Source organism: Primulina huaijiensis, chromosome 6 (assembly GCF_012295235.1).
Source record: "Primulina huaijiensis isolate GDHJ02 chromosome 6, ASM1229523v2, whole genome shotgun sequence".
NCBI lineage: Eukaryota > Viridiplantae > Streptophyta > Magnoliopsida > Lamiales > Gesneriaceae > Primulina > Primulina huaijiensis.
In genome coordinates, this window is record NC_133311.1 from 14702009 (window position 1) to 14768923 (window position 66915).

The following is a 66915-nucleotide window of genomic DNA, read 5'->3' on the forward strand; positions in this document are numbered from 1 at the left end:
AATCGGCGCCAATTGTTCCATCCTAAAATACATGTTAAATCAATTTAAATATATTATTTTATTATATTATATTATACATATAAATGATGAAATTGTTCGTGAGCACATGAGAAATCATGTCATCAAGGGAAACGGAAAGAGAGGGATTCGAATCCTCGTACTGGATCTTCTCTGTTTTCAAAGGCTGTTACCGTTAAGTCGGAGGCTGGGCTAGGGGACAAGTGACTCTAGAGTATTCTGACACTAGCGGTTAACGTTCCAAAAGAAATATTCTTATTATTGCTTCGACTCATATTCCGCAAAAAGTGGATCCCGCTCTTATTTTAATAAAAATATTTATACATTTTAATACTACTAAAATATTATATTTTTAAAAAACACAAGGTATACGCCAGAATAGCTCAAGACCGGTGCTGGCACGTTCTAAATAAATTTTTTAAAATTTAAGGCAAAAAAAAAATGTAAATAAATAAAAGTAAAAACTTGTGTGAGACGGTCTCACATGTTGTATTTTGTGATACATATATTTTATTTGGGTTATTCATGAAAAAAGTATTACTTTTAATGTTAAGAGTATTACTTTTTATTGTGAATATCAGTAGGGTTGACCCGTCTAACAAATAAAGATTCGTGAGACCGTCTTACTCATAAATAAAAGAAAAGCATTTAAAATTTAAGGCCAAAAAAAAAAATGTAAATAGATAAAAGAAAAGCGTCCGAGCATAATAGAACGAACGAGTTCAGCGAACCATACAACTATAAAAGCTTCCTCTGCCTCAGTAAATCTTACTAACGAAATCAAGATTTCATCAATGGCGAAAACCGCCACCGCCACCTTCATCGTCCTCCTCCTCACCGCCACCCACCTGTATCAGACATCCGCCGCTAGCCCAATAAAAACGGTGGTGATACTAATAATGGAGAACCGCTCATTCGACCACATGCTAGGATGGATGAAGAAGCTCAACCCTGAAATCAATGGCGTCGATGGCTCTGAATCCAATCCTCTCAACACAACTGATCCGAATTCAGCTAAGATTTTCTTTGGAAATCAATCCCATTTCGTCGACCCCGATCCGGGCCACTCATTTCAGGCCATTAGAGAGCAGATTTTTGGATCAGCTGACACTTCTGCTGACCGGCCCCCCATGAATGGGTTTGCTCAGCAAGCTTTATCCATGGATCCTAAGATGCCACAGAGTGTCATGAATGGATTTTTTCCTGAGAAGGTCTCTTTTCGTTACTTTTTTGTCAGTTGTTTGGTTCTACATTTGTCGTCTTTGATTGAAAATAAACTTGTCGGAGAACAGCTGGCTGGTTTTTGTATGAATTTTTTGATTTTTTTCTGTTGACTTTTTTGTTTTCTTATGTGGGCATTTTCGTTTGTTGGCAATAATTGATTTAAAGCTTCGAAGTTAGGCAAAAGTTGCAAGCTTTTTATGCTCTGCATTCGGCCATAATGTTGCTTTTTGCTATTTGTTTGCACTTTCTTTAAGATCAACGTAGAGGCAAGTTGTAATGTTGCTTTTTTTCCTTTTCTCTTCTGTATAAAAATATCTTTCACACTGAATATCTTATTGGAATGTATATGTTTGTGAGATTGATACAGGGTGGACGAGAATTAAATACACAACTTTTAAAAACATTAAATTTTAAATTTTTTATTGGAGCGAACCTGATGAGTGAAATTCTGCACTCAGGTTGCTGTGTACGAGTCGTTAGTATCCGAATTTGCAGTGGTGGATAGGTGGTTTGCCTCCGTACCAGCATCTACCCAGCCAAACCGTCTATACGTCCATTCGGGCACCTCCCATGGCGCCACGTCGAACGTGCCAGCACAGCTCGCAAAAGGCTTCCCGCAACGCACCATATTTGATGATCTTTATGATGCCGGGATATCATTTGGAATATACTTCCAAAACATTCCAGCCACACTCTTCTACAGAAACTTGAGAAAACTCAAATATCTTACGAAGTTTCATCCCTACGACTTGACGTTCAAGAATGATGCCAAAAACGGAAATTTACCGGGCTACGTCGTTGTCGAGCAACGATACACAGATTCAAAGATTGAGCCTGCTAACGATGATCATCCATCGCATGATGTGTATCAGGGGCAGATGTTTGTGAAGGAGGTGTATGAGACAATTAGGGGCAGTCCTCAGTGGAATGAAACTCTGTTTGTGATTACATATGATGAACATGGAGGTTTCTATGATCATGTACCGACGCCGAATCATGGGATTCCGAGCCCGGATGGGATTGTGGGGCCTGAGCCATTTTTCTTCAATTTTGACAGATTGGGAGTTCGAGTTCCTGCCATCCTTATTTCTCCTTGGATTGAAAAGGGCACTGGTGAGTTTAGTCTGTTTCTCGTTACTACTACTTTGAAGGTCATTCTTGATTTGAATAGAATTCTAGATTGTGATTTTTTTGTTCTGATCATGGAAAGTGATCCACTTCACCATCATCTCTCGCACCATAAACAAAAAGAACATAAGAAGAAGAGGTTAAAGAGCAAAATATCCTTCCATATTCTTGACATTACGTCAATCAGCGTTTGACAGAACAGTCTTCTATATATGGATGACGAAACTCATAACTGTGTGCGTATTGGTGTTTCTCTAGTTTCAAAAGTCTGTCTTACACTCAGATTATTGTGATAATGGTGCAGTTGTTCATGGTCCCAACGGCTCTCCTTACGCAACTTCGGAATACGAGCATTCTTCTATTCCGGCTACAGTCAGGAAGATATTTAACTTGTCGTCGCCTCCTCTAACGAATAGAGAAAAATGGGCCGGCACATTTGAAGGCATTCTCAACAAGCGCAGCACTCCAAGAACAGATTGCCCAGGTTGCTAAATGTTTAGATTCATTACAACCTTAAATTTCCGTAATTACGTTCTAAATTTTCTCGAAGTTACTGTTTTGATGCTCTTTGTTGGGTAGTGAAACTGCCCACTCCAGTTAAGATCAGGGAAGGAGAAGCAAATGAAGATGCCAAAATAAGTGAATTTCAGCAGGAACTGATACAACTTGCAGCTGTATTGAGAGGAGATAATATCCTGACGAGCAATCTTGGCATTTTTGGGAAAGAAATGACGGTTAGGGAAGCTAAAAAATACATGGAAGACTCCGTCCAAAGCTTCTTAGAAGCAGGATTTGCAGCTCTAAAGTTAGGGGTTGATGATGAACAAACTGTGAAAATGAGGCCCTCCCTTTCAACAAGACTGTCCAAGCCGTAAACTGATCTATTCTTGGATCAACACAAATGAATTCTATTCTTGTAATGTATGGAATGTAAACACAACATGTTACGCCCTGAGACCAGGTGGATCGACCTTCATCATTATTCTATAGTAACACAATCGTAAAACAAAAAACCTCGTAGAAATTAATTAACCAAAACCAATCAATTTCTTAAAAATAAATAATCGTCTTTACAATGCGTTCGAAAACAAACCAAATGTGGAAGAGTACATTGAAAGTAAAATAATGATGTTAGTAAAATATTCATTTATGTCGAATAAGTCTTGATCACCATCCCAACAATGCTCTTGCTCTAAATCTTCGGTTTGTTACTCGTTCTAATATGAGGTGAGAATGTAAAGGTTAGTATTTTGTGAAAATACTCAGTAAGTGGAGGTTAATCGAACACAAAATAACAAAATAAACATATACTCTTTGATAATATGCAAGACACGTAAACATAGAAAAAAGACAACCTGTCAAAAGTTCACCAAGTATGAGATCATAATAACATAATCTTTACCATATACTTTAGGTACCGTTTGGTTCACGTTATTATTTATCCATATTTTTATCCACATTTTTATCCAATCTAATACCATGTTTGATTCACATGTTATTTATCCATCTACCAATCTTTATTTTACATCAATCAAATCATCAATCATTTATCTCACATCAATCAAATTATTGAATTGAAATTACAATATTACCCTTAGTAAATAATATTATAAATATTTTATTAATATTTTCTAAAGGACAAAATGGTAATATCATATTATCTCAAATTTAATCAAATTAATCAATCAAATCAAACATTATATTAACTATCATTTTTATATATTTTATTAATAAAAAATAGTACTTATATCCATACTATTTGTCTCATACCATGAACCAAACGGTACCTAAGTATTAGCATTGAAATTATCTCATATTTCATGGTGTTATTGATCAATTTGCTATATGTAATTCTTCTAAGAAGTGAGATCATGTATCGGTTATTATTATCCCCCACATCAGAGCCATAAACTTAACATGATTTTGAAAATTTCCCTTTGCTATTTCAAATCAAATCATAATAGTTCTCTTGAATTTGTAACATGCTTGTGATGAACAATTATATGTAATAGCATTTCGAATGTTTCGAAAGTATAAATATCATAGCCAAATAAACGTTTTGAAATAAAAGTCGAATAGATCAAGCCATATCTTGAACGATCGAGTTAAACATACATATTGATTATAAAACATAAGTCCACTTACTAATTATTCTCCAAAAATGACGACGGAACAAGCTGCAATTTATTATAAAAAAATAAGTCATCTTAAAAAAGTGTTGGCGACTTATTGAATGGTTGGATCGAGTTTAAACTTGGATACTACGTTTAAAAATAGGTGAACAAACTTGGGAATGGTGAAGATCGGGTTCGGTATTCGTTTGTACCAGTGTATTGACAAGAAACAGTAGGTATGATATTATCGGCTAAAATCTGAGCAAATTTCTTTATACAAAATTGAACTATTGGATTTGGCTGAATTCGGGATATGATATTTTGAATATGAGATAGTATATTCCAAGTGGTGAAGACCGGATTTGGAGAGAACTTTGTCCCGAAAATTTCACTCGAAAAATGGACAAAACTTTGGCCTAAATTATGTTTGAATTTAGGGGATTGTTGCTCGAAAAAATGGGAGGAAGTTTGTGCATAATTTAATGTGTCTCCATTAAAAAATGAGACACATATATATAGGAGGGGTGGAGGAGCTAAATTAGGAAAATGGTGACAAGACTAGCATCAAGGCTTCAATTCCTCCATCATTCAGCTGCAATTGCTCCAATCTGATGCCATAGCTGCACGATTTTGGCTTGTCAAAGTTTGAAATCTGATGGCTAAATTGGGTCTTCACACAATGTTATTCAATGCAACACATCGAGTATTTTTCCTCCTATAATGTAGTCAAATGATAGTCTTGGATCATCAACATATGTATTAATTTCCATAAAAATGTGAGAGACCCACATGATCTAATTGTATTGGAATAGGAAGAGAAACACTTCCGGTAAACCATAGACTAATCTATATAAAACACGAACTTTAGAGATTGGAGAAGGTTATTGAATGCAAAAGATCTGGTATCTTGATATGTGAGTAAGTGAACATATTAGAAACATAACCACTAAATGATAAATTTATGTTAGAAAAATGCCCTGCTGCCATAAAATACCCTGGAACCTTCTTTTCTCTTGTTCTCAATCTCTATATTTTCATTATGATTCTGAACCGAATCGCCATGATCATCAGCTTCAGGCTTACTTAAGTCCATTGGAAGCTTCATTTTTGCCAGAGACTCAGTAAATTGCTGCATGCTCCTCATGTACATATCAACTATCTGTTGCTGCATGGCAGACTCCTCAGCCTTAAACTTAATATTGCTCACTATTTTTGCTGCATGTTTGTTCCTTTCTTTGTTGCTTTCCTCGTCTTTACTGGAAAAGTTAAGCTCGTTTCCCAATTGGGAATCGTCATTCTTCTTCGAAATAGAAGTTTCTGCTATGATTGATCCATTATCATCCAACGAAGTCGAATAATCACTGAACACGTGACTTCTTTTCTCCAATGTATCAGCAAGATTTCGATCTTCACTTATGCTTGTCATGGTTGAACTGTGAAGACCTGAGTTTTGGATACTTCCATCGGGCGATGTCGAGGATGAATGATAACCCTCAGACGAGTTACCAGCCATTTCATAGTCGTCGATAGGCACATCTGGCCCAGCCCCGAGGTAAAGGAACAAGCCATCGGCCTTCTCCGACCATGGTCTCAAAAGGGTTCCGTTTTTAGCCAAATCAAAATACTCCGAAACCATCTGCTGATTTTCGTTAACTACATTCATGTCAGGAAATTCTATCCCGGAGTACTCTTCCGAAGTTTTTTGATCCACTAAAAGTTCAGAAGTTGTAGAAGAATCAGCAACTGAATCAACGAAAGGAACTGACATTGTATTCAGGGGAGTATTTGCAGTCAAGGAAAGCGATAATTTGATTGTTCCGGCGGGGGAATGAAACAGATCAGTTGAAGAAAGGTCGAAATCCTGAGTCACTTTTCCTTTACCCTTAACGGAAGAAATTGGGACGAGAGCAAATCCAAGAAGCTGATCATCCAAAAAATTCTTGGCTCTACTAAGCATCCATATCTCGCATTTGAGCACAGCATCCATTTGATTGATTTTCATGATCAAATCCTCATTGAATTCCGGGTTCTTGCCGCCTCCGTCGATGATCCTGGTAGATAGAACATCATCAGGATTGTATGTGAGGGATAATTTTGCATAAACATCTTGGTTGTCGTATATGCATATGTTGTGAATGTTTCTTGCATGATGAACATGGATTTCAAGAATCCCGGAAAAGGATGGTTCCGATTCTTGGTCGGATATCAAGTTGTAGGTGAATCGAGTTGTCTCCATATCCATTTGATGCAGATCCTATGAATTTCGAGATATGATTAGGTGATGATTTTTGTCAAGAAACAGAGTTGATACAAGAAAACAAAATGACATATCAAAGATCAGTTGAGACAGGCGGCTTTTCTTGACTTCAAATCCTTCCGGGCATCAATATTTTAAGAAAAAAACTATCAAGAAAATCGAAACACCAAGCAATATAATGCAAAATGGCTTAGCAGTTTCTTTATTATACTCACTCACACTTCGCAAATTTTATTCATATATAATATAATATATATTCGCCATAAATTTATGTCGTGATTAAAAAAAAAAGTTTTAAACGATCATTAATTCCACGTGTGTGGCACGAATTCAACTTCCCCCCATTACTCACTCGATATTTACTCAAACTACTTACATTTTCCAGATAACATTTTAGGAGTAGGTGAGAAAGAAAGGAAAATCAGGAACATGGTGTTGTCATGGTGTTTTGTTTGGTATAGATGGCGGTTTTGCTTTGCTTGAAAATGCAGCTTGTTCCACTTTCTTTTTGTTGAAAACTTGTACCACTGAAGACAATGGAGGTCCCCCCCATCACCATTATTCCTCTAATCCATGCTCCACGGGAATTCAAAGGCCCATGATCTTTGTCCCCACTACCTCTAGGCAGCATGCCAAATGTGTATTTCTTAATGGCAAAGACAATTATGGTTCGGACAAAACGAGCCATGGATCGAAAAATCTACTTAGAAATATGAAGTGTCCCAAGTAATATATAATAATTCTCTTATCTGTTGATTAAACAAAATTCACCGGCCAAAAATACAATCTTAACCAAACAATACATCCACGTGATTGTCAAAAAAGAATCCAAAATATTCAAACATGTATTTAATTTACATTAATTGGGTGTTCTAAGTTTTCAGATAGTTTACCAGCTATAAACCATAAAATATCATGCCAAGGTCATGCGTCTTCTTGGCACAAGATGTGTCCCCCGGCATTCCTTCTAAAAGAATCTCAATGTGCTATCTCATGTGGACAGGGGTCCCAATTAGGATGAGTCAGTGGGTCAACCCGACCCTAACACGAAAATCCAAAACTATGAACCCGAATAATTCAACCCACTTGACCAACCCGATATAATTTTTTTTAAAATTTTTTTTTTTAATTTTTTAGATATATGATTTTTTATTATTTAATAATATTATTTTATTTAACAAAATAATTAAATAAAAATTCAAAATACATGGTCAATATTTTAATTTAAATACATAATAATAAAAATAGCCTAAATATATGATAATTATGTTTCATGGATTTAGATATCTAAATTTATGAGTAAAAGTTCTAAACTATTAATCTGTCCATAAAAAAATAATTTTTTTTATAAATTCAAATAATTCACAAAATATGTTAGGATTAAACGCTTACTATTAAACCAAAAGCTATAACTGTTAACAAGGTGTAATTTTACTTTTTTATACTTATGACAACTATGAGTGCAAATTCTTGAGTGCTAATAGGTCGGGCTGTTAGGTCCATGGGTACGGGGAGGTATGTCTCTATCTTCTGGTGCTGTCTCATATCCCTAATATATCAGTCTTACCATTGTCTTACCGCCGACCCTGTCCGCAGCAGATACATTATTACTCATTAAGATCTGATATCACTCTTTTACAACACACCTAGTCAACTAGATCAAGCATTACAACGTCAGCAGTTTGACACACAAGAACTTCTCAGGAGGGATCCTATCTCAGTACTACTGTCACTCATGTATGTTTAAACCAATATTCCCCCCAAGAAGTATAGAAATATACTTCTTGAGATACTTGAACCCATGACATCGCTCTGATACCAAATGTTAGGATCAATTGCTTACCACTAGGCCAAAAGCTATAGCTGTTAACTTTATTTTCTTATACTTGTAGCAGGGCAGAGTGCACCTACTTGGATGCTAATGGGCTGAGTTGTTAGGCCCATGAGTTCGGCAAGATGCGTGTCTAACTCCTGGTGCTGTATTATTTCCCGAACTTTTTAACGAACAGTGACATAACATCATTGCTTAATTGTTCGACTGACTTTTCATTCGAAACTGATGGTTTCAGTTTCACCGCTGTTAAAGCTTTAGTCAGCTGAACGGTAGGTTGATCATCTTCCCTTATTTGCAATTGAAATTCATAGGCTTTCAAGTCTACAAATAAGTCATGTATCTCCATTTTTTTCAAGTATTTTGATTCATCGCATAGCTATGGTCTTGACATCTCATTCTTTCGGTAGTCCTCTCATTACCTTGGAAATTACTTCACGATTGTTGTACACTTTTGCAAGTTAGCTCAGTTCTATTATGATTCCACTTACTCTTTCATCAAAGTCAGACATAGATTCACCAGTCTTCATTTTCATGTTGTCAAATTTCTGTATGGCCACAGATAGCTTATTTTCTTTGGTCTGTTCATTTCTTTCACACAGCTGGAATCAACTTTTCCCAAATTTCTTTGGCAATTTTGCACATTTTGATCTTGCTGAATGTGTTTTTGTTGAGAGTTTTGTATATAATGTCTTTGGACACATTGTCAATATTTGCTTTCTTCTTATCATCATTTGTCCATTCACATTTTAGTTTTTCTAGCATTTGAGGAGCACCTTCAGTGATGGTTACAACAATGTTTGCCTTAATTATCCTCATTGGTCCATCTGTGATGATGAACCACATATCATCGTCTTGAGCAGCTAAGTGAGCTTGCATTTCGATCTTCCAATCATCAAAGTTTTCTTTGGAGAACATTGGAATCTTACTGAATGATGCCATCAGGAATGTTCTGTTCAGAGACAAGAATGATCTGCTCTGATACCACTCGTCAGGATCGAGATAAGAAATTTAGAGGGGGGTGAATAAATTTTCTTTGCGTAGTTTTGATTGTCTTAACAATGCATAAACATGAATGTTTATGGATGTTCGGAGACTGCAATACTCCTACGTCACCCTTTCTTCTTACCTTTCTTCTTCAAGGAAGGTTTGTACTAAAAGAATTTGGTAATTACAAGTGATTTGAAATTATCCACTTCAGTTAAGTCTTAACACTGCCTAACTGAAACTTTTAATGAAATTGAAAACTTAGAGCAGTAGAGTTCTTTGTTCACAGTTTATGTGAACTAAACGGAAGAATTTTGTGCACCAATATGATCCTTGATATGATCAGATAAATGAATCAGTGTGTGCTTCTCCTTTAAACTGACTTGTAATATTTTTCCTAAGATTTAGGTTTGTTTACTGTACAAGATCATTTTTTGGCTGGTTCAACTGATATATATAGTCTCAATCTTCAATGGTAACTTGTACAAAAAATATTTGTTCATAACTGCAAATGTACTTGTTTTCGATTCATCGTCTTTTTTTGTATCAGTTGACTTCTGACAGAGAGTGTCACTCTGATCCTTAACACTGATCGGTATAAACAAAAAGTTGTATAACCTTAGGTTTTGATCCTTAATCACTTGTCGATAATGTCCTTGTAACGATCTTTGTTTAAAGAGATGGCATGTCAGTTTGAATTAAATCAGAAGTCCCTAATAAGTTTGGTAGGCTGTTTTATATATATATCGAATCATCTTCTTTGCAATGCGATAAAAATCGTCTAAAACGCTTGTTATTTTACGCTTGTGTAATTATTAAATTATTAAACAATGACAGTGACAGTACACTTCGATCTCGGACACGAGATAAGGGCCATACATTGATTAAATAAAATATTTTTTGAATAAGATAAGAAATCAATATGTTATAAAGGCCTAAATGCATTTGTTTGACCATTATTTGCTAGAAATGAAAGACAAATACTTTTATTGCTTCGGATATACTCACTTGGCATTATGATAAAAAAAAAAAAAAAAAAACTTATGCGAACTTTCATTTACAATATTAAGAAAATACAACAAAAAATTATCATAATAAAAATTTGTACCTCTTACTAATTACATAATTTTGAAATCAGATAAAAATGTCTGCAAACATTGATTACAACTAAAATACACATGCTCCATTTTTCCCGTGATATGAGATGGTAACTAATAAATTGAAAGATAAAGAAAATATAACTATTTTATAGCTTCAATTATTATAAAATTTGAGTAAAAAACATGATGAAACAAGGATATCGAATCACATCGTTCACACCAAATGGTCTCTAATAGTATTTCATAATCTCGAAATACACTAAATTAATTGCAATATCTTGAAAGAAATAGCATATATAATGAAATTAGCATAGTCTAGTGTTGTACATTATATGTGATGGAAACCAATCATATTCAATTTGCACTTTACACATGTAACACACTAACAAAGATCATGTGTCAATATATAATAAATTATAAAATTTAATTACTTGATTGTATATCATGTTGTGCCCTATTTAAATTGATTCAGTATAAAACATATGTTAAAATTAAAGTTCTAAGGAAATCATCATGGTCAGCCCACCATTTTGACGGGTTGAAAAATTGCAACTCAATCCACCTATATTTTATATGGTAAGGCGGGATGATCCGACATATTTAACCCATCTTGACATCTCTACTTTAAAGTTCCGTATTATTGTTATTTTGCTTTAAGAAAAAAAAAACACAATCAAGAACGAAACATCAAGTAAGATCTGTTCACTGGTTCTCCACAAAAAAAATTGAGGCAAAATTCTCTTTTTATTAAATAAAAAATTGGAATTTTGAATTCTACTGTGCTTCTAGTTTTGATATTGGAATTTGGACATTGAAGTTGAAAAGGTAAGCATTGGGTGACATGCTTCTAGTTTTGTGTTATTTTCGGTTAGGAAAAAGGGTAACTTTAGTCTTTTATATATTGTTTCTTACTGATTTTGATTTTCTATATCATCAAATTTCAGTCTTAGTCTTGTATTTTTCTTTCTTTTTTTTTTTGACAATTTTAGTTATTTTTCATCAAGAATAATGACGTAAGGACATTACACAAATCAACGTCATGCAAGCACCACATCTGTGTTATATAAAAAAAGGACTAACTTGAAGGAAAAAATCAAAGATATGTGACTAAAATTAACATTTGAAAATATAGAAGACAGCACAATAAAACAAACATATATAATCAGAATTGCAAATTTTCAATTCTTTTATTTCTTGCTTGGGCCAGAGTGGGTTGAGCACAATTCTAAATGAATTTTATTCTTTTGTCAATTCACGCATTAAAAAATATTTATGGATATCAAGAAGAGCTCCATCTAGCCCCTCAAGTTGCGTCCCCAAGTCTCCCCATCTTCGGTTAAGAATACGAAGCAAAACAATCACTTGCAATAAATCCATCGTCAATACAATTGCCAAATGTAGTTAAGAATTCGATGTATGTGTGTTAAAACTCTTAGTTTTGATGGTAACAAACAACAATTCATTGTATTAGTACAAGTTGCTTTTCTCGTGTATTACAGATACTCGAGTACTGCTCCACTTAAGATTTAAAATATGCATGATCAACCGGTCTCAAAACTAATCCACCTACATAGAGATCTTCTGAGAAATCTGACCGATCGAAAGCATTTAAAACAATGTACAAGTTCAAACCATTGATTCGTCAGATTTGAGGTTTCCCACGATTTAAAACAGTGTACAAGTAAATAAAGATCCTACCAACTCTCGATTACATAAATTTTACAGTGGTAACAGTTTTTTGATAAAGTATAGACTTAAAGCCGCAAAAGCAGAAATATATTAATGAGCATTAAATGATAGTTGCAACGACTGAAGATGACCTATGCGTATTTTTAGGAAACAGTACAAGTTATCATAGAACGGGTAATACAAAATGTATTATAAATAGAGGATGTCAAGTAGAGTTGGAGTGACTGAAAATTCACAAGAACGCACATTCAAGCTTGCATTCATTGAAATGATTTCTGAGCACTCATCACTTCGGTATTCATTACTGCTCAAACAATATCCTCGCATCAAAGAATATTTATCAGGTCATCAAGTTCTGTCAAAACTGCTCGGCCATTTCTATCTAAAATGTTTGAAGATTTTTTGGCAGTTTGAATATGATGATTCACCTCTTTACTTCATTTGCATTATATTGGTTGTTAGACTGTGTGTCTCAATCGTTTCAGTTAACTAGGAGTTTCAAGTTAGGTAGTGGCAAGTTCTAAGATTGAATTGGGTTATTACAAAGAGTTGTAAAACCAAAGTATTCTTGTGAATCCTTCCAAGGGAAAAAAGAGGTAACATAGGAGTTATTAATCTTCGAACATCTATAAAATTCTTGTTTGATTTCCTTTAATGCAATAAATTATCTTGTTTATTTGCTATATTTGAGTATATGATATTTATAAGAATCATCAGACCATTTTTTCGAACTATTTGTGGTTCGATCATTTATTAAGAGTTGAAAAAATCAGGTCTTGTATAGCTACTCTTATCAAGACCGGTCGCATTATTTGGAAGTTTTTTTGAGAAAATTTTAAAGTGTTTATCATTCTCTTCTAATCACATCTCCGATCCTAACAAGTGTATCATTGCGGGTTTTTCTCGATCTATAACATAAATATACTCAAATGATATCTTTCAACAAGATTCAAATGTTTTGTAAAGAAAATTATGCTGATTGAAAAATTCAAATGCAATCACTTTTATCTGCACAGGACGATGACATGTGATATGTCATCACTGATGGTAATATAAAAATCCTAAAGGAAAACAATCTCGTTGCTGTTTCTGAGGGTGCTCCACATATGGCGGAAAAGCACCAGTCCGAGTGGACCATTGAAGATAAGAAAAAGATCAATCTTGATAACGTGGAAAAAGATTTGGGGATAAGAAGAAGGTCAATATTAAAACTTGTTCTAAACAACTAAAGAGATTTGGGGGAAACCGACACAACTCCGTGAGGACAATGACTAGAATAAAGAGAACATGCTGATTGTGGCTTTCTAGAAGTTCGATAGTGGCAAGATAAAGCCTGGAGAAACTCTCAATGAGTTTGACGAACAATTTAACAGTATCATTATTTAACTTGCATATTTGGGTAAGGAATATTCCGACCTTGAAATTGCCTTGAAGGTAATGTGAGCTCTGCCCAAAGAGTGGGACGTAAAGATGGTTTCCATGAGAGAATCCAAAGATCTAAGCATATTGGAGTTGCATGACTTGTTACCAACCTCAAATCCCATGAGTTCGAGCTTGGGATTCGGATTGAAGAGATTCATCCACATCCCAACCGACGAAAGCTCTGGCTACGACCGTTTCTTCTCATCCAGTCGAAGAGACTTTAAGCAAGAAGTATGTCGAGCGATTGAGCAATGAGGCCACGTCTCTGTTCGTCAAAAAGTTTGGTAAATGTATTCGATATAATCAATCCAAATTTACTAAACTCTTTATAAAAAGACCTGACAGAGGATGATCAAGCTTGTTTTAACTGTGAAAAGAAATGCCACTTTATTGCAGACTATAACATGACCAAAAAGATGAGAAGAAACCGTTCTAAGGAGACGGTCGAAGGATGAGAAAAGATCTTTCAAGAAGAAAACATATCAGAAGGTACTTGTTACAGAGGAGAACAAGATCAAGTGGGCAGACTAGTGTGAGTCTTCTGGATCAAAAATCAGCTCAAGTGAAAGCGATGAAGAATTGGTCCAGTGCCTGATGGTAGATTCAAAACCACAAGAAGATGATGACCAGGTATTTGATTTTGGATATAGTGAATTTACACAAGAAGACTTTATCACTTCACTTCATGATATGGATAAAGAGTAAAAGCATAAAAGTAAGCTTAAAATATAAGTCGAGTGAATTTAGCTGCTTGTAGTGAAAAGAACTCGATGGTCTCAAGGTGAAACTAAGTCCGTTGTGCACTGAAAATAATATGATGTGGCGACTGTTCCAACTACTTTGAACGAAAATCAAAAGTTGCTAAAAATAATCAACACTTGAAACCAATATTCATTTTCAATAAGTAAGATGCTTGAAAAGAAAAATCAAGCTGGTGATAGAACCGGCCTATGCTTTGGCAATGATGATTGCACCCATACTGAAACAAGTACTCAATTGTATATAGACAAAGGCAAGTCTAATATGAAACTTTTTCCGGTCTAGTAGTATGTATGAGCATGATAAGCGTGAAATACAAGCCGACCAGAAAGCACTTTATGAGAATAAGGTTAAGCATAGAGGACTGAGATATATTGAACATCGTGACTCTAGTATGGAAGACATGGCTAAGGACAAGATCGAATGAAACTGGACACGGTAACCGCTCGAGTTCCAACTGATCTTGGAAGAAATCGTTTCAATCTAGACAAAGTGTTCAAAAATGGAAACCAAGATAGTACTTTAATCGCAGGACAATTAAAAGAAGTACAAACTGAATAGCAAGGATAAACTTAAAAAACATCTGATTAAATCTAGAACATTGCACAGTACACACAAAACTTTACTTGACCGCTTGAATTTCTAGACACACTCAATGGCAGACTCATAAGGGTAATTCAAGCATGGGTCCTGAAGGGATTAATCTGATCTAGAACAAACTAAATGTAGGTACCAAAAATATTGTGTTGTTGACAGGTACATAAGACATAAAGGTTGAAAGTCAAACTAATACTTTGACAGGTACATGACTGAAAACAAAAAGTTAATGTCAGAAGTGATTGAATGCAAAGGATTAGGAATCACATTTGGTGATAACTCAAAAGGTATAACCGTGGGTAAGGGTAAGATTATCTATGGTAAAGTCACTGTTAAAGATATCTTGTTAGTTGAAAATTTGTGATATAACTTGATTAGCATTAGTCACTTATGTGATATTGATTATTCGGTTGAATTTCATCAGCACACTTGCACTGTGAATTTTAGCAATAGTGATATCATGTTAACGGACTAAGAGAATAAAATACCTATAGAATAAGTTGTGGCACAAGAGGCATAATCATCTAAATTTTAAATTCTTTGTCAATCTGAGTAAACAAGAGTTGATGACCGGTTTGTCCAAAAATGTTTTTATTAAAAAAATATAAGATTTGAACTGAATTCTAATTGGACAAGCAAGTGAGATCTACTTTTAAAAGTAAAAGGTATAAATCCTCCACCAAGTGCATGGATTTACTGCATATAGACCTATTTGGCCCTATAATCTTCCTATGTCCAAAGTTCAAACCGCTTTAAATTTGATCAAAGTTTTAAAAGGACTGCAAAATGAAAAATCTACCATGATAGATAGGATAAGGAGTGACATGAATACCAAGTTTACAAACAAAAACCTTGGATCTTATCTATCATGGAATCAAACATGAGTTCTCAACTGCCCGGGCTCCTAAATAAAATGGCGTTGCTGAAAGAAGTAACATGAACTTAAAAGAAGCGGCTAAAACAACGATTGATGATTCAAATGTTTCTCAAAGACTTTGGGCAGAAGAAGTCAATACAACTTGTTGCACTCAAAACAAATATATGATTAACAAAAGATATAGAAAAACTCCTTATGAGATCTGGAATGACATGAAACTAGATATTTCTGATTTCAAAATATTTGGATGCAAATGTTTCATTTACAACAATGGCAAAACCCTTTATCTGCCTTCGATGCTAAAGATGATGAAAAAATATTTATTGGTTATTTATTAGTCAATAGATCTTACAGAGTCTTCAACACAAAGTCTCGACCATTGAAGAAACCGTTCATGTTATCCTAGATAAATTTTCTGTTTGTGCAGCTCAAGAACATGTGAATGTAAATAACCAAAGTCAAAGATTGGATAATAGAAATCTTATATATGAAAGTGACAATGAGATTGAGCTCATGATGAGACACAACGAAGAGACTCCTAAAACCGGTCTAGTAATCACAGAAAACAATCCTACCGGACCAGATCAAGATCTTGTAAAACCGATCGTTGAGAATAATTTAGGAAAATGAGAAAATGAGGTTATCATTAAAGAATAAGATCTACCTAAAAAAAAACTACATTCTCTTGGACCAAACTACCGATGGAGTAGAAGTCATCCTCCCTATTGGTCATTGGTGTCTATTCTTCTCTTCTTAGAACTATGAAACAAATGATAGACGAGTTTTTTCATGCAGCTTTTATCTTTTAGCTTGAGCCAAACAAGATTGATTAAGCATTAATTTTTAAATTAGATAAAGCTTTGGCTTCTAGTCCCTCGACCAAACAGACAAAATGTTATTGGGACTTCATGGGTGTTCAGAAACAAACTGGATGAGAATGAAACGGATGGAAAAAACATGTGATACCTCTTGTCCCACATGGTAAAAATTAAAGATTTAAAAATAGTTTATAATGAGCTTACAATGGACTTCTATAGCAACTTGGGTTAATCATTTTCGTAAAGCGAGGACGAATACGAAGTAGTTGCTATAGGAGCTCATTGTGCAATCACTCAGGGGCGGGTCTGGACTCGAGGCATGACAGAATAGTATCAGGGCCGGTCGCTGGCAAGGAACACCGGGGAATAAGTGCTATGCGGGGCAAACTGCTACGTGTATGAGAGACACCTCTTGAACTTGTGGGGCAAAGTGCTACATGACAGGAGCCACCTCTTGAACCTGTAGGAGCCACTTCTAGATTCTCGGTGCTGGTGGATCCAGGGGTCAGGTCGTGACGAGGACGTTGCGTTCTGAAGGAGAGATGATTGTGATACCTCTTGTCCCACATGGTAAAAATTAAAGATTTAAAATGAGTTTATAATGAGATTACAATGGACTTCTATAGCAACTTGGGTTAATCATATTCGTAAAGTGAGGACGAATACGAAGTAGTTTCTATAGGGGCCCATTGTGCAGTCACGCAGGCGCTGGTCTGGGCTCGGGGCGTGATATAATAAATCCCGTATTGTATCCCAATGATATAGACAAAAAGAAAATATTGACTTTGATGAGTTATTCCCACCGGTTGCATGACTTGAGGCAATCTGAATCTTCCTCGCATATGCTGCTTTTAAGGAATTCAAAGTCAATATTTTCTTTTTGTCTATATCACGAGTTATTCCCACCGGTTGCATGACTTGAGGCAATCTGAATCTTCCTTGCATATGCTGCTTTTAAGGAATTCAAAGTCTATTAAATGGATGTTAAGTCATCATTCCTAAGTGGACTTCTCCAAGAATAGTTTATGTTGAACAACTTCTAGGTTTTATCAATCTTTTTTGTCCTAATTATGTTTTCAAATTAGATAAAGCTTTATATGGACTAAATTAGGCACCTAGAGCTTGATATGATGATCTCTTTAAATTTTTAATGGATCACGATTTTGTGATAGAAATGGTCGATAGGACCTTGTTCAAATTTACTATGGAAAATCGTATTTCGCTAGTCCAAATTTATATTGATGATATTCTATTTGGTTCTACTAACCCCAAACTATGCGAGAAGTTCTTTAAGCTTAAGAAATTCTCTAAGCTTATGCAGTAAAAATTTGAATGAGCATGATGGGCAATCTTATATTTTTCCTTGGATTGTAAGTCAAACGACATGAATTTTTTTTTTGTTAATCAATTCAAATATACCAAAGATCTCATCAAGAATTTTGGAATGAACAACTACTCTGTTGCACCAACCCCATGAGTACATCAAGCAAGTTAAGATGAAGATAAATATGGAATTTTCTTCGAGGTAGCAATGTATCGCGGTCTCATAGGATCAATGTTATGTCTATTCACTATTCGACATGCTATTATGTTTGCAGTTTGTCTTTGTGCTAGATTCCAAGCTGCTCCCAAGAAATCTCATTACCCTGCTTCTAAGCGTATTCTTAAAGGCACTATCAATATGGGTCTTTGGTATCCCAAATATTCAATTTTTAACCTTATTGGATATTCTGATGTAGGTTATGCATGTTGCAATATTGACATGAAAAGAACAAGTGGATCATATCAATTTTTTGGAGATAGAATGATCTTTTGGTTCAGCAAGAAGGCATTCATAGCCATTTCAACCCTGAAGCATAATATCTCGCATCTATAAGTTGTTGCGCACAAATTCTATGGATGCAACAACTCAGAGACTATCACTGCAAGAAAGCTGTTTTTCACGGCGTGGTATTAACGACCTAAATTAAAAGCACGCCGTTCATATTATCAACGGCGTGCTTATGTTAATATTATAAACTTGAAAAAAAATAAATTTTTGCAGAAAGGTATTAATGATGTACAATAAAAACACGTTGTTAATATTATTATTAACAGCATGCATATTTACGTATGCAGGGAATACTTAATTCAAACGGTGACGTGCAACATTAGACAAGCTGCGAATAGTTTCATTTTATACCTATAGCGTGTTGAACGCTGCGAATGAGTACTAGAAAATACATGCACAATTTTATTTTTATGCTAGATTCACAGATATTTAACTTGGGCAAACTAAAAGAACCATGCAAAATCCTCTTTTTCTCTGATACGCACCCAAACCTTCATCTCCGATTTCTCTCACGGCACTTCAAGTGTGGCATGATTGCAGATCTACTGTGAATCCACGATGAAAAATTGGGAGTGGCGCTTAGCGTACGAAGAAGAAATCGTTAAATGGTGTTGTCGGTAAGAAATTTGTTAGCCGGGTCCGTTCTCACTATTTAACCGTATTCAGTAAGCAATTTGCCTCATCTCTACCTCCTCTATCATTATTCCCTCTGTAATTCTCTGCTTATTCCCTTTTTTTGTTTTCCACATTTCCCAATCTCCTTTCGTTTATGGGAGTTTGGACTCACTCGAAGAGTTAGATTTTATGATATAATTGAAGGTCGTGTTAAAGCCCTTGTGTCGGGACATTCTGATTAGTGCACTTATATGAATATTGTTCTGCAATTCTTGAAGATAATGTGATAAGTTTGTTCATCATTAATTTGGGTGTTTCTCGAATCATTTTCGAGTATCTGCATTTGCTTTGTGAATGTTAATGGTTGCTCAGTTTAGCTTTTATCATCAGAGCTTGATATGAATCTGTTTACAAGATTTTGTTTTGTTGTACAGATCGAATAGGAAAGGTTTCAAGATTTCCTTAGTATGCAAGAGATTTTGTTATCACAAGCTGTGAGTAGACACACTAAATCCGATTAAAGATTCTAATTAGAATTATAGGTTTTAGAGAAAGATCAGTTCCACTAGTGAGCTTCTGAAATTTGTCGGTCAGATTGTAAATTGCAAACAAACGAAGCTTCTGAAATTTCATAAACTCTACATTTATTGACTCAACAAGCTTAAAATGGTGATGCACGAAAGCTTAGTTCATAGCTAACTCATGGTTGAAGGAAATCTATTTTTAAGGCAAAATAGAAAAATTTGTTATGAGCCTGCAAAGAAAAGGGTTGCTGACCATTTTGCCTGAGTGGTTCAATCTTCTATTGTATAGCAATACTTGAATCCCTTTTTGTAAGCTCTTTTTTGTTGACATTCGATACAATGATCAATCATCTAACATTGCCTTGTTGTATGATATGATGATCTTGAACATTTGACAAATTAATTTTCAGGTAATTTAGCCGATTGTTCTCCAAGAAATAGTTGTCAGAAGTTCACCACTATTTCGCCATTTTTTCCCCATATTCCCTTCTTCCATTTTCATTTGGATATTTCATTTGGAGGCTACCAAGCTTGACGTTGCTCCCCTAGCTAACGATATTTAAATACGATTAATATTTTCTAAAATATTTACGAACATCAACAAAGACTTTTTCGTTGCAGATACAATTTCTTTAGCCTCTACTGAACAATGTTATCCCCCTTGCACTATCTTCTTTTGTTTTATTTTGACTTTCAAATTATAACTTTCATTAATTTTCTGTTTGCATTCAAACTCTGTAAAGAATGGTGAAGTCATATGTCTGTACGCTATGGTTTTGGTGATTTACGAAATGGTTAAGGAATGGATGTATCTGCTTTCAAGGCTTGTACCCGAGTATGAAGAAGGGGTACTAAAATTTATTGCACAAGCTAGGAACTATGCAAAAACATGTGAAGTAATCGTATCTCCTTACAAGCATTGTAAAAATAGGGAGTACATGAAATTTGACCAACTGTACGACCACTTAATCATTAAGAAGTTGGATCCTTCTTACATTATTTGGGTCTTCCATGGTGAAAGTTATAACTCACAATCTCAAGGTGAAGGTAGTTCAGGAGGAATTCAGAAAGAAGATGAAAGTAGATAGGCATATCACTTATATAAGAATGTCTTTGTGTCGCAAGAAGAGGTTGAACACAATATTTCTGAAGCAAAAGATTATGAGTTTGTTGATTTATTAGAAGATGTAGAAGCTCCTCTCTTCCCTGGTTGTACAATTTACACAAAGTTATCAACATTCGTCACATTATATAATTACAAGTCCACTAATGGTCACACTGACCATAGTTTCAGTGAGCTCCTTAAGATCTTAGTTGGCATTCATCCAGAAAAAAATACACTTTCAGAAACTGTTTACTCGATGAGAAAGTTGTTGACATGTCCTGACATGAGATTAACATTACTGAGAAAGAAATGTATGCAAGGAATGAGTTTGATGGAATTCATGTGACTGAGACATGCCTGAAATTTTCAGCTGTAGATTTTATGGTTATTTATTTTGATTGATATATGTACATAACTCTTTATTTACTGTTGCAATAGATTTGTCTACTTGTTTATTTTCAGCAATATATGATATATATTACATGTTTGATCAAGTCATTACATTGCATTGAAAATATAAGCAAAATGGGCAAAAGACGTAGCAAAACATATGGAGATGAAATTCAGGTGATATTATATTTTATTTTAAATCTTTGTTTTTTTAATAAAGTACACTTCTATATTTCAATATCTCTTTTTGTTATTTTACCGTAAATATAGCTAGTAGGTTATCAAGAATGAACTCTAACAATTCAACTAATTCATTACAAGATTTGCATGATAAATAACCAATTGATAACAACAAAACTTGTAAGAAAAAAAGACGGGGTGCATCAAAGTTGAAAATAATTAGTGGCCAAGACAAGCGCAAGGAAGTGGAGCGTAATGAGTTAGGACAGCCGATCGGAGATAATTTAGTGAAGTACGCTTCTTTTCTAGGTTGTATGATAAAAGAATTTGTGCCATATACATTGCATGGATGGAATGACATAGAAATATATTCATTAAATGAATATTTCATTTTTATGATAAATAGTAGACATGTTTTCTTGTTTCTATGTACATATGACTTATAAAGTTGAGGATTGGGAAAAAATAATTAAATTTTAACATTGCTACATTGCTCAGGTGGAGGTTTGTTGTTAGTGGACCAATGAATCATTTCCAGCTCATAAAAGCAAGGAAGGGAGTCAGCTTAAGTCAAGAAGGAAATTAATATGAGCTTAGTTGGCTAAGTAAAAGATGAGCGGTTAAGAGTTTGTTAGGTGGACATGATATAAACTTACAGCTGTTAGCTGAAGAAAAAAAAAGGAGTCAATATATACTCTCCGTTCTTTTTCTTCTTCACGACGCTCTGTAATTTTGAGAACTTGAGAACATAGTTGGTTCATCTTGTAATCTTCCCTTGAGTATCAATAAAGTTTAGTTTCCCCTGGTTTGAAAGTGGATGTAGGCTATTCAGCCGAACCACTGTAAATCTATTGTTTCTTGATAGTATTCCTTTACAATTCTGTTCTTGCGCATTCGGTTGAATCCAATTCATCTGGGGTGAATCTTGATTGAACGCTTACTGTGATCATATCATAACAAAATTGATTATGAAAGAGTTGGTGGCATTCTCTTCGTACAACTAGAAGCTGAATTTACTAAGCATGACAAATTAATAATCAAGTTACATTTGAATGTGTGTTTCACATTTTGATCTGAACCAAGGAAGTCAATGTTGCGCTACCTTGGATTTGACCGGAATATTATAAGCTAGCTCTTAATGGAAAAATAATGGATTTACTAAGTGAGTTATCCCTTGTTAAATCAACACATATTGGAGCACGCGTGGCACCACCTTCCCCAGTTGGCTGCAAAATTAAATAGTTAGCAACTTAGCATTTGAAAAATCATAGTCAACCATAAAATATTTCACTAGATACAGTAAAGTATATTCCTTCCAAACAAGAACTTCAGATGAAACATTGCAATAGACCCAGAATTAGTGTCAGTTCAATAGTTAATGCATTTTCAGCATTGATGTTGGTTCAGCGATATATTTAGGTGTTTTCCTTTTATTGGTTCAGTGATACATTTCGATTTATTGCTTCTTTTTGTTGCAATTAACATGAAATAACTTGTAATTAATGTCTTGGTTTTGTTATGTCTCAGGCAAAGAGTGCAAGATTTAGAGCAATGAAGGTAAAACAAGACCACATTCTCACAATGAGCCGGAGAGGTTATGCTTGTTTGACTCACATTATGGTAAATATTATTTTTTACATTTTCTAATTTAAGTATTAAGTAATGATATATATACATCTTTTGAATTTATATATTTCTATATTTAAGGAAAAGACAACTCCGACAGATGCAAAAATTACAAGATCGTAAATTTGGATTGAAGGACACAAGAAAAAATGGGGAACCTAGTACTCAAGCTGTTGGAAAGAAAATGGTAATATAATTATCTCTTTTTTATTTGCAAAAGTTCATAAGAAAAAAATGAACAACCTAAATTTGTTATTTTCTCAGAAATTATCTTTGTTATTTGCATAAAGAAATACAAGAATATCCATATGAATCTTAAAACACAACTAACATTGCTGATGATGCAATTAACCTTGTGTTTGGTAGGGAAGCTCGAGGTAGAGTGCACGGTATGGGCTTTGGGGTTACACCATCGAAAGTTAGAGCTTATGTACATCAAAATGGCGCTTTAAACAACTTCAAACTTTGGTGCATAAACTTCAACAAGAAATGCAAGAAATGAGGTCCATGTTTTTACAAAATATGAGACAAAATAATCAACAAGAACAAGTCAGTAATTAAACAACATATATAAAATCAGTTTGATATATTGTACACTTAAATGTTTTTGGATTATCATGATTACATTGCTTGATACAATTTGTTTGTAAACTTAGGTTGCTAGTTGTGACATTGGTAATGATATTGAGAATGAAGTTGGTATCAATAGTGATATCAATATTGGTGCCAAAAAAATGGTGATTTTGATAATGTTAACAAACATCTTGCTAGCTCAGGTAACTATCTTAAAATTAACTACAAAATTGTTACAGAATAGGCATTGTAGAATTAATAATTTCTATTGTTTATTTACTGTCAAATTTGAAGAATATGAGTTGTGGAGATAATGTGCTAATACTAAATGTAAGATGCTCCATTGGTGTATTGATGGATTAGTTGTTGCAGAAGGTCAAATTACATCTACAGATCCAAATACAAAAGAGCATCACATTGTTCTTGGTGGATCTTGTTGGAAAGTTTGGGTTGATAAGGTTTTGATAGAGAAGTGGATCTAATTCGACCAAATGATAAAATGCAATTTCTCGATGACACGATAGGAAGAACGGTCGCATGGTTATCTAAATTTGTAGTATTGTGTAATTAATTTCGATTCTATAGATTTTCAGGGATTGAAAATTTAATTAATGGTATGTACTAGCTATTTTGTGACAGATTTCATATTTTGTTTTGGATATTGAGACCTTCTGTTTTGTTATATATGATGAAAAATAATGACATTTATTAAGTTTGTGTGTGGATTAGACTTAAATTAGCACAAAATTTATTGAAAAAATGTGTTTTTTGTTTTTGTGAATGAAATTGAATTTTTTTGTACAAATTTGATTTTAATGGTGTGAAAATGTATGTTGTTGATGTGCTTATCCACTGCGTGCGGTATGCACTGTCGATGATATTTTCTGCAGCGTGCAGTGTGCGTTTCGATTCTTGTATCCACAACATATAATGCACGCTATAGATATCATTATCCTCATCGTGCGGTGCTTGATGTCGATTCTTTATCCACAACGTGCAGTGTGTGCTGTCAATGTTATTATTCACAACGTACGGTGTAAGCTATCGACGCTATTTTTTGCATCGTGCATTGTCAATACCTATGACTTTCAACAGCTTTTAATTGTGCAGCGTGTGCGGAAAGCCAATTTGCACGTTGCGAAAAGTCATTTTAGTTGTAGTGTATGAGTTCCAGTCGAGTGTAGCTCTTATCTTCTATGACAACACAAGTGCAATTGCCATAATATACAATCTCGTGATGCATTTCAGAACAAAGCATATTGATATTAGACTTCAATTTAAAAGGGATCATGTCATGAAGAAGGATATTCGATTGGAATACATCTCAACTGATCAACAAGTAGTAGATATTCTTATCAAACCGCTACCATACGCTAAGTTTTTTTTTCTTTAGAAATATTATAGATTTGATAGATTTATCTTAGCGTATATATTTAAGGGAAATACTCATTGACATTTTATTGCATCATAATAATTAAGTAAAAATATGTCAAACTTAATAAAACAATTGTCCAGCTGGTGAATAAATCTTCGATCAAAGCTGTCGAATGACTTTTGTAAGTTGTGACTTTATCTGAATGTTTGACATTTAATATCTTCATTATTTTATTTAAAGTGATTTAAAGGAAAAAACAATTCATATTCTTTTAATTTTCTATGCATTAATAACGTGTGTAATGATCCTTAAAACACGAATTATTTTCTAAAATGTTTCAGCGCCTTTACGAGTTTTTCTTAGAAATTTAAAATTCACAACCACAACCATACCGACACGTGTTCTATTGTGACTGTTCTATCAAATCATATATATATATTTCATCTTCATCCTTAGAAATCTTTTCACGCTCACAAGTTTCCAGAATTTCTGCACTTTTACTCTCAAAATTCCTTCACGCTTTCACTTGCTCCTAGAATTTTTTTCTCAATAAATCTAACATGTCAATCGAAATTGCTCGACATTTTCTATCTTGAACGTTTGAAGAGTTGTTCGATAATTTGAATATGATGATTCACTTCTTTACTTCATTTGTGTTGTGTTGTATTGTGTTGGTTATTAGACTATATGTCTCAGCCGTTTGAGTTAACTAGGAGTTTTGACTTAGGCAGTGGATAAGTCTTAAGATTAAATCAGATTATTACAAAGAGTTGTAAAACCAAAGTCTTCTAGTGAATCCTTCCAAATGGAAGACGAAGTGACGTTAAAATTGTTAATATCTGAACATCCTTAAAATTTGTGTCATTTTCTTTATTTCAATTACTTGTTTATTTGTTACATTTAATTATAATATTTATAAGAATCATCATACAGTTTTTCACACTATTGGAGGACTGACCATTACTTAAGAGTTGAAAAATAAGGTATTATATAGCTAACTCTATCAAGACTGATCACATTATTGGACAGTGTTTTAGAGACTTTAAACACATCACTGATCCTAACAATGTGAATAATAATGTCCATTTTGTTAAAAATTGTTTTCCAAGCTCAAGATTCCACGCTGAAATGGAAGAGAAACAAAATTTTCATAAATCCATAGTCACAAAAAAAGTGAACTTTCTCCAAAATTTTTAATGAGAATTTCAAAAGCACGTCTATGTCAAACCTTGTATATCCTGAGACCCAACACATCTCAAAAGAGCACAAACTTTTTTTTAAAAAAATCTAATGAACACTGTCATTCATTCTTTATCGTATGAAATTTGTTTAGATAAAAATAATTTATATCGCGATTATCATAGTCTATTTAGTTTCTTGAATTCTTTATCTAGAGAAAAAGAAATTAGTGTCTAAAGAGTGGCACTTTGTTGGGTAATTACACAAAAACAATGTCAATCATGATGATAATATAATACCAAAAATGCATAATAAAATAATCAATAAGAACACAAAGATTTATGTGGTTCACCCAAGATATGCTATGTCCACGGAGTTACTGCAAATCTTTATTGGAATAAAGATTACAAGTGTATACTGCACGAAATCTCTCACAATCTCAACCCCGAGTATAACCGAGAAAATATTTTCTCGGACTCACACAAGATAACCTCAAAAAAAAAATCTTCTTTTTAGCTCTCTTTATTTTATGATGCTTAAAAAATGTTTCTGCTGAGATGATTTTACAATGCAAATGATGCAGTTATTTATAGGTGCAATTCTCCCGTACGAACAAAGGAAAAAATTTCTTTTTCTACATGCACCAACCATGTTTGACATGGTTTTTTCTTGACGAAATCCATTTGCAATCTTTTAATCCCCATTAATGAAGGTGAACCTCTCACCTAACATTTCTCTCACTTGAAGACTTGATTTCAATAATGTCTTCACATCATTATTGCAGCAGCTCATATCTCTCAATTTATACTTGCAGTCAAATGAAGTTGAACACAACTTCACTTTGTCAATGGTTACAGTCTTTGTGAGCATATCGGCTGGATTTTTACTTCCAGGAACCTTCTCGAGCATCAAAACTCCATCTTCTAGTACTGATCTGATGAAATGTTACCAAACCTGTATATGCTTTGTCATAGCATGATAAACATGATTTTTTGCTAAATGAATAGCACTTTGACTGTCACAGTGTAACATGCTAACTTCAAGCTTCTGACTCAATTCTTCCAAAAAATATCTCAACCATATCGTCTCCTTGCTAACTTAGATACCCAGTTTACTGTCATACCACCTAATGTGAACACATGCCCAGTGGTACTTTTCCTGCCATCCAGGTAACCACCCATGTCGGCATCGACACAACCTTTTAAGCCCAAATTTGACCTTCTGAAGCATAAAGATAAACTAGCAGTATATTTCAAGTACCTCAAAATCCATTTAACTGCATCCCAGTGCTGTTTTCCTGGATTGCTCATAAACCTACTCACAACTCCCGTTGCATGTGTTTCGGTGCTTCCGGAGACTTTCTTCATGTCTGAAGCTACTCTTAAATTGTTCTCCTCCCAGAAAACTGCTAAGGCATCTAGTACTGCAACTGATCATCAGGATCATCCTCACAGTCAATCAGTTCAAGATGAGACAGTAGCAGAACTGGCAGAAGATATAGACCAAGATGCTGCCCCATGCGAGTTAGCAGTAGTGGAATACAATCAGAAGGGAAAAGAGAAAGAAAAGGTTCCAACTGAATAACTCTCCCCTGAACTATGACTAGCAGCTGATGTGATGTTGGACAATAGTTTATCACATCTCACAGCTCTTGGGTCAAATATATCTCAAGTCAAGTCTACTCAGCTGCTACACTCTTTGAGTCTAGACACACTAAAAGATCATAGAATGAAGAATTTAAAGAAGCTGGCTAAGGATGTATCTGCTCTCTTTAATACAGTGAAAAAGATGAAAAAGAAACAGTTACAATCCCTACATTGCTCTCCTACTAAGAACCACTCAGCAACCGAATTTATTTTGTACATACAAGCCTATCAAAGAAGATTGACATAGTACAAAATCATATGGTTGAAGTGTATGCGTAGGTCAGTACAACATTCATTCTCTTCTCTAGAGTAGCGAGTGTTGACAAAAGGGGGGAAGAACATAATACAGCAGCAACTGAAACGAGCAGCAAGAAACAGAGTAAGCCAGAAAAACCAACTTATAAAGGACCAGGTGAAAAGAAAACAAAGAAATGATCAAGTGTCCTACATCAGTTGATAGTCTAAGGGACGTCTGTACATTTTTTCATTTTGAAATATTTGTACGAATATGTACTTACCTCTTTCAAATTCAATTAATCCAAACCTGTACAAATATGTACATTATTTTATCAACAATCAATTTCAGTATTTCAGTTATACCAAGAATATCAGAAAACCCAGTTTAACAGTTCAAATATCTAAGTTTTGTCAAACATCGAAGTGGGGGAAATTGTTGGAATTTTTGAGTTTCAAAGTTTGAAAAACAAATCCGTAAAAGAACTGAAGAACCAAACTGATCGGACGCAACTAAGAGGTCGTAAATGAAAGAAGACTTATCGAATGTAAGAATAAATAAGTCTTAAAATCGATGATTCGAAGCTCAGTAAAAAGATTGAAGATCAGAACTGAAGACTTCGCAAAATTGAACTGAAAAGACCTATCTCAATTGAAGTGTTCAAAACTGAGAAGACATCAGTTAGAACTCATATTGTCCAGCTGAACTGATCAGTCGATTAGTTTGACTTCTGATCAGTTAGCCACATCATCAGTTTTATCAGCAGACAAACTAACAGTCCATACCAATGCAGAACAGATGAAACAGAACAGTCTGATACGTTGTACCTTTGTCATATAAAGTCATCTACATGGAGTAAACGACGATTCAACAAATATTAATCATTAAATGCATTCAATATGACCGTTGGAATCAAAGACTATATATAGCTGATGAATTCAGTTGAAGAGGGTTGGTGAAAAACACTGAACGAACGATCTAAAAGCATCTATCAGTTGCGATACATTCTCAAGCATCATTTATTTTACAAATCACACATTTTATCTCTCATTTCATTGTATTTATTTGTAGCACTCAGACTACTCATTAGAGCTATTTAGTTATCTACTTTAAAGTGTTGAAAAACTAAAGTTTCAGTTTGGCATTGTATAAGTCCAACTGAAGTGGATTATTACAATCTGTTATAATATATCAAAGTATTTTAGTGAAAAACATATCCTTGAGATAGAATGGGCTATGTAGGAGCATTTGAAGTCTCTGAACATCCATAAAATCTGTATGCTCAATTCTATTGTTTATTCAGTTTTCGCAGCAGCTTAGCCTAAGTTTTCAATCTATCTTTCAGTATTATTCTGCATTATTATTAGTTGACTGATTTATATTGACATACAAGATTTTAAGATCAGTTCAATCGAAGAACTAATTCATATCCACAAAGATTTCAAAAAGCCTGAATTTTTATTCAACCTCCTTTTAAACATTCAACCCATTTTAACCGATCCTAATATCTAGACTTGCTGGACCACTAATAAGTGTAAATGCGGAAACTGTCCAGCTTGAATAGTGATATACTATATTTGACAATTTAACAATAAACAACTTGAAATGAGATTTGCAGAAATGAAGTGTGTAATGTAATAACACAAGTATTTTTATGAATGTTTGGAGATAAAACTCCTACATTACCCCTTCTTCCACTTAGAAAGGTTTCAACTAAAATACTTTGGTTTTACAACGTCATGTAACAACTCATTTAAGTTATGACTTATCATTGTATAACTGAAACTCTTAGTGGTCACTTTATGATTCTGGATATTTAAGAATCCTCGGTTCACCAGACAACATACACAAAACCCAACGGTTAGAATTGATGGCTTGAGTTGTTGGTGTATTATTAATTTGATCTTTGATGATTTGATATAATTCTGATAAGTGTGTGATGTAGCAAACCTTAACTATTTCTTGTAGGAGTGCTCAAAGATTTTGATAATGTTTGAAAGATGCGCGAGAGTTATATATGTCGTGTTTCTTGAAACTGAATCTGCATTGATATATAGTTGAAAGCTTCCAATGGTAGGATAAAGCTTTTCAACAATCACTTGTACCAGTTCCTAATAGAATGAACTTGTCGCTCTCAAACGAGGTTAATTTCATTAAATTCTCATTTAATGTTTCTTTGCTTTTGCAACTTATAACTCTCAGCCTCTGAAAATCTGTTTTGACTTTGGACAATTTAAGAAACTTTTCTCTCAGACTAGCAATTTTCAGAACGTTTGGATGTAAAGTATCTACTTTGCTTTGCAAATTTCTGACCGGTGGTTAGATAGTAACGGTATTAATTTAATGTAATGCGGTCAGAAATTAGATGATCTGCAGCTGGTGAAGAATAAAGTACTTGAGCTGCTGGATTTTCCATCAGTGGTCAGAAACCTGAAATACAAAACAATATAATGGATGGTTTCCTATAACAATTCTATGTTGTTATTTTGTCAACAACCAAAACTTACGATAAATAAAATATTCTAAAAAGATAGATTATGTTATTTTTATTGAGATATGATTGAGCCTATAAAGTTAATTGCTTTCTTGAGATATCTGTGCTGAATTTTGTCTGCTAAATTTTAATCAAAATTTATTCATCTTATAAATAACGAATTTTGAATTTTTTAAAAATATTTATTTATTATTTAAAATTTTGATAGACAAATAATATATGATTTTTTAGATATATTTTTATATTTTTTTATTAGTATCAATTTCATGCAGCCAATATTAAGAAGTCATTTTAACGGTAGAAGATCGTTGTAACCAGTAGCAGTTGTAACCAGTAAACACCCAATATCTGCTGCATCCAGTAGAGCCCAAAATTAGCAGACAAAATTCAGCAATGCAAAATTCAGCAGCTGACAGAATTCAGCAAATAGCCAGAAGCGCGAATATGACCGTTTCAATGCCAGAAACATTCAGAAACTTTTCTAACAATCATATTCTTGTATCTAACGTTTATATCATTATTGGAGGTCATAAGTACAAAAACCTGAAGATCAAATATAAGCTTTGGAAAGAGATTCAAAGTATTTGCAATCTACATGAAGAAATTAGCTAGAATGAGAGCAAACTCAAGTGTGAGAATACATTTTACATATACATACATTGTAAATGATTAAATCATCACACATATAAATGAGAGTTGAGCTTCATTGTTTAGATGAGTGAGTTTTCACACAAAGACAATAAAGATTGTGTTTGTAGTCTTGGCATAATAGACGTTAAACATTATGCTGAATTATGAGGTTGCAGACCAAGTGTGATAGGAATTTCAAGTAGACAAGAGATAAGCCCTAAGTTGAAATGAGTCTGTACAAGAGTTTTATAAATCAAATTCTTCTAGTGATAACTTCTTAGGTGGAACAAAAAGTGACGTAGGATTTGTTATTCTCCAAACACACATAAAAAATTTGTGCATATTTATTTTATTGTATTTACTTATTGTAACTGCTTTTAAGATGCATTGTTAAAGCATTTTATGTGTTATTCAAATACCAAATATTGTATATCATATGTTTGATAAAATGCTTCAACAAAAACATTTGTACACATGCAACTTGCACATCTTTTAAATGTTTCACAAAATGTTTAACGGTTTTTAGATAGATTATTTTGAATTATTTCCACTTGGTTATAAAAACAAACTCGATTTAATTTCTCGGTGTTCAATCTTTCAAGAACCGAACTATATAGCTCAACGATTAATATACGTATCTATATTTGTGAGTGTGTATATAAAACAGAGAATGACACAAAATATTTTATTTGTGTCATTGTATCATGAAATAATTATAAATTTGAATATCAAATTCGTATAATTTAATTTCAACATATGGTTTATGTAACTTTAACAAAATTCCAACTTTAATAATTTTTATAGCAGATATCCATATAACACCATTAAATATTTAAAGGAATGTTTGTAACTTTTAAAAAACATAATTATTACTTTTTTCTTCAAGTGATCCCAAAAAAAAGATAGAAGAGAAAGCAGATACAACAAAAAAGCTAATATATAATATAAAAATATAAATGCGAATGGAAAACCCAGATAAAGAAATAAAAAATAAAAATAAAATTATAATTTACATCATTCCGACTTTCATTAAACCGTAATTTCAGTTATCTAATTATAAACATAAACACTTTATTTTATTTAACCAGCAGTTAAAAATTCAAAATAAATAAATAACATTAATATATCATATATGTTGATGATTAAAATTATATTTTCCACATTCTCCCTTTCTCATCTTCCAATAATTATAATAAATGAAAAAAAATACAGGTATCATGAAATTTTTAATTATTATTTAATATTTCATTTTTTAAGCAGATTTTAATTTAAATAATTCCAGAGTAAGATAATTATTGAAAAAAATTATACAGCGGTAATAGTATGCCTAGAAGTGAATAAATCTTATAAATTTCATTATTATTTAAAAATATAAGAATATATTGTGCAACAAACTATTGATTATTATTACATGTTTAATGGAATTCAGTAGGAGTAAATAAACAAAGCAGTTAAAATATTATCATTAGGTTTCGCAATAACACTAGAAAATGAGTTCTACGTCTACTTCTCTCAAAATTTCTCTATTCTAGCTCAAATATAAGCTGAAAATCAATAAACGATTTCCAGTCGAGAGGCAACTCAATATCCTTCAAAATCCCTTATAATGGTATATAAACAAATCACAAAAACTCATGTGAGACGGTTTCACGGATCAATTTTATGAAACAGATATTTTATATAGGTCATCCACGAAAAAGTATTACTTTTATATCAAATATATATATATTACTTTTTATTGTAAATATAGACATGATTGATCCGTCACACTGATAAAGATCCGTGAGACCATCTTATGAAAGGCCTACTCTAAACAAATTTGAAATATAAATTATAGAATTTCCAATTTCATGGAATCCAAAAACATCAAAACCAGCATCATAGATTTCGACAACGAATTCAAATCATTATATCCAAACACATGTATCATCGTACATAAAGAAAATATACCCAAAGATCGATTCAAAAGTTATCTTCTTCACTTCTAATGGATAGAGTAAACATATACAACAATGGCCAAGGATCCCTCGACCTAGTAGTAATCTTAGGTTCAAATCCCATGGGTTGTGTGCTATGTTTAGTTAGTTAGGTTTAGGTAAATCTCCCGTCGTTGTCGTTGTCGTCGTTATATATATACATATATATATATACATATATATACACAACAATACTCAAAAACACTCAACACCCTAACTTCTACTTCCTCTATGTAGAATTTCATACTCAGCATGAGACGTATAGAGAAAATATAAAGAGAGAAGCAATCTTATCTTATTGAGGTAAATAATAAGGGTTCAAAAATTTTATTACCAAATTGACATCAAATAGTACATACAGATTTAGAAAATCAATTTATGGTGTTACCATAACTTGTTCCCCCAAGCAACCCTCTACCAGTGGAAGCAACTACATCAGATGGATCAAGAATTGAAGCCCCGTTTCTTCCGCCGCTGTCACCACCAGTGCCGCCACCCGAATGGAGCTCCGAGATGTTGGAGAAACCATATTCTCTTCCCTGATCATATAGAAAACCTTTAAAAACATGGCCGCCAATTCTTACAACAGCCTGATATGCAAACTCATCTTCCCCGTCGTCAAGTGCAGTCACTCTCACGCACTTGAACACCGCCGGGGCTCGCACTTGGCCAGGCAACGGGCCTTTGAAACTTGCATCTATATAGAATATATAAGATGTGGGATTCATGTTATTCCACAAAGGTAAAGACTAAAATGTCTGGAAAATCGTATAACTCATAAATCATCTAAATATATTTGAAAATATCAAAAATAAGAAGATTATAGATAACTATTAAGAACTCATTATTAGTCACATACTCAAAAAAAATTAGGAGCATATACAATANTGGCCGTGAGTTTCCGCTCGCGGCGGCACACCGCCGGAACCCAAGTGCTCTTTACATGCGTGGTGCAATCGTAACCTCTACTTTTACAACAAGACCTACATCTCCGGTAGGTGCAATCTTTCTTGGCTTGGTTTCCACAGTCTTGACAGGAAGTGGCTCCAAATAAAGAAGGCCCTCCGATATTTCCACCGCAACTGCTTCCACTTTGAAGCATCTTCGTGTGATCAAAATTCATGGGTTTCTTCATGTGGGAAGAAGGATTATGTCCCTGTTGTTGATGCAACAGCTGAATCCCGCCGCCGCCGCGGTTGCACGAGGTGCGTAGCGTGGTTTCATCAGCTGCGAAGGTAGTCCGTGGTGCTAGACGAGGGGTGGCTGCGAGAAGAGGGATCACTCCAACCCCAACACCAGCGGAGTTGGAGGAAGTGAGGGTGTTAGAGTCGAAGTTGATGGTGGCCCCGCCAGCAGCCTCCCGGTGGTGCTGGTTGTGAAACGACGAGGCAGGCGCAACGAAGAAGAGTTCAGGGGGAATCCCGCTGTTGATATATCTCCCGGCTGAGGCGGCGTTGGTGGATGCCCACAGACTACCGCTGCTATTGATGGCGCTGGAGCCAACAGCAGCAGAGGCGGGGCCTGCATTGAAGCCCAACGAGAGGTCCCCCACGGCGGAGGAAGATGAAGCCACCCACTCTGCAAAAGCGCCGGAATCCGAAGGCTGCAGCCTCCTGCTAGTAGCCACAACTGCAGATTCTCTCTACAAACCACAAAATTAAATGCACACAACAAAAAAGCACCACAAAATTTCCTCTCCGTACGTCTCCATCAAAGCACTGCAAGAAAAACCTAATCTTTTCCGAATCTTGAAAAGAATTTAACAAGCCTCGTTTATCTTACACTTGAAAAAGAAGTGGGGTCTCTGCAATTCTTTCAGCAGTAAATCTTATCTTAATGAACCAAGGAAGACTGATACAGATCAAAAGCCAGCAATTGCTGCCACTGAAGGGACGGCGGATTCTTCTTCCCTCTGCCTACTGCTGAGCTTCTTCTGCTCCACATTTACCATAAACTGCAAATCTCTACGACTTTTTGGTGCAAAAAGCTTCTCTGCAAGAACTTGTATCGCTCAGAAAAGCAGACGCACACATAGAAATATTTTCAAACAATTAATTAATTAACAACCCTTGATTTGTGAAGGAATAGGGAAGGTGGGGAGACCCCTACAACCACATACTACACAAATCGCAGCAGAAACGTACATATTTGTCGCTATATCATCTCTGTACCGCTGTGACATTGTTGGACCCATGCCAGGCTTCTCTCTCCATAATCAAGATTCAAAGAAAACATGGTATTGTTGTTTCATCCTTTCTTGTTTCTGTGTGTATATCAGGAAGTGGAAAATGAGGTGGGTTCCTCTCCATCGCATGAGAATACTGTGATTATTGGAGAGAGAATCTGCAAAGCAAAAGTACCGGGGTACTCGTGGCTGATTTTTCTTTCTTTCTTTTTCTTTAGGTTTTGTTTTTAGAACCCTAAAGTCAAGTATTTCACAACATTCTTATAAAACATTTTTATTGCATTAATTTTTTGACCTAATATTAAATTTATTATAGTTTAAATTTAATTTTTTTAAAAAAAATTTACTTGTTCAATATATTTATTTATTGATTAAAGTGTTTATGAAACTATATATTTTTTATGTTATATATATTGATTTATCTTTATTTATAATATATTAAAACATGAAATTTTGGTTTGATTTCATGACATCAATTTAATATTTTACAAAATCATACGTTTCACATTAAAATTAATAATTTTTTATGAATGATCTAATTAAAATATTTGTAACACAAAATTCATCCGTAAAATCGTCTTAAATAAATTTTTGTGTTCACAGATCCATGTTCATTTAATTATTTAAATAAATGTATCTTTTATTTAAAATCCAATAATTATATCACTCGTACATTTATTATTAATCATTTACACATTCATAACAAAATATAATAATTATATTGTTAGTAATATTTCCTCAATCGAAAATAGTGACATTTTTAAATTTATATTCTTAAGTTTAGTCCCATTGTTTCACCATCTCCACTCTGCCAAGTAGTTGACTTCTGTCGACAAACAACAAAGAAAAAATCTAAATATAATATTGTCCCAACTTTGAAACTGTGTTATATTTTCTGTATTATAATATAATATTTAAAATAATAATAATAAATAAATAATAATATTTAGTATTATAAATAGAATAATTATTTAATGTCCTTTCGTGACTATACAAGTCCTCGTCTAATTATGAGCACTAAATCCAATCCATTATGGGAAGTATTAAATTTTTCAATCATTAAGACTGCTAATAATGTGCTGTTATTTCTATGTACCGCATAAAATAAGTATTTTAAAATATAATTTGCGAAATGATGTTAAATTGTAATATGTAACGCCTCAGATTCGACGACTGTCCTCACTGTACTAATACGAGTCTTTTCAGCGTGCTTATATCCTCACTCACACACACCCTAAGAAACTTCTCAGGAGGTCACCCATCCTAGAATTGTCCCAAGCCAAACACGCTTAACTTTAGAGTTTTTATGTGATGAGTTACCGAAAAGAAGATCCATCTTATTGGTATGAGTGGTATATATCAAATCTTTTAAGCCTTCTTCAACTGTACAGTCCATTATGTTGAACAGTTTCGAAATCCTCCTCCTTTTGGTGTAAGATCGGTTCATTCATGTTCCCTCCGCCTAGAAGCCTGCCAGGAGCCGCTCATTGTCCGTGCAACTTCATGGCACCGACGATCACCCTCCGCCCTCTTCGGCCCCGGGCCTCACATAATCTCATTAAAAAATAACAAAAACTCTTGTAGATGATTTCTAATTTAATCTTGTGAGGCGAATATCTTACTTGATCCAATTCAATTTTAAAAAAAATATTATTTTTTAATACAAATATAGATTGAATGAACATATCTCATGGATATAGACTCGTAAAAATCGAGACCTACTCAAACTATATATACGTTATATGCTGCGTAACTTGTATATTGAAATTTACTATGATTATTCAAACAATATAATAGGAAGAGAAGTTCTTATATATGGTGTAAAATTAACCATTTAATGCATTAAAGCTTGCTTGATTATACACAAGTAACAGTGACGCACACATTGTCAATATAATATTTTTTCATCAAATAAAATAGAATCAGAAATTCGTATTTTTGGACAATAATTTCATTTTGTTAAAATTGGTACGTTTAGATTTGTTTAAGAAAGTGGAAAAAACGTTTGAAAAAATGTAAATATATGCGCATATATTTTCTCTTTAAAACTAAAATGAAACAAAATAATTTGTAATTTTAGACTAATTGAGTTTTAAAAATAAATATAATATTTTATTTACCATAACACAATGAGAGGAGTATTTCAGGCAACCTACGTTTGGTGACAAAAATTAAAAATTAAAATGGTTCACACTTGACGTTTTAATTATATAATAATTCAAACTTTAATTATATAATAACTCAAAAGTCATATTTCGATTGATCTGTTTAAAATGGACGATTATTGCACAAATCATAATAATATAGATTAAAATAAATGTTTTTCTTAAAAAATATAAGCTTAATTTAATAGTACTTTATGGCACTATGTTTTGGAGCTAAAAAATATAATCCAAGTAAATAAAACGAAAGCAATCAAATTGTTTGAATTAAAATTGTCAATATTGTCACGTCCAAATTCAAAATATATATTTAAAATTTGAATTTCATACTGATTTATTATGTCAAAACTTTATATTGATTACTACTACGCAAAATATCGAATTATAATTTTTCAAAAAATATATCGAATTATAATTGCATTTCAAAAGTTAAGAGTATTGCATCATTAAGAAAATAGTTTTAAAAAATACTAAATTATTAAATAATATATTATATATTATTCGTAGTAAAATTATTGTACGGTAATAATAATAATAAAGGGACGGAATAAGTAAAGCGTGTTTTCCTCGAGCCCAACGCTACGCCTGCATCGTGCTTTACCTGCATATCCCGCGATTTCATCCCCTTCTTCCCCCACGCTCTCCTATTCGCGTATATTTCACACTTCCTTTTATTATTATTATTATTATTATTATTATTATTATTTATTATTTTGAAAATATTTTAATGCAAAATGAAAAAAATGAGTTAAAACATTATCTATACTACACACACAAAAAAGATAGGTTTAGCGTCGATTTTAACAATAATTTTGTACTTAGTAGCTAAATCTACTGTCATTCATTTATTGTGACGGGGTTATGAAGACTCTGGCTAAGTTGGCGACGACATATAACAAACTGTCGCTAATCTGAAGAATGTTCATGATAGGGAGCGTCGCATGAAACAACCTGTCACCAAACCAACTAACATTAAACTATTGTAAGTAGTTTAAAGACGATTTTTAATCAAACTGTCACTACTTAACAATGAAATCATTGCAACATTAGCGACGGAAGTTATTAAACTGTCGATATTTTGCGGCGGTTTGATTAAAAGAATATCGATGGTTTAATAACTTATGTTGCTAAATTCATTAATCTTTTAATTAAATAATATAAAATAATTAATTTATATTTAAATGCCAAAAAATTATTTTTATATGCTTTTTTTAATTATTAATATTTTATATAAAACATTGTTAATCAATATTTTGTTATATATAAAATAGTTTCAAAGATTTTTTGAAATTAATTAAGTTTGGATGATTAGCAACATCATAATCGAACTGAATTCTACTAAAAAAATTATATGTGCGAACAAAGATCAAGAGCTTAATATTGGAAAACTGATTGTCAAAATCAACTTAACAAGAGCAACCTTTACTCAAGCCAGTTGTTAACTATACTAAACTGAATCAGTAAGGCTCGTGAGAAAATATTCCCTAAAAATTATCAGTTTATTCTGTTAAGGATCATAATCCAGTTGATTTACCGGATAAAGCATTTCGTATAGTCTTCGATTACCTGTAAATGTCATAATTCCGACAAAACTACCCACAACGTATGATTTTCAGAAAGGACAGTGATGTGGAAAACGACGTGACCAACGGCTACCTAATTTGGAATGGATATCATATTTCATTTTCCTAGCCGTTGGATCGAAGCATATAAATAGAGTAAGTGAGCAATCAGTCTCCCTTTCCCGACCTTAAAACAGCTTTATATTATTCTCAAGCTATCAAGAATAAAAACAGATTGAGATTTTCATTAGCATACACTTAAAAGGTTTATTAGATCATCAATGATCAATTTTACGTGGTGTTTTCATTATGAAATACTTGTAATTTGATAGTAAAAAATCTTACTGATCATTTGTGTTAAGTTTGTGAGATACTAAGAGTTTCAGCTACTGAAGTGGACAGTTGCAAATCGTTGTAATTATCAAAATCTTTTAGTGAAATCTTTCCATGATAAAGAAGGGGTGAAGTGTTCAAACATCTAGATATAAATTTGTGCAATCTATATTTCAGTTACTCTGCTTTTAGCTTTCATTTTTTAGCCTAAATGTTTCATACCCAAACCATTTATTGTGTTCAAATCGCATAAGTGAGCTTTTTTCTGTGCAGTACTCAACTGGTCGTTTATTGATACTCAACTGACGATAATTTCATTTATGTGTCATAAACCCAACCGAAATAATTTTTGAATATTTTGAGATTATTTATTCACCCTCTCTAAATCAATCTCTAATCCTAACAAGTAATATCAGATAGCTTTGTTTCTTGTCTCTGAACAAAAACTTAAATGACCTTATTCAGTAAAATTCTCGTGTTCTCAAAAGAGCATTTTGATGATTGGAAGATCATATTCGTTTAGTTGCATAAGACGATTATATGTGGTACATCATCACACACGAACTAATGAAAATCATGGAAGCAAACATTGTCATTTTCATCACTGACGTTCTCCACAGATGATTGAAAAGCCAAGAATGGAATGGATCGATGAAGACAAGAAAAAGTAAAATCTGGATAATGTTGCCAATGACATCTTGTATAAAATACTGGATAATAGTACCTTTAGCAAAATCAAGATGTGATCCACTACCAAATACACATAGAAGAAACTGATCTAGTTGTGCGAGTGTAATGACCAAACGAAAGCGAGCAAACGGTCTATTGCAATACAAAAGTTTGATAGCATTAAGATGTAGGCCAGTGAGTCTATGTTAGACTTTGATGAGAAAGAGTGAGCATCATCATAATTGAATTGGCTGCTCTGGGCAAAGAGTATAACAATCGTGAAATAGCATTGAAAGTAATGACGGCACCCTGCAAGAATGAGATGTCAAAACTATGGTTATGCGAGAATTAAAAGATCTCAATAAACTTGAACTGCATGATCGGTTCACATATCTTAAGGCTAATGTGTAAGGTCCAAAATGCGATGATGTAATCTAACAGCATGCAAATCTAAGGAAAATGAAAAATACCTAATTAAATTATTTTAATTGCATTTATTGAATGTGGTAGACATGTTTACATATTTAAAATAGGGTTTTAATGATTATTTTTGAAAATGTGGTATTTTGAGGTGTTTTTACATGCCGAATCGTATTTTAAACTGTTAATCGATTTTCGACGAAAATAATGATTTTTTTGGAAATTCGGCTAATATTTTCGAAAACTCTTCTAAACGAAATAATTTTCCTACCATCTAATGGGCCTATTATACCCATGTTATCGGGCCTAAGCTTGCACCTTATTATTTATATCAAAATAAGCCCTAAAACCCTAAACTCCTCCACCCAAAAACACACGCACACATCACACAAAAGCCCCAGGTTTCTCCCAACAGCAGCAACATGCACACAATTCATTCTTTTAAGCCTCGTCCCTCTCCACCAACGTTCCTCGCATCGCAAGTTGTTTTTCGAGCATAAAATACGTAAAAGCACGCCTTAATCTTCCTTCAATCATCGTTCATACCATATTATATGTTTTGATACCTATTTACATGAAAAACATTATACAATTGTTATATTTTCGTTTTTATGACATAACATGAACAAAACTAGATTTTTTATCTTTTAAAACTCTTGCTTACGATGCACAAAGGGGCTAACATGATAGGGCTTTAGGAAGGGAAGTTTTTGAATATGTTTAAGGGTCCTTAGGTGTACGTTCAAAGGCTGGAAAGGAGAGGGCAGAGGATGAACGAAAATTGGGTTTTTATGGCTAGGGTTTTCGGCTAGGGTTTCCTAGAAAGGCACGACTCTTAGCTGCTGTAGGGTTACATCCAGGAGACCTAAGGGAATGATATGATGGTCCAAGGGTGGTCGCATGATGGCTGGTTCGAAGGCAAGGGGCTGTGGAGTGAGGCTTGGGCGCGCATGGCTAGTATCGATCGGGTTGGGGGGTGTGGCTTCTAGGCTTGTTAAGCTTGGTTCAACAACGTCTCTAGGGTTCGGTCATGGTCCTAGGATGGTCAGCTAGGGGCTGGACATGGTGGTTAAGGGTTGGAGTCGAGGGACATGAAGGTGTGTGAGTGTGGCTGAAAGTTTTAAGGAAAAAAATTTCTAGTAAATTTTTAAGAAAAACGAGTAGTGGACGTTTCATTTTGAATTTGAACTAGATTTGAGAACTGATGGTGAATCGACTGCCAAACTAACGAAGGTCGTGACTGCTACATCCAGTGATCAATTTGTTTCGAATTAAAAGTAAGTCGAACTGTTAACCAATTATGTGATGTCATTTTTTGTGAAGAAATTTGGCAAGTTTTTAAAGAAGAACTAGAGAAATTTTCAAATATGAATCAGACACAATCATTAGAAAAAAATTACACTGATGAGGAAAATTTGTGTTTGATTGTGGGGATCATTTCATATTTGACTATCCTAAGCAAATAAGGATGAGAGAAAACAAACTAACAAAGAAGACTGATCTTGTGACAAGAAGAAGAGGTTCAAGGATGACAAAAACTATTTCAAGAAGAGAAGTGATCAAAACGTTCTAGTGGCTGATGAAAGTAAGGCCAAGTGGGCAGATTTTGATTCTGACTCATCTGAGTCAGAGTGTTCCACCAGTGAAAGTGATGAAAAAGAAGTGCAGAGCCTCATGATGGACGTTGAGCTGGAATCTAGTAGTGAAGATGTATTTGACTTTAGCTCAACTAATTTTGCACGAGATGATTTCATTATTGCACTACATGATATGGTTAATGAGTACAATACACTTTGTTGATCATTTGAGAAAGTAAAAGCAAAGCAAACAACCCAAACTAATAATGATACAAATTCTAACTTAGAATAGTCAGGCTAAGTGTTATGTCTTAAGGAATAAGTTTCAAAGCTAAATACTAAGAAAGAAAGAGTGCTGATTGAGCATCAACGGTTGATTTATTAGAAAAAAATTTAGCTAAGCTGGTCAGACTGTGGAACAAGTCATCAATTAGCCTAAAAAAATGCAAGAGTTGCAGAAGCCATCAGGAGACAAAATCAGTCTTGGCTTCAATACTAATGATAGCAACCTTATTGACAGTAGTACTATATCGAAACTGAACATATGCAAAGAAAAACACATTCACTTTATTAAGTCCAGTGCGAAATATGAATATCAGGAGCCAACTGCTAAAATTGAGAAACATGTTGAACAAATGAACAAGGGCAGAAAGTTTCGTGTTGGTTACAAACCTAATAGTTATAATACTAAGCCTAATTGTTCTGGTAGAAGATTCGTTTCGGCAAGTCATAACTCAATGAGAGGTATGCCCAACCGATACTACAATAGCAAGCATGTTTAAAAGAGATGCAGACCAATGATGACAGAAAGGCGAGACAATATTTTGTTTCCAATGCACACAGAGCATTACACACACATGTTTTAAACAAACAAAGTGGTCGAACAGTCAAGCTGATCCAATTGTGGGTTCTTAAAGGACTAATCTCATTTAGACCCAAGTAAGATTGGGTACAAGTTGATTCAACATGTAAATGCATAACAAAAAGAAAGAGAAGATGAAAAATTCAGTTTGATACTTGGACAGTAACTGTTCGAGACACATGAATGGCCAAGCCCAACTAATGATTTATCTAATCAAATATGAATGACCCAAGATCACTTTCGGTTACAATTCCAAGGGTAAGGCCGTGGGAAAGGGTAAAATTACTCATGAAAATATTGTGATCAATGATGTGCTACTTGTTGAGAATATATACTATAATTTGATTAGTATCAGTTAACTTTGTGACAATGGTTAGTTGAATTTCATAAGAGTAATTAAAGATACTGATAATCGTACATTGTTAACTGGTATTAGAAATGGTAACATTTATAACAATTATTGGACTAGTAATTATCTAGTCTCGTCGACATGTTTTTGTTGCCATTAATAATGATAAACAGTGGTTATAACATAAGAGATTAAATCATATTAATTTTAAATCAATTAATAACTTGTGAAAATTAAACTTAGATGATGGATTGCCTTGTAAAGAATTTGTTAATAATCATAAATGCTATGCTTGTTAGTTAGGTAAACAAATCAGATCTAGGTTTAAAAATAAAAGAACCAAACTGAAGATGTTTAGAATTGTTGCACATGAATTTATTTGGTCATATACCAATAATAAGCTTAGGGGACAAGAAATATACTCTTTTTATTGTTGATGATCTCTCTAGATTTACATGAGATATTTTCTTAAGTGCTAAAGATCATACATGTGACCAACTGATTAAATATCTCAAGCNGTCATTAATTTCAAATTTGCGACGTTTTGCTTAAACCCATCGCTAAATTTTGCGACATATTTTAATTCGTCGCAAAATTTAGCGACGATTTAAAGTAAAACTGTCGCATTCTTTAAATTAGCGACAGTTTATATTAGCGATGGTTGTAATACAACCGTCGCTAATTTAAGCGACGATTTAAGCAAAACCGTCGCAAACTTTAAACATGCGACAGTTTTGAAAAACCGCCTTAATTAGCGACCATTTTAGTAAAATCGTCGCTAATTTTAGCGACATGTTTACCAAATAGCGACGGTGTTACAAAACCGTCGCAAACTGTCTATAAATATCATCATTTTCGATCCATTTTCTTCCACCCTACTTCACAACACTTAAAATTTTTCTCTCTTACATAATTTTACCACTTCATAACACTTAAAATTTTTATCTCTTACACGATTTTAGTTTTGATTTAGGGTAAATTTTTCCACTTGAATTTTTGGTAAATTTTTAAGTGTTAGTTAAGATAAAAAATATTGTTAGCATTGTAAGATTGTAAGTTTTTTTTAGATTTATTGAATTATTAAAAGTAAATTTTTTTTATTTTTCTGATAATATTATCGACGGAAATCATGTAACAACCGTCGCTAAAATTAGCGACGGCAATTATGAAAAAATTGTCGCTAATTTTTTGCGATGGTTTATTAAAACGTCGCTAAACATTAGCGACAGTTATCATAATCCGTCGTTAATTAGCGAGGGTTTTACATTAATCCATCGCTAATTTTATTTGCGACGGTTTTTGAGAAACAGTCGCAAATTGTCGCTACAACAACGGTTAAAAACCGTTGTCTTTGAGCGCACCTTTTAACCACATGGGCTTTAACAATAGTTTTAAAAGGCCTACAACAACGGTTTTTAACCGTTGTCGTAGGCCTTTTTTTTTGTAGTGCGCATTCATAATGAAAAATCTAGTTTAGTAATCAAGATCAAAAGTGATCGAGGTACTAAGTTCACTAATAAAACTCTTGCGTTATATTTCTCGTAACAAGGGATTCAATGAGAATACTCAGCTGCTTGAAGTCCTCAGCAAAACAGAGTTTCTGAAAGAAGAAACTGAACTCTGAAGGAAGCTGCTTGGACAATGCTATATGATTCAAGAATTTCACAGAGATTTTGTGCAGAATCAATCAACACCATATGAAATATGGAATGAGAATAAGCCTAATCTCTCGTACTTTCATATATTTGGCTGTAAATGCTATATTTACAATAAAAGTAAAACTCATCTTTCAACATTTGATGCTAAATAAGATAATGACATATTTTTTGGTTACTCAGTCGTCACAAAGGCTTGTAGTGATTTCAATAAGAAAACATTAAATTTTGAAGAAATGTTGTGTTTGATGAAACCGAACTTCAAATCATTAATGCATGGTTATGAAACAAATCTTTAGTTGATTTACTTGGCGCTGCGTGCAAGTACCTACCATCCACCATTCACCATTCGCCGGCTATTATATTTCTAACCGATGCTTTCGTTACCGAATGTAATTAGGAAACTTGCAGAGATAATCAAATTTAATTTTTCTTCTTGTATTTCTTTAACTCTTCAATGTCTCTCGCTGATTCTTCTTCTGTTTCTCCTTAATTTTTATTCTCATCTTGCTTGTAATTCTTGGAGATTGTATTGACTCTCTTGAAGTAGTTCTCTCAAATCTCTTCAAACTATCAAGAGAATATCAAGATCGAATAAGTAAAAAGTGCTGATCATCAAATCAGCAATACAAGAAAAAAGCTAAACGACAACGGATAAAATCCGTTGTCGTAGACACTGTTACAACTGTTGTAATTGACAGTGTTGTTGAAAGTGTGTTCTACGACAACGGTTTTTAACTGTTGTAGAAACTCAGATTAGCGACGGTTTCCGAAATTAGCGATCGTTTATACCGTCGCTACGTCGCGACGGATAACAACTAATCGTCGCTAAAATTAGCGACTGTTTTCTATATTCCGTCGCAAAATAGCAACAGTCTAAATTTACCGTCGCGAATATGAGCGACGGAATAAGCTATACCGTCGCTTAAAAAGCGAAAGTTAAGATAAATACCGTCGCTAATGAGCGACGGGATTATTAACAACATCGTCGCTAATTAGCGACGGTTAGAGCTCAATCCGTCGCTACGTTTTAAATGCATTAAAAAAAATTATTTTTATATTTAGACGAATCTGAAAAAAACAACTTTTAAAATCTTTTTAAGCTAATAATCATAACTAACAGATAGAAATTTAACAAAAATGAAATCATAACAAACAGAAAGAAATTTAACTTAAACATAAATCGTGAAAAAAAAATTACAAATAAATCGAAACTAAAAGCCTACAAGAGAGAAAATGTATGTTAGAAATGGGAGGGGTGAAGAAACTGGACCGAAAACGAGAGTATATATAGAAAAATGTGCGACGGTTGTTCAAAAATCGTCGCTATTTTGAATCGGCGACAGTTTACACCCGTCGCTATTTGCGACGGTTATCAATAACTGTCGCCAAAAAGCGACAGTGTTTCACGAACCGTCGCTATCGGCGACAGTTTACACCCGTCGCTATTTGCGACGGTTATCAATAACTGTCGCCAAAAAGAGACAGTGTTTCACGAACCGTCGCTATTTACGACGGTTTAAGAATAACCGTTACCATTTTTAAATCGGCGACGGTTTTATAAACACCGTCGCTAAATTAAATCGGCGACCGAAGGAGCAAAACCGTCGCAAAAGTTCAAATAAAGCGACGGTTTTTGCCTAAACCGTCGCTATTTTTAACAACGGCTCACGAAAACCGTTGTCTTTTGAGTGTGGTTGAATGCATATTTTGTAGTAGTGCAGTAAGGTCAAGTCCACTTTAGTATTGATCAAGATGGACAATTTACGATCACCAAAAGTATGGATGACAACTTTTCCCGCGTGGGAAATCGAAACGGGGACGGAGATCACTGCCCTGAAAATAATATCAATAATAAAATAATAATATTATTATTAATATTAATAATTTAATAATGGTATTATTTTTTTAAATATTAATAATAAAAATATTATTATTATTAATATTGATATTAATATTAATATTATCACCAATAACAATAGATAATAATAAGTTTTTGTTTGAAAAAAATCACCGACCCCGCAATCGTATTGCCCCATTAATATTTTTGAAATGGGGATGGGGATGGGGACGGGGATGAGAAGTTGATCTTAGCGATTTGTGTTCGGAGATTCCCTTAACCCGAAAAAGCGGAGATCAGGACATGTATGGGGTGAGGATGGAATTCGGGGATGGGGTGGGGATGGCTTACCCGCCCCCNACATGTATGGGGTGAGGATGGAATTCGGGGATGGGGTGGGGATGGCATACCCGCCCCCACCCTGCCCAACCCCATTGCCATCCCTAAGCAAAACTAACGAAACCTTGTGGATTGATAAATTTTTCAATGCGGGAGATATGTCTTTGGCCTTGACTCCTCCACCCACTAGATCAAAATACATTCTTAGATTGATTAATACTCCTGAGTTAGATAAACCTGAAGATCACACGCTTGATTCTATCAATATCTGTGCCACTGAAATTATCACTCAGTTGAGTAAATTTCATCATGGACAGCTAAAATCTTACAAAGCAGTCAACAACTTCAGAGACAAAGTGCTTCATGAAGTCCATTCTTTGTCTAAAAGTATTATGTACTTATTTTCCTAGATCGAACATATTATGAAAGCTCAAGTTGCCACTACAAATCATCTTAGCAGACAGATTCAAACCAGCAAATTTCAGTTGGCTGTGAAGATCGAGAATTTTCACTCTCAGTTGTCATCGAATATTTATGGTGTAAGTACTCGACTGGCTGATGTCATAGCATTTCTCAAGACACCAGTTGGGATTGACAAAAAAAGGGAAGAAAAAAAACGAATCATCCAAGCGAGCTGAAAAGAAGAAGACTGAATCTGAGAAGAAATATAAATCTAGTCAGTACAAGTACTCCAGTTAATCTAAGCATTCAAGTAACAGTCATCACCGAAATTAATTTTATCAATTTGTCTCTATTTCTTCAGTTCTTCAGGGATTAAAAAAATGTCTTCCTGCTATTGTTTGTTGCCAAGTTTTGTCAATCACAAAAAAAGCAAAATTTTGAAATCAATTAAAGTTTGGATGATTAACAACAACCTAATCGAACAGAATTTTAATAAAGAAATTGATATGTACGTATGAACAAAGATTGAGATATTAATATTGGAAAATTGATTTTCGAAATCAACTGATCAAGATCAACCTTTACTCAAGGCAATTTCCAACCATACTCAACTGAATTAATAAGGCTCGTCAGAAGACATTTCCTAAAACCATCAGTTTACTCTGTCAAGGATCATAATTCAGGTGATTAATTTATCGGATAAAAGATTCAGTATAGTCTCCGATTACCTGTAAATGTCAGAATTCTGACAGCACTACCCACAGTGTACAATTTTCAGAAAAAAGACAGTGGCGTGGAAAACGACGTGAGCAACAACTATCTCATTTGGAACGGATATCATATTTTATTTTCCTGAACGTTGGATCAAAGCCTATAAATAAGTGAGCCACCAGTCTCCCTCCCTCGACCTTAAAAAAGTTTTCTATCATTCTCAAGCTATCAAGACGAAAAAAAATTTGAGATTTTCATAAGCACACACTTAAAATGTTTTATTACATCATCCAGGATCAATTGTGTGTAGTGTTTTCATTTTGAAATACTTATAATTTGACAGTAAAAGTCTTACCTATCATTTTGTGTTAAGTTTGTGAGATACTAATAGTTTCAGTTAAACAATGTTAAGTCCTGTTGAAATTGGCATCTGCAAATCATTGTAATTGTAAAAATGTTTTAGTGAAATCTTTCTGTGAGGAAGAATGAGTGAAGTAAGATTTATTCAAGTCTCTGAACATCCAGAAAAAAATCTGTCCAATTTAAATTTCAGTTACTATTTTAGATTTCATTTCTTAGCCAAAATATTTCACACTCAAGCCATGTATTGCGTTCAAACCATAATAGTGAACTTAATTCAGCGCAGTACTCAACTGTTATCTTATTGATACCTAACTGATGATAATTCCATTTCAGTGTTGTTTAGCCCAACCGAAATAATTTTGAATTTGTTGAGATTATTTATTCGCCCCCTCAATATCCGATCCGAAAATAATTAATTTGAATATAGATATTAATAAATAAACTAAAAATTTTAAAACCAAATCACATTAATAATTACGAAATATGTATGTATAAATTAAAATTAAGTACATATAATAATAAGGTGGAAGTGTTTGAATAAACACAAATATTCTAAATTCCAATGTCTATATAATAATAATAATAATAATAATAATAATAATAATAAATAAAATGTGAAATAACATCCTTATCAAAATATCATAACATCCTACGACGCCTCATCCTCATCGTATTCATGATCCTATTCTCCATCTCCATCGTCATCGCCGTCTTCGTTGTCGCCCAGGTTGCGTGTTGACCTGATGTTCTTCTATGCGTAATTGCGTACATGGAGGGATCTACCGTCTTGTGAGGGTCCGACGGTGAAGCAGCTGTTGTTTGATGATCTGACGATGAAGCGGCCGCTGTGCGAGGAGCTGCGAGCACGGACTGCCCTGTTGTCATTGTATGCACCGCTTGCACGAAAGGTGGTGGGGTAGGTGCTCTTTGTTACATGTTGGCAACGAATAGACGTACTCTCTACTCCAATGAGGACATTCGTGTCCTCAAGCCCTCGCATGCATATTCAGCACGAGCTTTTCGAGTCTTCTGTTTTTGACTCTAAAACCTCGATCGCCAGTCCTTCATACCTCTCATTTTCTTTGCTTAAACTTCTCTTAATTTGGTTGTCTCATCCTTCGAAGCTACATCAGAATTCTTACTGCTGCTAGAACCTTCATGTCGATGTGGAGTCATCTCCTCAGGATATCACGTAGATTCCATCGAACCACATCAGTACATCCTCCTTTTTTTGGAACCCTAGTGACCAACTTAAAAATAATATTTACCTGATATGGATTAGGAGGTTCCAGACTCGTCCCATCCTCGTAAAGCCTTCAAGAAAGACATATATGTTTCTATAGCTTTTTGTCAGAAAGAATATAATATGGATTACTTGCTTGAATTTTTTTAGTACTAGATTTAATTATTGAAACTTTGAACATATAACCTACTTTAACAAGCCTTGGGTGCTCATCCTAAACGTGTATATGCATGTGTATATGTGTGCACATAAAGCTCCCATGATGTCAGGTCTCGACGTAGTGTTGATACTGCATGAATTAAAAATTGAATAACAATAACAAGAAAAATATTAGTAGTTGTAATAACTTTGATTATAATAATATGTAGGATGAAAAACAATGATCATAAACAATTGAATTATCCGAGTAGCTCCATGTCCTGCATAAGTCTTGGAGCCTGCAATGTGCTTCCTCGTTCCCATCCCTGGGCTCGTCGGCTCGCTTTGTCTATTCTCCTTGTTCTTGGCCATCCTGGCATTCCAACCTTCACTTCGCCACACGGACATCCAAGTGGCCCATTTCTCCTCGCTCACAATCTCAAGATGCCGCCCAACATTGCACCACGAGTATATGATTTTTTGATAAAGGTCTGTACAGTTCCTCAACCATAGTCATCTCACCTCATCGTCTTGTGCTTCGTCCCAGCGATACTTCTTCGGCCAATTTACAATTAACATTACACATGGATTTAAATGTAAAATATATAACGTATAAAGAATTAAGAAACCAAAATAAATGTTGAGTAATGTATTATGTACCAAACCTTGTCATTATAAATTTAATGAAATATTGTAAAATAATAATAAAAAAAAACCACATATAATAATATAATACAATTTTCTAAAATTAGCAACTGAGAATAATTCATAAAATTACATGTCATTCTCCACCCATACAAGTATACGACAATGATCCAAATTTGCGACATCCGTCTGACATGCAGCCATATGTACTATATCCCTAGAAATTTAAAGTAAAGAAATTATACACATAGGGTGAGAGATGTTCATATTTAAGATTGAACAGAAACAGCCATAGGAATAGACCATTAAGATCTGAATTACAATACAAACCACCACTTGTTGTCTATGTGTGTCCCTAATCTACGATGCAGATCAGACCAAGAACATTTGTGGTAATTCCCTAACTACGTTTAGAATCCAGTAATATGATTTTAATTTTGATAGTTATTTTTAGTAATTATCAAATAATATTATGATTTATTTGAATGATAACATAACAATAATAAAATGTATATATACACAAAAACAATAACTCTTTCAAAATTTTAAAAATAGAAATACTTCAAAATAACATTAACTGGCTCAAAATTAAATTGTCTCCAACTAACTTGCCTGTGTCATATAGATTGGTTGAGGTTTAGTGAATCCAGCGAGTAGTAGTTAATGAGAGAAGCCTTGTGACTCCATTGTCTAGTTGTCTCCTGTTTTTTATTGAAGTATCAACACCATCATTTTTTCATCAGTATCATCCAACAACTCTTCTTCAAATAGAAAACTAGTACGTGTCAGCTAGTTTGGATAATTTGAAATTTAATTCAATTAAAATTAAATTACATAATTTGAGAAAATAACATTACATAATACGAAGAAATAAAAAAAAATAACATAAAAGATTAGAAAATAAAAATAAAAAACTCAATTAATTGCATGAAAACGTCGGCACCATGTCGCAAAAAAATAAAAATAAATAACCTACCCTATGTGTCCTAAATTGTATTGATCATCTCCTTGTTTTATTGTGGAACTTAAATTTATTGTTGAGATTGAAAAAACTATAAAGTGCAAGATAATAACTATAACTCATAATATGACAATATTCAATACCCATAAAATAAGAAGCATATCCTCCAAAATCAAATATTACTAAAAAGCTAGAAAATCAAGTTGTTATCTTCCAAAATCTACCAAAATGAAAGCAAATTCAAATAACATATCAACTAAACAAAAATATCAAACCAAAAATTAAAAAGTATTCATCCATCTAGAACGAGCAAACAAAATAACCGATCAACATAAACCTTGTTGTGGATAATTTTGTAGGAAAACTGTTATTCCGTCCTCTGTACTTGATGTTTTATGATTTTGGTATGCTATATTGTCAAGATTGAATTTAATCATGCGTCCATTTTTTTTGGAAATTTTTGTCATTTGTTTGGAAATTTTATTTTATTTTATTTTATATGAAACTGCTTACGTAGCACTTGACACGTCAGCGCCACGTAGTAAAAAGAGTAAAATTGCACAAAATAACGAAGATAATAGACTAAAAACTGAAATTCGATATCATAGATGACTAAAATCGTAAAAAGACAAACATGAAAGAGCAAGTTTCCCTAATTTTTTGTATTACACATGACTCTTTTATGCATTTGTATGAAATCGTTCTAAAATTAGTGTGTCAAAAATATCATTCTGAATGTATTTTTTTTCCCATTTTATAACACCCAAAACTAATTTCAAGAATTTTACAAGAGAGATTGTGCTGGAAAATGAGTTTAAAATATAGTTGTGTTTCGATATTTTGACATTCAAACACTAAATTCGAAATAATTCTGTTCATGAAGTCCATTCAAAATACATATAGGAGCAAAATTGTTTTCAAGGGTTTCAACCATCAATTTAATGACACTTAGTTTTAGTATCATAGGGTTTAAGTGCAATTCATCCAACAATCTATACTATGTAGAAACGGCCTAAATTTTAGTGGTCCGATATTATGATAACTGAATGAGCAAGTCTATGTTACACCGAGATATCTACTTTCGGTTTTTTTTTTGTATACGATCATATCACTTGAAAATAAAAAAAGTGGAGTCCATCAATACTTTTTTATTTTATAGTGAAATAATCGACCGATCATCTTGTACAAACACACAGAGCTAGAGTTCTACTCTTGTGTAGTGAACTCACTCATAACTACATGCTATGAAGCTTCTCACACAATTGCAGGGGAACTAGGTGGGCGAGTTATCTATTGCTTTTTTTTTTTATTTTTATTACACATGAGAGGAGGGGGTTTCGAGCTAGGGGGCCAGCTAATCTGGGCAGGGTTGAGACCAATTGGGTTACAAGCCTGGTCTCAGTTATCTATTTCCATATAGATGATGTTTGAATTTTCTTCTGTCTTACTCATTCAAGAAGAAAATTCCAATGGCTATGTAAATGGTGACGATGTTATGCAGCTGATTTGTTTTGATTACCCAAGTTAGATGGAGTTTGCTTGAGTTTATAAGCTCTAGCGATGACAATAGTCTTGATTTAAACTCAAAAATGAGACGGGTCTAAACTTGGTCAAACTTTTTGCGGGTTGGGTCTATAAGCGGGTCCTGGTATCTAACGAGTTTTAACAAACCCGCCCCTATGTACATATTGATAATAATATATTTATATTTTATTAAATGATTAATGTACTAATTCTTAACTTTTAATTCAAAATATTTTTGTATCTTTGTTGTTAACTTATTATTAAAAGTTATGTTTTAATGTAATTCATATGTATTAGTTTTTTTTTACTTCTTTTTTTTTATTGTGTATTTACTAGAAATAAAATCGTGTATAATGGTTAACAGGTTTTTGGGTCCAATCAGGTTTGACCCGTCGGGTTTTGGATTAAGGCGGGCTAAAATAGGAAAAAAAATCCTCATGAATTTATTATATCCAAATTACTCAACAATTTATTTTCAAAATAAGATCTCACAACTTATAAATTCCTAGAATAATTTTTACGATACAAAAACTTATAAATTGTTTACAATAAATTTAACGTAACACAATTTTAGTCTGTTTCGGAAAAAATAAATTTAGATACTTTAGCATAGGATTTAGAAAAGAAATTATCCTATCCAACGTTAAGTTTGATGGCCGGCTTTCGGTAAATCCAACTTGCATTCCTATGTATGAGTTGTATTTTATGGCTCATTCGGAGCAAACAATTGAATAATTTACCTAGATGCTGAACTTTAAAATAATAAATATAATGGCTGAATTATTAAATATATTATTATTTTAATTGAATTCTATAACAAAACTTCAAAATTTCATTTGAAATCGTGTTTGATAAAAATTAGCAAAATCGTTCTGTTAGTTGCCAATTTTAGTTTGGTCATCCAATTAAAGGCAAAAACTTGTGTGAGACGGTCTCACGGGTCGTATTTTGTGAGACAGATCTCTTATTTGGGTTATCCATGAAAAAGTATTACTTTTTATGCTAAGAGTGAAAGGGGATCAATTAAGGTGCCCGAATGCGCAAAGGAAGTTTCAAAATTAGTTTTTCAAGGCAAAAATCGAGCACCTCATGTACTAGTGTGTAGCAAATACAAAAACACGAAAATATGTCATATATAAGGTGTTTAGAATTTTTACCTATCAATCTCTTGAGATTGATAATGGCTCCAACTAAGGTTTAAACACCTTAGCTCTTGAATGGCAAGACTATCTTCAAGCTTTCCTTTGAGCACTACTTGCTCAAAAATTAAGCCCACCACCAACAAGCTAGAACCCTTCTTATTTTACACTAGAAAAATATGAGGATTTTTCTTTGAGAAGTGTAGGGAATCTTCAACAATTGAAGAAAGAAAAATTGAGAGAAAGTGACTTGAAAATTTTGGCCATAGCATGTAGTAGTGGAGGGAAGGATGAGTTGTCTTGGTTGTGTAAAAAGCTAAAACCACTTTTAGCATGCCAAGCCTTGGACATTGAAAAAGTATCCTCCAACTCTTCACCTCCCATGCATGCAATTATATTTGGGTTTATAACAATTATAAAGCCCATGGACTTTTATTTAAATATCTCAAACACATTTGAGACCATTTAAACTTTACTTGATTTTACTCAAGTCCACTAGTTGAATAATTATTTCCTATTGGGCTCTACATGACCCAATATCATCTAATTAATTCAACATTTGAATTAATTTAATTATTTGGAATCTACTAGGCCCACTAGTGTTTAATTAATTCAACACTTGAATTAATTTAATTTTGTCCATAATAATGTTTATGAAAATCACAATTTTCAAATACATTATTTATTTGACCAAATTTTAATTTAGAAACACTTCCTAAAATTAAAAGTTACATTCTCCTCATAGAAGTCATACTTCTATTTTTCCTTACGCTTATAAACTCCTTTATAAGCCGTTCAACACATTGAACTATTTTTCTTCTCAACGGGATCTAGAAAGCTAGTACTTGTGTAGCCCTCAATGGTTCATTGATACAACTAGCCGTGGGTTCACATCTCCATGTGATTCAGACTAAACATGTCCTTATACGAGCATACCCCAACTCAAGTCTGATAGTACCCAACCAATCATGTTAAACGCTTAGCAGCATCGCTTACATGATTCCCTAGGTATCAAATGATAGTTCCTGCAAGAACCATTCAATTATGGTTAGCGTACAGTACGGTCCCCTTCAACTCATATATCCCGACCGATTCGACAACCATGGANTGTCATATGCAATTGTTTTAGTCCAATCTCTGGATGGGCCATTTGTGAGATGGATTTAACGGGTTCGGTGGGCCCTGTCCGATTGGGTGATGGGCTTGCCTGGAATTATGGATGATACTACAAAAGTGTATTTTCTTTTCTTTTGTTTATATAACGTAGAATAAAAGTTGTGTAAGTATTTCCAATTTATCTAAAAGAAAAAAGTTCGAACTTCAACCTGAGGTATTGAATATTGACAATAGTCGATCAATGGGGTAGATAATAGTCGATCATTTTTCTTATTCAGTTATCAATTGATTGAATTATTACAGGGTACACTAAATAAAAAATAATGATATCAGCTGGCAATTTTGTCTTAAAAAATGATATAGTTGAAGGTATACTAATACGAGCATCTTAGCCAAAATAAAAGGTCATTCCATGGCTCCTTAGTAAACATCATAGGGCAGAAACTTGTGTGAGACTGTCTCACGGGTCGTATTTTGTAAGACAGATCTCTTATTTGGGTCATTCATGAAAAAATATTATTTTCTATGCTAAAAGTATTACTTTTTATTGTGAATATCGGTAGAGTTGACCCGTCTCACAGATAAAGATTCGTGAGACCGTCTCACAAAAGCCCTACTCATAGTTAAAATTTGATCTTAATCCAATAATTCTTTTTTTTTTTTAAATATATACTTTAATTTCTTTTCTCGTTAGAATCCTAATACAGCTACGACATTCTTTAACATATTATTAGATATTGCTGACATCTTCGGTACCATATAAGCACTTTGATAAAAAATAATAATAATAATAAAATAAAAATAAAAAAAGAGACCAAAACGGTGGGAAAAAAATCGACTTATTAAGCCAATACGATATTCTAATCTAACTATTTAAAAGACGAAACTCAAAATACGGTAATTTTTGGGATGATTTTGTAATATTTTTATTAGATAATACATCATATGTGAAGCAAACAAAGTACAATACCACAATTAAAATAATAATACGTGTTCTCAAAATTTAGTCTATAAGGAGAAAACAATGGAGAATCTTCATTCCTTATAGAATATTTATTCACAAAAAATTTAGTGAGACGATCTTACAAGTCAATTTTGTGAGACATATATCTTATTTAGGTTATCAATGAAAAAAATTACTTATTATTGTGAATATAGATATAATTGATCAGTCTCACGGATAAAGATCCGTGATATCGTAACACAAAAGACCTACTAATATTTATTTGAAATATGTTTATCTATACTGCCTCCACCTAATAATACTTCTAAGAGTAGGGTAGTTTACGGATTCCTAACTTATGCTGAAAAGCCTAAATCTTTCCGCCGACATAGAGAATAAATGAATCGATATTAACAGGCTGTAATTCCGATATTAAAATCTTATCTATTTTATATTGTTAACTAAAATCTCTTCTCCTCTTAGGGCATCGAAATTAGAGCTGTTAGAATCAGTCGGTATGTCATTTGGTCGGGTTGAAAAATTGTCAATTCAACTTGCCTATTTAGCATTGTAGAACGGACCGAATCGTCAATTTTTAGTTATATTTAGTGGGTTGAGGCAGGCTGATCTGCAACCTTTCACAACCTAGCTACCATTTGGCGATAGAATGTGAGACGTATAATAAAAGGCATAAGAAGTTGAAATACGAGGATAAATGAGAATGGTAGAACAATGTATTGTCGAACATTGATGGTGGGATAAATTTTAAGGATTAGATTACAAAAAATTGGAACGAGCTTTTGGCTTATGACTAGTTTCTTCGTGAATGAATCAAACAAGAGATGTCTAGAGATTTATCAACTCATTCTTGTCTTGAATGGAACACCAAAAACAATTTTTTTTTGTTCAGTAATTTTTTCTATTTTGAGTTTTGATACAGTAACTTTTCAAATTTTGGTTTTTGTGCGCTAACTTTGATCTTTGTTTTTTTTTTGGATTTTGGTTCTGTTTAATACAGTGCTAATGTCACGTCTGCAATTGAACTAAATAGCCAAAAAACAAAAGTTATTGTAAAAAATAATTTTAAACATTTAATAGACTAAAACCTAGTAACCTTTTAAATTTAAATATATAAAATAATTTTAACTCATTAATATGTTTGAATTTTTCTTAGCTTTTGTAGAGCTCTAGCTATAATTTCCCCTCTAACACTGTCCGTCCATAACTAATATAAATACAATCAGAACCCAGAATCCATGCAATTACCTCTTCTTGTCTCTCAAATCAAAATCGTAATATGCTGATGATTTTGTAATATTATAATAATCTGCTAGTAAGCGTAAAAGAAAAGAAAAAACAAGAAATTTTCAAGAAATGTTAGCCTTAAATATCCCCGCGGCGTTCATGGTGGTGGTGGCAGTGATGGTGGCGGAGGCCGCCGCCGGGAAGAGCATGTTGTTGTCTCTGGAGAGAAGGAACGACGAAGGAATGGAACTGATTCGACTGAGAGCGCGTGATCAACTCAGGCATGGGAGATTACTGAAGGATCAGATCAACTCTTCGGGGATCGTAGACTTCCCCGTCCAGGGAACCTATAATCCTTATCTTGTTGGGTAAAGAAATCTAATCACATATTTTGTGTTATTTTTCTTTTGTTTGTTAATTAATATAATTTTTGTTTGCTGAAATTGTTGGAAAAATGGGTTGTGTAGCAATTTAGAATCGATAAATAAGTCGAACAAATCGGTTAATGAGAGAAATCTATATCGTGAATAGATTTTCGCAGTAAAATTATTTTTGATTATCAACTAAGGTGAAATGAATAATAAATTAATTGNAAGAAAAAAATAAAATTACAAGAATTCACACGAATTTGTGCTATTCATTCGCACGGACTAATTACCCTGTGAACTGACGGGAAATGGTGCATAGAACCCACTTCTATTTGCATTTGCTTATTATTTTTTTCACCCATTCCTCTCTAATTTAGTTCGACATGCAAATATTTTGAACATTTACTCTTAAATCTGAGTTTGCATGATATAAACTTTTGAATTTTAATTTTCTAAGTTTGTATGCTTAAAATTCAAACTTTTGAATTAATTCTGAGAACTTTCTTCTGGTTTTGGATTTTTTTTTACATAATTGTGTTTAAATCAAAGTTTTGCAAGAAATAAAATCTTAGAATTTGGATTTTTAAGTTTTTAACGCTTAGAATTCGATATTGAAAAGTTTGTACAACAAATTAATAGCATTCTAACTATTTTTAAGTTCATGTAACTTTTAAATTTGTAGTAATATTATTTTAAAGTTGATAGTAATTATCTTTCGAACATATTATAAATAATCATGAGTACCGTGATGAGACAATAAACTCAATAATCAAACTTTTGCCTCGATTATTTTTCCCATATATAACCATTTTTTGTTCACCGGCATAAAGCCTATATATTCCTAAGACCTAAGCATGATATTATTTTATCCATCGAAAAAAATTTACAAAAATGCAAATTGATTTTAATATTTTTATTCTTATATGATAAGGATATTCTCTGGTAGAAAACATGATATATAAGATGTGGAAAAAAAAAAAATCGGTCTGCAGTTCGGCCTACACAGGCATTTAAATTTTTTTTTTTTTTGGCTAAAGTAGTTAAATTTTTGTTTTAATATGTAGCTTAATAGGTTCTTGCTATATATTTATGTTATTTTCTGTGTGTTTTAACACAATTTATTTTACTTAGTAAAATTTTATAATGCCAATTGATTATATTAAGGATAGTTTTCACTTAGAAAAATTAATATGTATATTAGATATATTAATGAATATCTTGCTCAATAGCTCCTATGGGCAGCGCCTCATTTGTAGGCTGCCAAACAAAGACATTGCTTTAACTCAAATTAATTGTATCCTATTTGTTACAAAAAATGTCAAATTTTTAGCATATCAATAGAGATTATGACTTGAAGTCGATTTGGTACAAAAGCCTCAAATTTGAGACATCGACGATATCCTAAGTTCGAGACTCAAATGTAACAATTCTCTTTCCCAACAGAAAAATAATAATAGATGATTAATCTAAATTATTTTCATAAAAGATATAGTAATAGTTTAGTAGACATGTATGTATATTTTTATCTATTCTTTTGGTGTCACACGAAGAACTAAATTTTCAGATATTTTTATTATAATCTCTTGATATACATTTTATTCCTAAAATCAATTTTTATTTCAATGAATATATAATCCATTAAAATTTGATTTTTTAGAATTCCTATATTTAAATTGGATATATGTAACACGTATTCATCGTTATATATAAGCAATAGATTTTTTAATGGTATGTAAGTTGTAACTCTCTAAGTGTAGGTTTGAATCAGGTGATTAAAATTCATGGATTTGAAATGACATGACATGACGTCTAAGAAATAAATTTTAAATAAGGAAAATAGTCAATTTAGACTTCGAAATTGTTTTTTTTTTTTTTTTGGTTTTCATGAGAATGACGATATGACGTTGAACATGTTAATAATGTCTAGTGTAACGTCAGTAATTACAAAACCAAATTGAATATTTTCCCTTTAAAATTTAATTTAAAAAAATTACATGGGGCCAATATTTGTTTAGGCCTAATACAAATAGCTGAATGCATTTTTTTTTAAAAAAATGATGAAATTTAGAATTATAATTTCTTATAGATTTTCTATTTTGTCCCCCTTTCTAATATAATTCAATTTTGTAGGCTATATTACACAAGAATTCAATTGGGCAGTCCCCCTCGAGAATTCTACGTACAGATCGATACTGGGAGTGATGTGCTGTGGATTGGTTGTGAGACTTGTTTGGGTTGCCCCTTAACCACTAGCCTCAATGTGATTTTCCCCCTTCCATCTGTTAAATTATTTTTTTTTTGTTTTTTCAATATTTATTTTTTCTAATAAGCTATACATATATACACACATATATATGTATATGTATATATATAGTTTTGATATGCTGCACACCTACCGTGCACACTTATGTGAGTACCGTTGAGGTGTCACTCACCTATTGGTAATTTGAACTTCTTCAAAGCGAACATCTTAATTTATTTTCAATAAAAGCTTTTCTGATTTTATATAAAAATATAAACAGTTATGAGACTTATATTTTCTATGTTTGAACAGATTGAGCTCGAGCTTTACAATCCATCAGAATCGACGACATCTTCTCAAATATCTTGCTCAGATTCAAGATGTACTATGGGTTTCGCATCTTCTGATTCGAGCTGCTCGATTAGCAACGGCTGCATATACGATTTCCATTACGGGGATGGGAGTGGGACGTCGGGATATTATGTATCAGACTTGCTGAATTTGGACATTATCTTGGGGAACTCGGAGACTTCGAGTTCCTCCGCCAATGTTGTTTTCGGGTGAGTTCTGATCCTTCATGTAATGTTCATGTGTTATATATAACTAATTCAGGCAGCCTTCCGTATGTAGAACTACGTATTTCTATGGTCCATTCGGTTTGTAAGCATTGTCCTAGGTGTATGTGTACTGTGCTTTTTTTTTTTTTGGGCTAAAAAGAAGACAATGTCCGTTCAGTTTCTAAAAATGTTATGAATCAAAATAAATGGTTTTTAAGTCATATATTAGGAAAATCATGAAAACTTCCCCGTAAAATCGTGGATTTTTTTTTACTTTTAGTCTATTTTCCTGACGTGTCAAATATTGCTGATGTGACAAATAGATACCGTCGAAATGACAACGGATATTTTTTATTTGTAAAACGATTAAGACAAGAATTTGATTGTTTAGATTACTCACAAAACGAAAAGTCAAAACAGACCAACTTACAGGATTACTTTTACAATTTTTTCGTTATATATCTAACTAACCTCGTTATTACGGGCAGATGTAGCAGGTTAGAGACGGGTGATCTTACGAGTACTGATAGAGCCATAGACGGCATATTCGGATTTGGGCAAGCAAGTTTATCAGTGATCTCGCAGCTTTCTTCGCAAGGAATCACTCCCCATGCGTTCTCTCATTGCCTGAATGGAGGCAATAGCGGCGGCGGTATCCTGGTGCTTGGCCAAGTTGTCGATCCAAATATGGTCTATACGCCCATTGTCCCCTCGCAGTACGTATAACCACTTCAATCATGAGTCTGATTTTCTTATTTAAATTCTGGGGATTTACAATTTTGGGTTTTTTTTTAATTTTTGGAACATTGCATTTTTTGTTAATATTTTCATCAATTTGCGATTTTTTATCATCTATATTGTCAAATTTCAGTCTTAGTCCGTTACATATTTTTGTCTTTTCAGTAATTTTATTCATTTTTTCAACGTGACACTGATTGTGACACCAATGAAATGCAGACGTGTGTAGTGTCACACCATCGCTCATGATAGAAAATGACTAAAATTGCCAATAATTAGAAGATGCAGGACTAACACTTAAATTTGATCATATAGCTGACCAAAATCGTAAAAAAACAAATATGCAACACCAAAAATGTAATTTTATCCATTATATATAAATATATATTTATATTGTTGAGTCTATGCTACATCGAGAGTAGATTTCCCGGTTTTTGTTTTGTATAAGATGATCGGTCGATCATCTCACTTACAAACAAAAATGTGGATCAATCAATATTTTTTATTTTGCTGTGAGATGATCGATATATCATCTTATACAAACACACCGAGAGTAAAACTCCCGATGTAGTATAGATTCACCTTATATATATAATATTATTTGCTTACATTATGCATGAGCATTCTAACTCCGTACAATTAATTCATTGAAGCAATAAAATAAGAATGAGAATTTAAATTAAACTTGATTTATTGTGTAGGACAGTAAAGTTTGATCGAGTCCACAATAGATAATTTGGATGAATGTAGATTTATATGTCAAATATATATTATCATCGTACTTTAATTTCTTGGAAAACAAATTTTATGTGGGAAATATTAATGGTGAAACAAAGGATACAGAAAATTCACCAAATGATTTCTTGGAATGCTTCTTCTCAGAAATCATAATAAATCGTTGTATCTCGAGAAACAAATTGTCATTATAGACACGAAACATTAAACATGACATGCCATTTGCATCTTTAACATGTTATTTCCGTGTCCTAATTTTCAGGCCACACTACAACGTAAATCTACAAAGTATTTCTGTAGACGGGAAGATATTATCCATCGATCCATCAGTCTTCGCGACTACGGACGACGGGGGTACAATAGTCGATTCAGGAACAACTCTGGCATATTTCCCCCAAGAAGCGTATAATACCTTTGTTCAAGCGGTGAGTGATACGAAAACGCGATTTTTAAATCGATACACATCAAAACTTATAAATTTTGGAACAAATGAATTGAAATACTATCATGTTTCGCAGATTACGGAGTCTGTTTCACAATCTGTGCAACCCTTTATTTACAAGGGAAACCAGTGCTACATAACTAATTCCAGGTTTTTTTTCTAAATATTTTACCACATTATGATAACTGCTAAAAACTATGGACTCGGTTATATTTTCGGTATTTTTGGAATTTAATTTCAAAAATTTATTGGAAAATGAAATATATGTATGATTATATTTTTACAAAATAATAAAATTTACTAATAAAAGCCAAAGAATATAATTTTGTCTCCCGGATGATTTTTTAAATTATGCATCAGATATGCATTTTTTTTTTAAAAAAATAAAATGTTATATAAGTTAAAATTATATTCATTTAAATTATGATGTTGCACATTTTTTTAGTTATATATGATTCATTTAATTTAATTTTTTTCCAGTGTCTTGGAAATATTCCCTCCCGTTGCTTTAAACTTTGGTGGTGATGTATCAATGAAGCTAACACCAATCAATTATCTTTTACAAGAAAAATCTACAGTAAGAATATATTTTATATTAATTTTTTCTTTTATTTTATTACTTTTTTCTTTTATTTATTTAAGTATAATATTGTATGAACACAATATGACTTGCTTTAAACTACTCGTGACGGGCGAGGTGTGGTGCATTGGAATTCAACCAGTTTCGGGTCAAGGATTTACAATCTTAGGAGGTATGTATTTTTTATATTCAACGTAACGCAGTTACATATTTTGGGAAAAATTATGATCAAACGAATCGGATCGGTTTTCGATGTTTCTGTTTATAGAAGAGGCCCGAAATTATCTCGATATTTATGCCTCTCAAATGTTAAATTGCATTTTTAGTCGTGTATCTTTAAAATTTAGTCAGTTTTCCACTAAAGTATTAACGTCACCACATACGCTTAGCATTATTCGATATCATGTCTGTATTATATGTCACAAAATCTTTACTGGAAAAAATATGCAAAAGAAACATAGTTATTGCACAAAGACAAAAAAAAATGTGACTAACTAAAATTCATAATCAAAATTAGGACAATTTTCATATATTATTTTTCTTGTATCAGTGTTGGATTTAGATCAGTATTTATTTTTCTTCTCCTTTTGACAGATATTATTCTGCAAAACAAGATTGTTGTGTATGATTTAACTCATCAAAAAATTGGATGGATGGATTACAATTGTAAGTTTTATACCACTCACTGCGATTTTATAATGAATGATGTTATTGGTACTCATTTTTTTTATAAGTAAGTCTTTTGTGAGACGGGTCAATCCGATCTATACCAGAAATTAAAAGTAATATTTTTTTGCATAAAAAATAGTAATTTTCTTTTCATAAGTCGAGTCAGATATGAGATAATTTCTATCGGACGTTGAAATCCAGGCCAAAACATGCAAAATCATGCTAATATAAATTTTTGACAAATTAGATAACTTAAATCTATATAAACCAACATACATGACGAGTTTTACAAACACATGTATCACATTAAAATAAAAATCCTATGAAACCAGCTGATCCGTCAATTTCTTGAGACAGATATCCAACTCGATTCATGAAAAAATATTACGTTTTATGTTAAAAGTATTATTTTTCGTCGGAGATATACAAGTAGACTGTTACTCTAACGTTAATATCTTATAAAAGATTTATGTTTTGTAGGTTCATCGTCCGTGAATGTGTCAACTATAAATGGTACATATGAACTGATTAACGAAGGACAAGCTGGAAATAACAATGGAAATGGATATAACAACTCGGCTTGTCACAAGTTAACACAAAATTCCTCTATATTATTCCTCATATCATTATTTGTTATTTTAACAATTATTTAGCATTATTTGGACATGTATTTATATTCCTTAGTACCATTCTCCATTTTATTGCAATAAAATTTTTTTTTTGTATGCTAAAATTGTCATAAAATCATGACATCAACTCATATATAGAGTAAAATATTTCTAATTTTAAATTATTCACAAATCACTAGCAATACCCCATAATTTTGTAAAAATTAAAATTTGGGTTACAAAAATAATATTTGAATTTCATTTAGAAGTCAACAAACAACTTAAAATTTTCATCATTTCACATTAAAATAACTTTATTTTTCTTTATAAGAATTACCAATAATGATGAATATTTTCGAGTTCATTATTGGTAACAAACTAATTCAAAGCTACACTAATTATCTAAGTGATTAGAGTGCATTTTCTGCATTTTGTTCAACACCCTTGTATTTTTTAATAAAAAAAGTTATAGTATAAATAGACAATATATCCTTCATTGATTACTCTATCCGTTTTTAAAAATATTGTCTTAAATTTTATTATACAAAATTTCCAATTTAATTAAAACTGATTAATATTATTTAAATGTATAAAAAAATTAACATTAAGAAATATTTATAAAAGTAAATGCTATTTCAATTTCATTTTATAGTCATGTGTGTATATATGATTGTCATGAAATTCTTAAAGAAAGTATCTAACAAGGAAATATAATTAGTTAGAAATGAAATGTATTAGCAGAATATTTAGGGAGAACAATATTTTTTGTCACATAACTTAAACATTTTTTATTTTTGTCATATTATAAATCGAGAACAATATTTTTTGTCACATAACTTAAACATTTTTCACTTTTGTCATATTATAAATCAATTCAAAGTGTTAGTCCACTAACTTGCAAATTTTTTCATTTCGGTCTTTTTTTACCTGAATGTTGACGTGAAACTGGAAAATGTTGACGTGACATCGAAAAATGATAGCATGTCACCGAACATTGTTGAAGTGTCTGATGTCATGCCAGTACTCAGGTAAAATAAGAATAAAATTGAAAAATATTGCAATTTAATTGATTAAATCGTGAGTCGGTCGATAACATGATCAAAAATTTAAAAAATGTGCAATTAACAGGATCAAAAATATTGTTTTCCTGAACATTTATATACGAGGGATAAGGAGACAGCGATCACGGACCCTGATGATTGATGACATGTTGATACTGATAATCGATATTCATGTATCTCAAAATTTTCATGCAATGATTTTATTGCTTTTCGTTGATAATGTGTATGATTATGGACGTCAACATGTGACTGTAAAATGAGAAAATAGTTACGACTTTTTATATGTAGATAAAATAATGATTTATGACTCTAATTCTTTGTAGAACTTGAATTAAACAAAGATGTGTAATCAACAGCTCAAATGTCACGTTTCAATTATTCTACCCAAGAAGAACGATTATCGTACCCAAGATGTTTGCTATTAGGCTTTTCTTCAAATATTCTTCTAGATATTATAACTATATAATTAGGAGTTATAAACGACAGTGATTAGTTCAGGTATAAATTAGAAAAGGAACTTTAGTTATACTTATACATTCATTCTTCATATTCAATATAATCATATACAGATATACAATGTTTCTCTCCAATGGTTTGATCTTGATAATAGTAGATGGAATTTCATTAGACAATTCAACACAAAAAATTAAAATTTCGTTCAAAACGTAACAGTAAATTAAATTAAACAAATCATAGCATGAATTTCATCCGATGGAGAAGAAGATAAAAACTTACATCTACCTCAGAGAAGGAGAACAAGGTCACTACAAGAAAAATTAGCTTTAACAACACATCTACGACAACGGTTTTTATTAAAACCGTTGTCTTTTTACCTTTAACAACGGTTTTAATAAAAACCGTTGTCGTAGCCTAAAAAAATCCGCTCAAAGACAACAGTTTCTTTAAAACCGTTGTCTTTGATATATCTACGACAACGGTTTTTAAAAACCGTTGTCTATGAGCGTTTTATTTTTGACTACGACAATGGTTTTTAAAAACCGTTGTCTATGAGCGTTTTTTTTTAGCTACGACAACGGTTTCAAAACTGTTGTCTATTAGCGTTTTTTTTTAGCTACGACAACAATTTATAAAAAACCGTTGTGTTTCAACTGGTTTTGCGACCGTTTAAGTTAAATATGTCGCTAAATTAGCGACGGTTATACTATACCGTCCCTAATTTAAATTTTGCGACGGTTAATGTATAACCGTCGCAAAATTTAGCGACGGTTTAAAGTAACACCGTCGCCGATGTAAAGATAGCGACGATTTTACAATAACTGTCGCTACATTTAGCGACGGTGGTTTTTAACTGTCGCTACTTTTAGCGACAGT

At 33.0% G+C, this 66915-nt stretch overlaps 4 protein-coding genes and 1 long non-coding RNA gene across 5 annotated transcripts; 3 read left to right on the forward strand and 2 right to left on the reverse strand.

The window, feature by feature from the left end:
* The first annotated feature begins 743 nt into the window (after positions 1 to 743).
* On the forward strand, positions 744 to 3379 carry LOC140978698 (non-specific phospholipase C2). The gene is made up of 4 exons (XM_073443901.1): positions 744 to 1229; positions 1701 to 2355; positions 2675 to 2854; positions 2950 to 3379. Exons 1-4 carry the CDS (start codon positions 813 to 815, stop codon positions 3243 to 3245), a joined length of 1548 nt encoding a protein of 515 aa, XP_073300002.1. The 5' UTR covers positions 744 to 812; the 3' UTR covers positions 3246 to 3379.
* A 1899-nt stretch (positions 3380 to 5278) lies between these two features.
* On the reverse strand, positions 5279 to 7207 carry LOC140978800 (uncharacterized). The gene has a single exon (XM_073444022.1). It carries the CDS (start codon positions 6724 to 6726, stop codon positions 5449 to 5451), a length of 1278 nt encoding a protein of 425 aa, XP_073300123.1. The 5' UTR covers positions 6727 to 7207; the 3' UTR covers positions 5279 to 5448.
* An 11784-nt stretch (positions 7208 to 18991) lies between these two features.
* On the forward strand, positions 18992 to 24363 carry LOC140979490 (uncharacterized). The gene is made up of 3 exons (XR_012175747.1): positions 18992 to 19317; positions 19472 to 20100; positions 23864 to 24363. It is a non-coding gene; the product is annotated as an uncharacterized lncRNA (long non-coding RNA).
* Positions 24364 to 33469: 9106 nt separating this feature from the next.
* LOC140979111 (protein LATERAL ROOT PRIMORDIUM 1-like) lies at positions 33470 to 35144 on the reverse strand. Its single transcript, XM_073444461.1, has 3 exons — positions 35043 to 35144; positions 34084 to 34842; positions 33470 to 33949 (listed from the first exon to the last, which is right to left on the reverse strand). The coding sequence occupies exons 1-3, from the start codon at positions 35142 to 35144 to the stop codon at positions 33572 to 33574; spliced, it is 1239 nt and encodes a 412-aa protein (XP_073300562.1). The 3' UTR covers positions 33470 to 33571.
* Positions 35145 to 57618: 22474 nt separating this feature from the next.
* LOC140979308 (aspartic proteinase 36-like) lies at positions 57619 to 64646 on the forward strand. Its single transcript, XM_073444653.1, has 10 exons — positions 57619 to 57951; positions 60082 to 60211; positions 60506 to 60753; positions 61239 to 61466; positions 62486 to 62648; positions 62742 to 62815; positions 63146 to 63242; positions 63363 to 63417; positions 63840 to 63911; positions 64395 to 64646. Exons 1-10 carry the CDS (start codon positions 57713 to 57715, stop codon positions 64565 to 64567), a joined length of 1479 nt encoding a protein of 492 aa, XP_073300754.1. The 5' UTR covers positions 57619 to 57712; the 3' UTR covers positions 64568 to 64646.
* The last annotated feature ends 2269 nt before the right edge of the window (positions 64647 to 66915 follow it).

What these genes read in the sequence shown, in the direction of transcription:
- LOC140978698 (XM_073443901.1), top strand. Translation starts at nt 813, where the DNA reads ATGGCGAAAACCGCCACCGCCACCTTCATCGTCCTCCTCCTCACCGCC. An exon ending in ATGGATTTTTTCCTGAGAAG is followed by an intron (nt 1,230 to 1,700) that starts GTCTCTTTTCGT and finishes TTCTGCACTCAG; the next exon opens with GTTGCTGTGTACGAGTCGTT. An exon ending in TCCAAGAACAGATTGCCCAG is followed by an intron (nt 2,855 to 2,949) that starts GTTGCTAAATGT and finishes TTTGTTGGGTAG; the next exon opens with TGAAACTGCCCACTCCAGTT.
- LOC140978800 (XM_073444022.1), bottom strand. Translation starts at nt 6,726, where the DNA reads ATGGATATGGAGACAACTCGATTCACCTACAACTTGATATCCGACCAA.
- LOC140979308 (XM_073444653.1), top strand. Translation starts at nt 57,713, where the DNA reads ATGTTAGCCTTAAATATCCCCGCGGCGTTCATGGTGGTGGTGGCAGTG. An exon ending in ACGCCCATTGTCCCCTCGCA is followed by an intron (nt 61,467 to 62,485) that starts GTACGTATAACC and finishes CCTAATTTTCAG; the next exon opens with GCCACACTACAACGTAAATC. An exon ending in TGCTACATAACTAATTCCAG is followed by an intron (nt 62,816 to 63,145) that starts GTTTTTTTTCTA and finishes ATTTTTTTCCAG; the next exon opens with TGTCTTGGAAATATTCCCTC.